At 30.3% G+C, this 72,089-nt stretch overlaps 2 protein-coding genes across 2 annotated transcripts; one reads left to right on the forward strand and one right to left on the reverse strand.

Annotated features, from left to right (window-relative positions):
• Positions 1 to 15,126: 15,126 nt before the first annotated feature.
• On the forward strand, positions 15,127 to 20,313 carry LOC122501803 (probable serine/threonine-protein kinase DDB_G0281745). The gene is made up of 4 exons (XM_043611551.1): positions 15,127 to 15,513; positions 15,758 to 16,006; positions 16,830 to 16,930; positions 17,677 to 20,313. The coding sequence occupies exons 2-4, from the start codon at positions 15,781 to 15,783 to the stop codon at positions 19,918 to 19,920; spliced, it is 2,571 nt and encodes an 856-aa protein (XP_043467486.1). The 5' UTR covers positions 15,127 to 15,513; positions 15,758 to 15,780; the 3' UTR covers positions 19,921 to 20,313.
• Positions 20,314 to 22,551: 2,238 nt separating this feature from the next.
• On the reverse strand, positions 22,552 to 26,001 carry LOC122501804. The gene is made up of 4 exons (XM_043611552.1): positions 25,810 to 26,001; positions 25,317 to 25,565; positions 23,889 to 23,920; positions 22,552 to 23,761 (listed from the first exon to the last, which is right to left on the reverse strand). The coding sequence occupies exons 2-4, from the start codon at positions 25,540 to 25,542 to the stop codon at positions 22,595 to 22,597; spliced, it is 1,425 nt and encodes a 474-aa protein (XP_043467487.1). The 5' UTR covers positions 25,543 to 25,565; positions 25,810 to 26,001; the 3' UTR covers positions 22,552 to 22,594.
• Positions 26,002 to 72,089: the final 46,088 nt, after the last annotated feature.

A 72,089-nucleotide genomic window follows, 5' to 3' on the forward strand; every position in this document is an offset into this window, starting at 1 on the left:
CGAGGACAAATTCTTAGCAAATGGCGTGCGGTTCCTCCAGAGTATTTTCATTTCTCTCTTTCTCGTTTCGAATAGTTGCTTGTTTTAGGAGATGAGGAATTTTCATTATTTAGAGAGATGGTTTTCCGCGCATATATTTATGTAGTGCATTCAGCAACGTAATTTCAACAAGAGGAATTCACCGGGTCAAAACGGTACTGAACTCACAGTTCAGGTCAACATTTTGGAACTGCAAACATTTCAATGTGTAGGTAGCAATTTAATGAAGACAATTTGAATTTGAATTGTATTCGAAAGAAGTAGATAGACAGTAATTTGTCGTGTCTGTATCAATGAAACTTGTAAATACTTGTAAATACCCAGTGTGCGAGTTTCCAGAAGACCATCGATCTCCCTCGCCCTGGCGCGCCGCTGGAGCTTCCAACGTCAGCGTCGAGCTCCGTATTCTATACCAAAGACGTGTATCACGATCCCGAATTCGATATAATCCCACTTTCCTTTAGATTCCCTGTAGGATGTAATGCCGTCAGTAATTTGCAGAGTGAAATTTTCCCACGCTCAAGGCGTACCTACACACTGTATACAACCTTAATCTAATTACGAGTTTGAGCTTGACGCTCTAAGACCTGCCCGCTTGACGTTTGAGATCAATTGCTGTTATGGAGTTTCACTTGATTTCGTTCCAACTCGCCGCGGATCGTTTTCCTAACTACGAAGCTACACTCTGACAAATCTCATTAGCCAACCCATGATTTCCGCCTCCACTTTATGATCATTAAGTCATTTTTACCAAATAAAAAGACTTGTAAATGTAGCGAAACTTTTAGTATGACTCAGAAGAGCAAGCTAAATTCTAATTTAATAACAATATTCTTTAAGAGCTAAAAGAAAAGAGTCCAACTTTTTTATCCTACTACAAGCTCTAAAGATGAGATTGCCTTGGCTTTTTTCTAAAAATTTTTCTTTTCTAGAAAAAGGAAAAATTAAATCTTTCCTCCCACTATCTCTTTAATAATGTCGTGAAGCTAAGCTCTCCTTTTGAGCGTCACGTAATATCCACGAGGTTTCACAATTTTTATTAATATTATTAAATTATTGATAGAAAATTCCTTTGTCATTGTCATTTTCATTATAATGACAATTATCATTGTTTTAAATGAAACTGTAATATTTTATATTCTTCTATTGGTGAACAAAAGATTCATCGTTACATTTCAATGGAAAACTAATTGAAATCATAACAACTCAGGGCTCGAACCAGTAAAAGTATTTAAAAATACGGACTTTACGGACCAAAAAATAAATCCCTAAGAAGAATTTTATTATTTTTTAACATAATTAAATTTCTGCAGTAATTTGTAAGGCAAAAAAATGATTTATTGAATAATTGAATGTTTCTTAAAATAACGAAACAAATTGCCCCGTCCCTTGAAATTAGTAATTGAATTCCTGTGAAATTTTTATTATTTTATGAAAATATTTAAATGTTCGCCACGAATTTTGTTAGTTCGAGCCCTGAATTTAAAAGAACAAGAATTAATAAAAAAAGAAAGAATTTCCTAAATTTACCCAATTTTGTTTAAACTAAAAATATATAAATAAATTATACCCAGTTTTTTAAGTATCATTATAAAATTATTGTTTATCTTACCACTTGAATTGCAATCGGTTGTAAGTTAAAGAAAGCTCACCTGAAACATATAAACGAAAGATTAAATAATTAAATTGAAAATAATAAATATATAAGAAAGTGAAATTTATTTTTAGAAAGCAAGAGTTTTTATAATTCTTATGTTGAATAAAATTTTTTAAATCTATGCGTAATAGGAAAAAGTGTTTAAACATTAGTAATACTTTCAAATTCCACCAAATGTTTCTGATCCGATAAATTCTTATCTTGTTAGAAGAATTTCCCTTCTACAAATAGTGGAAGCTCGCCAAAGTCAACATATTTAAGTTAATTCCCGGGTAAGACGTGATGTCATTTTCGCATCGTGTTTCAAATGTGATGGAATTATATGAAGGTTTTTTACCAATTGACTTTTCTGACACAACGCTGTTAATTCAAACAACTGCTTTATAGATTCCCTTCCTACACGCCTTGTCCAATAAAAATAGTGAATTTACGACTATTTTCAGTTTCAAGTGAAAGAATTTAATGGCAAAGAAAATTTCAGAAGAAAAACTTTAAAACTTTAAAAATTCTTTACAAGTAATTGGTGAAATGAAAAGAATTATTCTGAATAATAAATAAACTAATGTAATATTAATATTGTTATTTGTCGCTTGTCTCAAAGTTTTCTTGACACTTGAGAAAAACTAACACATTTAAAATTCAAAGCTGATAATCCGATAAAGTATAGGTTTGTAGGGTGTTTAGAGTGTGATACGACTATATATAACAAATTCTAAACTTAAACATGCTTTAGACGTTGAGAGTTTAGGGCATTGATCGACATTATATGTATAGAGGAGTGAAGTCTATAACCTCACAGAGTATACAAGATTAAATTTACTCTTAGCGAATTAGTCTCATGACGCTAATGTTAACAAAATTAATGTTTATGTCAAAGTAATTTCAAACTTTAATGAGAAAAGGCTACATAACTAATTAATTTTCATAGTAATAAACATTCAACTTTCGGTTATGCAAATTAAATCGTATTACGTATGAGATTATATGCTTTCTCCTCGCATTTTGAAAAGAACTTGAAAGATTGTTTCGGCCACATTTTTGGACTACAATTAGACACTGGCGTCTGGGCAGCAAAGTTAATATAGTCGAATGGAAACTGTTAAGCCGATTCGTATCTCGTGTCATGATATAATCTATCCAATTTTCATTCAATAATTTGACAGGCTTGTCCATTTTGGATCAGCATGGGAGTCGCTTGAGGAATGGTCAATTCAATTTACACGTCTTGTCAAACGAAGCTGATCCTGGAAAGCTGGTGTTAGCCAATTTCCAGGGCGAAATGCGCATTTACTATTCAACGAGGAAACGTAGGCGTTGTGCATCCTGCCAAGAATGAATAATTAACGAAAATACACGTCCGATCTATACCACAAGGGAAAATCCTCAAACATGCATGTGCATAACCAGACCCCTGAGGCATCAATTTTTCAAAACAAAATCACTCCCGCTTGTTTCTCTGTCTTGTTTTCTAAAGAAGATGTGCTGTAGCCTGCATTTCCATCCAAACACTCCTCTGACTGAATTTCTCTCTTTCACTTGCTAAAAATAAATAAAAATAAATAAAACTAAATAAAAAAACGACAATTTTAATATCAAATTATAATTTATTAATTGCGGGATAAGACTTTTTCCCTTGACGTACGTGCTTTTAGCCGAACGGAAGTGATTGATCATCTACTTTGGAATCTCTTGCAATCTATCTTTCAAACGGTTCGTAAATATTTTTGCGTCAATGAGACGTAAAGAAGTAAATCGTCGTTTTATTACACACTTGACAGCTCTGTGTTATGGTTTTACGGTATACGGACTGTAAAACTATTTCCGATGCGCATGGAATATAAATGCCATCTTTCGACTTTTATCCCAAATAATTGATTGTCTTATGAAAGAGGGGAAAAAGGAGCAATGCTCTTGGGAAACCGGCTATATGCACTCAAAGAAACAGTAAATTCACTCTAACAATAAATGTAGTTCATTACTCTGAAAACAATTCCAGCAAATGTATTATATTTAAAAAAATTGTTCACTTTGGTTTTTTCAATAATTATTATTTTTTTAAATAACAGAAACTAACTAAGAATCTCTTTCTAAAGCCCTACATGAATAAATTTTTCTTGTACACTTTTGATGGCGAAAACAAGATAAATGATAAAGTGAATGAAATATCTTGTAACCAGTGAGTGTTTGGGAGTGCTTTAATTTTGAAAATAGGTTTAATAATAGTATTGAATTTGAGCGTGAGTGAAACACGATGTATGAAACTCGCGTCGTCGCTCACGTATTATTGAGAGCAAATGCAAAATCGTGGTATATGTATATAGATATGCAGACTTAGTCATATACCTATTATCGGCCCTATTGAATTCATAATGAATGGCTATGTATACCAGGCAACTGAAAATACACTGATTGAATAGGAGAATCAAAGTGCATCAAGGGCTTAATTTAAATAAAGAGACGCTACACAGTGTGTCGTCGAACCGATCTCGATCGTTGCCACATCATTTCTAAAATGCAATATTACCCACAATCACCGTTATTAAGAAGCACACTGTAATTTCTCAATTCAAATCGCAAATTATCCACTCTACAATTTAGAATGCTTTTTCAACATTATAGCCAAAAGTACCTAGGTATGAAAAGATGACAAAATTGACAAAATTGACAAAATTGACAAAATTGACAAAATTGACAAAATTTACAAAATTTACAAATTTTAATTAATCCGTCCAATATTTCTTTCTGATGTGACGTCACGAAACCGTAGCCGCGGCAATCTCGTTCAATTTCGAACACAAAAAATCCGATTATCTTCATTTATCTCATGGATTCGTGTTTGCCTATCAGCTTCCGATCATGATAAAACCGGACACGATAGATTATGATGCACATTGGTTTTGAACTCTTGTATTAACCTGTCCGCATGAACCTAATTATACAATTAATTTTCCTCATTACACCGTCTACTGTTACCTACACTACTACACGATCAAAATTATTACCTGCGGGGATATAACATGTTGCGCAAGGCAATTTACTGTGATTACTTATTTCTGAATTTCCAGGCTTATTTTATTGTTTACCTTCGCAGGCGCCAAGCGAGTGGTGCGGTGGCCTGTTAGCATAACTCGCGATCCCAATAAGACTCGATCGTTTTCCTAATTGTCTTCTTTTAATACATCACTTTTCTATACGCTAAACTCTCATCCAGAGGTAAACAATTTCTAAATTCTTCCACGCAACATAATATCTAATCTCGAAATGATTTTTCCACTTTTATCTAATCTTTTACGAGAATCGATTTTCACTATTGCTATTTGTCCAGTTTTCGCTTATATTTTTTGCCATGAAAATGGCATATCATCTTTTCCTCAATGTCAAATATTTCTAATCGAAAAAATAAAATCCAAGCAATATCAGGTTCGCCACGTGTAATGATTTGAATGTAGATGTGTCACACATCTACATTACGACGAAAGGCGAGAAGCCACGAAATATCTTATCGGCAATTATGCGCGAGTCAGAGCTGTGTCGACCGTAATTTCAGCTAGTCGCGTATTTTTTGTAATATATATATATTCTATTTAATAAATTGAGTATCTGCCTTTTAAATGTTTAAATGTTTGTGTTATTTGGAAATCCTTTAATTAAAAATGTAGAATTCATGTAGAAATTGTAAGAAATTGTATAGAATCGTTTTAGTAAAATTCTATAGAATTTCACTAGAATTTCTTTTGAATGATTATAGGTATATAGAATAATCCTATTCAAATTCTATAGAACTTTTTCAGCTGGGAAATAAAAACTTGAAATAATTTCAAAAAAGTTCCATTAAACTTTTTTAAAAAAATTAAATCTATAACCTACTAATAGTTAAAAGTATGAAAAATTCAAACATTCCAAAATTATAATTTGAAACCTTTTCAAAATTCAATTATTTCTAAAAATTCACGCTATAATACTTTCTAAATTTGAATTAGTAAAAATGTTTACTAATTGGAATTAGTGACTGACTTTTTGCTTTTGAATTAGTCAATTTTAATTAAATTAGTAGAAACTACTATATATTTATTAATAAAAACTGCTTATTCTAAAGCAAAAAGTCAGTCACTAATTCAAATTAGAAAACATTTTTACTAATTCAAATTTAGAGAGTTTAATATTCAATTATTATCTAAAATATTAACTGAAATTCATATTTAAATCAATTTTTATTAAAAAATTCTACGAGAATTCAATTATTTAAATACAAAATAAATAATTTACTGAAGAATTCAATGTTTTTTAAAGTTGAACTCTCATAAAGAATTTTATCACCAAATTTTTATATAGGTAAAATTAATAGTATATTAAGCAACAAGGGTATAAAGGCAGCCATTTTTTTACGGTGATTTTTGTGACACGAGTGGAGGTCGAGGGCGCCCCGAGACCGGAACAAGTGTCACAAAAATCATCGTAAAGAAATTGGCTGCCTTTATTCTCGTGTTACTTACGATATTTTTTATTCCTAATGCATAAAAGTGGCGATTTTAGATAGCAGACGACAGGGAGTAAAAGTCATTCACTTGTTCGACTTGTATGAAAATGGCGGCCTTTTTTTCCCTTGGGCAAAAATAACGCATGGGACCAGCTGTTTTTTTGACCATGGGAAAAAAAGGTCGCCATTTTCATACGGTCGAACAAATGAGTGACTTTACTCCCTGTCATCAGCTATCTAAAAGCGCCATTTTTGTGCATGTGGGATAAAAAATTTTTGTCACGAATTTTAATAACATTTTTAAGTACATATAGTGCTGTTATTTTGTTTGGATTTATAATCTTAGTGCGATATTATATTGTTTGATAAAAATCCATAATCTTAATTATTTAAAATATTTTAATTATGAGCTTTCGCCCGTCGACGACAGGTATCCTCAGATATTCAAAACTGAAATACATGTGATTTCTAATTAAAAACTTTTTCTCTTTTACATCTATAAAAAGCTTTTTTTAAAAAAACACAAAACTTTGTAAATAACATAACCAAAAACTTACCAAGAGGTCTCTTCAAAAAATGAAAACAAAACACTTTATGTAAGAAAACTCCATTTTTTATAAATTTTGTAAAATATTAACAAACTAATCAAGAACATTTTGATCTTGATTAGAAAATAAAGAAATGTTAAATAATTTAAAAAACGTGTGAGCATACTTGCTCTTTAATGTATAAAAAAGTTTTTTAAAAAAACCATAAGAGGATAAAGCAGATTTGGAGTATGATAATAAAGAAAACTGCTTAATCGATAATTTCAAAAAAGAAAATAAAGAAAATTTAATTAATTTAAGAAAAAAGACAATTTGATTAATTTGAAAAATTTAATTAAATTTAATTTTTCGAGAAATTAGATTAAAATTGAGGCCTTGGATCGAATAACTCGCCCGACGCTCTGAGGCACGCGCTAATACCAGTCGGGTAGCAGTGAGTGGCCCAGAGGTCCAGGTTTTTTCAAGGTTTATAAAATTCCCTGACATTTTCAAATTTTCCAGGTTTTTCAGGTTGCGTGGCAACCCTGAATATTAATGCTGCATTTGAAATTAATAAACGGATCATTGAATGACTAGTTAATACAAAATGAATTTCACACTAAATGCAATTAATTTCATATATCTGTGTCACAATTGTTAAATAGATAACGATCGCGATTACACGAAATATGCATTCTGGAAGGGAGGGGGGAAGCAATTGGAATGTTTTGATATATTCAAGTGTAATATCGTATTTTGCAATTCTCCCGATGAGAATTGATATTCAACTCGTGTTACACTCGGAACAATATAAACAATAGAGCGAAGGGAGGGGGTGTGTGTATACCAACTGATTGAGAAGGAAATGTATTGTCTCCGTTAGTTTATGAAGCATTTCGAGTGTATAATGTTAAGTCATCGACACCAACTTGAGATTCACAAGCTCCCCAAGGCAACACCCACACAACCCAATGTAAACCACCGTGATTCAAAGTCAATTAACACCTAGGCTTGGAGGATTCACGACTGACCTTTTCTCTCCATACCCGATGAATTATTAACTCATATACACACGCAACATGAATATCAATTTCAGCAAACATTACACAAACATTACATTTGCCATTTTTCATATTATATATAAATATATTGAAAATATGTTGTGTTATGTCATCATAACATAAATTATGTCTGTTTGTAAAATTATTTGACAAAGAGAAAAATAGGTTGTCAAATGGAATGAAGGATAAAGACAAACAGTAATAACGAAAAGTGTCGACAATTATTGAAATACAAAAGTATATAGCAAGACAAATAAAAGGGAAGAGGGCGAGTAGAAGAAAGGAATTTATTGTAAACAGAAATTAACAGTGTTTTTTTTGGATTGGGGGAAAGGTTTTGCTGAGATTGACGTGTAAACTTCAGATGAAATGGTGGTTATACAAATGACAGGCAAAGCGTTTAACACTCGAGAGTGTTCGCAGGTATATAGTCAACGATCGTTCACCAACAATTTGTTCCGAGTGCAATTTGTCTGACCACATACTATATTTTTCTACTTTGCCCAGTAACTCATGTTACGCTTCGTCTGGTACTATAAACAGTACTTTTCAATATATTCATTCTTATTTGCCATAATAATCTTTAGTACTTTTAAAAAAATGTTATTGAATATGTTTTAGTGACCTCATTTTTATTAAGATGATTGACAAGTTGGAATTCGCATTTCAAATTCTAATTTCGAAGTATTAAAACTAACTTTTGCTAAGCTTATTTTTGAATGTAGGTATTCGGCAGAATTCCAATTTGAATGCGGTTATATTTTCTCGTTCCAATTTCAAAGCTTTGAACTTCAAAGTGCATAAATTCGAGGGATGAGAGTTTAAATTGTTGATTTACATGGCACGTCTTTTGTCAAGAAAATTTTCATCTTTCCAATTCAAAAGACATGTGTCAATTTCTCAAACAGAACAAATGGAATTAAATTTTTAATTTAAACTCTTTTTCGAAATAGTTTACTCGACTTTCTTTATATATTCTCTGCCATTCCAAACATAAACTAAATGTGAGTCAGTTACACTGATTCACATGAACAAGCAAATTCTAAAACGTCGGACCTAATAAGGTTGACTATTATCATTATTATGTAGAATATACTTTTCTACTTAAAATTTACATAAGAAACGGATGAATTCGAATGAAAATGAGACGGAAACTCATGTAAATTGGGATATATAAATAATAATTAAAACTCTTCCCCCACATTAAATCAGGAGATGTGTTTCGCGAGATGGAAGAAATTAAAGAGCTTTCATTCGGGACAAACATTTCCATATCTTCTCTCTCGCTCTGCCTCTTTTCATCTACCGAAAACACAAGCGCAACTGATTTCAAACTATTACCAAGTATAGTGTCGGTTTCTGTGTTCGTATTGTTCCAGTAAAAGTAGCGTCAGTGGAGCGTCAGTGGAGCGCGTCACACACTATATACAAAAGTTAAATGCGTGTGAATTCATCTGTAATACGAACGCCATAATTTTGCGAAGCATTACAAACATCTAGATAATTTCTCTATACATATATAGTTCATGTGGCATGTGCCTCTTACACTTCTAACCTTTATCCAAAAAAATTAAAAGTGTTTAAGATTCTTTTATTTTTTTATTATTTTATTACCTTTTTTCGTGAAAAAGGAGTTGCTGCAGAACAAATTTTAATTTCTCACATTAAAGCATTTTTCCAGCTTTTTTCAAAAAATTCTATTCAAAGAGTTTCAAATCCAACTATGTGAAGCTTTTAATCTTTACAGCTATACATATACATATGCTGCAAATGAAAAATAGTTTCTCACTTAAGTAAATTCGACTGCAGATTTTTATAAATTGTTTTACACTTCAAGTCAATTATGTTTTAAAATTTTGAATTGCATTTACAATTTTTATAAATAACTTTGTGAAGAAAGTAAAATGAGAGATAATATCAAATTCTGTAAAATATGCTTTTTTATTCAAAAAAAAAGAAATTTTTTTAAAAATGATTTTATCTCACGGTCTACATTAAAATAAGGGATATTAATTGCGTTCATTATATAGAAAACTCTCAATAGAAACGCACGAGAATTATTTATCAGTCAATAGAATTTAATTGATCCGTATTTTCATATTCCTTTTAACGTTCTGGCAATTTTTGAAAGAGGATGATGATCACCCCCATTCTCTGTCATAAAAACTTAATCCTCTCGGATATTGATTATGTGCACTTTATTGTAAGGAAGCTCAATATCTCGAGTCTATTAGCTGTGAGCTTCAATTTGATTTCTTCAAGTTCATTGTTCCCTTTAATATCTCAGTTTAACGATTCGGAAACAGTATCTGAATCAACAATATTCTTCGGCAATTTTCATATTTCACTTGCCATTAAACATTAATACTAAAATAAAAATTTCTACCCCAAAAATTTTATCAACAAATCTTATACACTTTTAACAATTACTTTTTTAAAATTAAATTTAAGTCACTTCTTTTCAAATATTTATATAACTCTCCTAAAAATTTCTATAAATTCAATTTGTTACTAACATTTGAAATACATTTTTTTTTACTACTTACTTTCTTTTAATAAACGACTGCTTGAAAAAATTAATTAATTAATGAAAAAATATCTTAAGAAGAATTTTCTGAATTCCTTATTTTAATATAAAGTATTTAATTATTTGATAAATAAGAAAAGAAAAATTTTGCAAAAAGCATTTTTAAATATTCTGTAAATTATATTCTTTTCAATACATTTGATTTATGAGTTTGAAAAACTTGAATCGCGGATCTGATTTCTTGTCCCTGTGTTATCTGATTCTATCAATCTCCGTGAATTCTGCGGTAGTCGACAAAATTGGAAACTCAATCCGATTAGTTTCATGGAGCAATTGGAAATTTTTAGGCGAAGCTTTATATAACGATTTTCGATTAAAAATGTACGCATTTTAAAATAATAATCTCTCATCATTGTTATACCTATACTTTATTATTATTGATTTCTTCAAATTGAATTCAATAAAAGTTAATAAATACTCGTCAAAATTTACAATCAAGTTATTATATTGATCAAAAATTGCTTTTTTTAAGTAGATACTTACATTGTACTTTTATGTTCTATATATACAGGTGATTTTAATAAAAAAAATATTAAAATAATGAAAAAAATCAAATGAGAAAATATTAAATATTTAAATGCATAATGTGAATAAATAAAAAGAGTGAAAACCAATAGATAAAAAAAATAATTTTCTAAATTTTTTTCGAATTGCGAAGAATAAAAGTCGACTAAGCAGAGTCGTTGCAGAATCGTGAGAGTAATTATAAAGAGAGGACATGAAAAATGGAGTTTTCCTGCCTTCAAGGTGAATAAAACCAGAGGCACTAATGTCTTTTTAATGTCAATGTATCAACATGAACGTATCGTTTGTTTCAATTTCTACAACTATATATATCGCACTTTAAGTCATATCGATGCTAAAAACTGGCTATCGCATTTCTCGCCAATTCAGCGAGTTATAAAGTTGACGTCACCAGGCCTCACATAATTCAATTCGCTTAATTTTGCGAAAATTGCCAATCTTCCCAGTAACATCTTCGTCCGTTATCCCCTCCTTCAAGTTTCTAGACCCACTTTTCCATTCCACCTACTGCCCCTGGTATTTTCCTAGAAAGCTATTGATGTAAATTAAAATTCTACCCTCCAGCTAACACATGAACATAACAAATTTTTCCCTCACAATTTTTTTTATAAATAAAACATCCGGCTTTTAGCAGAAAAAATTTAATATACAAAATTTATTTCAAAATTATAAATAAATGAATATAAATTTTCTTTCAAAGAAGCAAGATTTTGAAAAATTAATGACACTAGTTGAGAAAGGGTGAAAAAAGTTCTCCTATACAATTAATTTGATTAGCCAGACAATAATAAGAAGGGAAGGAAAAAAGGGGGAGAGACTGAACTTAATTAATAGAAAGAAGATGTCAAATGTTCAAATTATCTTTGTTAGAAAAACAAATAAGAATCGTGTTAAAGTAAAAAAAAGAAAAAAGGAAATGTAATTGAAGGGGTAAATGAAAATGACATTTAATTAACTCGTGAGACACGAAAAATAATTTTCGAGTTGATGTAAGGCGTGGCACACAACCTATTATTACGTGAACCACGAACACTAATACGACTTCACTCGCATGTCATAATTTTCGGAGATGAAAGTGAATGGAGGTAATATGGGTGTATTAAGTTATTTTTCATTCGACGACCCTTTCATAAAGTGTAGCTTAAAAATAGTTAGACTACACACAAAATTAACCGCGGATTATATATTTACAAAAAAAGAATAATTCAAGACCTGTATTTTATTTTCCTTTCTATTACTTTTTCCTTTTGTAAATAAACCAGCGAAAGTTGGTTTTGAGTATTTCGAGAATATTAATTTTTCATTTTTCAAAGATATGGGCGACAATATCTTTTATTATTAAAATTGTTTTTTAATTTTTTTTTCTCATTTAATTGAGTGTAATTTTTTTTCACCGGTAAATAATAAACATTAAGTATTGGGAAAGATAGAGGGAGTTTCTGGAATAAATCTTTTGTTAAAAAGTCTTCTCTATACCTAAGTGTTGAAGTAAAGGCAATTTCTTATTCAAGGGTTTCGCCCGATGGGTTTTCACACGCGAAATACTCGTTTCCAGAAAGCCATTCGCTGGTGCCCCGTTAACTTAGAATCACTAGTGACTTCCGAACACAATAAAATGCGAACTCGAAGGGAAAAAAATATATAAAAAGAATGAGAAAAAGATTATTCTTTCTGAAACAAAACCGAAGGTAAACAATGAAAAACTGAATGGCTTAGTTCCGAGAATGACAAGCTGTTCCTTTAGAAAGTGCTTGAAATTTCAAAAATCATTACAACAATTCGAATATCTCAATTCTAATTTAATATAGGAAGTAGTGCTTCCGACAAACAGAATTTTTAACCACAGTAAGCATAGAAAAGAATCAAATTTTAAATATGAAAGCTACGGTTGTAAATTGTAATATATGTTGAAATAATAAAATTAGGTCGAGGCATTACGACATTGACCACAAATAGAAATAAATTTTAAATATTCCAAAGATTTTAAGGTTTTCTTTCCTTTCGATTGAAAACAATGCCTTTTCAACTATCCAGCAGAGAATAACAAATTTTGTCTACACACAAAACTCTTTTCATTAAAATTGACATTGAAGTAACAGAATTTTTTAGAAATAATGGAAAATTAAACTAAACATGAATCCTGTTCTTTAAATTATATATTTTTGATTCCTTAAAACGGAATTTTTTAAAATCATAAATAATTAATAAACCACCAAAAGAAGTTGAAATAGAGATTTACAACTTTAAAAAAAAAATAATTTCGACCTTTACATAATTACATTAAGCCTATAGATAAAGACACAACAATTAAATTTTTAGAATTTTAAAATTTAGCAATTTTTACTATGTATGCTTAAAAGAAAATTATTAGATGAATATAAATCAATAAAAAAAAGACAAAAATCGCAAACGAAAAGGAATGAACTATTTAAGATTTAGAGACTCTCTTCAAAAGTCAATGACATTTAATTAGACTCTCGAGAACTTTTTTGCAAAGCACAGAAATTTCTTCAACTTTTTTCGACTTATAAATTAAAACCTTCAGATATCATTTGAAAAAGGTCGTATTTCAAGGTAATTAAAACAGTATCTCAGAATTGATCATCAACTCTTCTACTTTCTACAAATATATAGGTAGAATTAAATTTAAAGAAATAAATAAAGTAATAAAGGTTGTAAATATTAATAAATTCGTATTCAATTAAAATTGCATTTATTTGTTAATTCAATACGTCATACTTTTTACTACTTCATTAAATTCATTAACTGAAAAATTAATTTAATTTTAACAGTAACTGTAATTTGACAGTTGAAATTTAATGTTCATCTGCTTTGAATAATTTAAAATTTAAAAAGGATTAGTAAAAAAAATTAATAATAAACAAAAATCATTCAAACTGTAAATAAAAAAATTAAAAATAGGAATTTTTTTTAAGAGTTAAAATAAAGTTCTGTATGTAATTAAATTATATAAAATACTATTAAACAATAAAATTAAAATACAGTAAAAAGTGTTAAAAATGTTTAAAAAAATATCTAAAATAATTGAGTTGAAAAGTGACAAAAGAAGTAAACATAGGAAAATAAGAGAGAAAAATAAAATAAATAAAATAAGAACAGTAAACATGACAGACATTGATAAAAAAAATTGTAAACTAACAAAAGCGTTAAACAACATTGACCATAAAATATTTCTGGACATGTATATAAAGAGTAGATGACGATTTATTTACCGAAATATGAAAACGAACGCATCAATTCGGTTCGTCTAGCGGAACCGCGGAATATTTAATGACTCTCACAAATTGAGTCTCTCGTTCATTCCAGCCCGCGGTGTTCGGCTTTCAGGGTAAAAAGCTCGCCTGCGGCGAACCGTCAAGTACTCGAATTTCAAATCCTGCATATACTAAAATACATTTATTGTTCGTGTATCGAGATTAATAAAAAATGTAATATACAAAAGTTAGTTTATGTCGCCATCGTTAATATATAGACGCTTTTAGTCCATTACTCGAGTTACAGTTCCCGGCATCGTTTTTCATAATCGCGACTCACCTGCTAAGTATCTCTCGGCAGCATCTTTCCAAGACTCATCTGAAGCGACAGGTCTCCCACGCGGCAACCCGGATTGCACAACTTTCTCGCTCCTCTTTCTTCTTCGGTCTTCGTTGGAAAATAAAATAAATAAAAAAAATCAAACAAGTGACGAGAAATGAAATAAAAACTGGGTCCAATTAGTTATTTCCATTCACGAAAAAGAAACACTTTTTTTTCTCTTTATCCAGAATGGGAACGGAAGAAGATGACACAATCCGGAAGTAGGGACATTGTCCTTTCTGTAACACTTCTTTTTTGTTCCTTGTACAACACTTATGAACTTGGTTTTCTTTTAAATTCAATTTTTAAAGCTTCATTTTGTTATTGAAATTGAAAAATTGACCTTTCGATTTTTTTCATCGTAATTTGCAGTGTACCTAAAAATTGAAAACAAAATTTTGCCGTGTTTCGTGGGGAGCGCGAGCTATCCCAGGACTCGGAAGACCTCCTTGGGATGGCAGTTTAAATGCAACTATGCTTCTTCGAGGTTGAGTTGAGCGCGCAGAGCCCGAGTCGGGGGCGTTCGGCCGACTTCGCCTGCGCTCGGCTCTCGTCGATATGCCCATAGACACTGTGTATATGTCTATGGATATGCCGTGGAGGCGGAGTGGGGGGCTCACTGGTCGCGCTGGAGAGGCGGGGGTGGCATGAGCGCAAGGGGCGAGGGGGCGGCGGACGCGTGACAGAGACGGTCATATGGCGCCCGAGTCGGAATGGGCAGGGGGAGTCTTATATCTCCTACGCGTTCACGTAACGCACATGCGCCTATATTTCTACGGAAGCGCCTATACGCCACTGTAAGCGAAGTGCGTGTGTGTGCCTAAAGTAAGGTACACATGCCAGAATTGCGTGCGAGGGACCCCTTTAGGCTAACCGAAATTTCCTAGAATAGAATGAATTGCGAGCGAGCCTACCCCCTAGGCTAGCTGAAATTCGTTAAAATTAAACGACTGTGTGAAAAAGAGGTTATGTTTGACGTTCTTGAAACGTTAACTTAGTTAAAAGTTTCTTTTTAAATAATTAAAAAGTAGAAATTTTGTGAGGTAAGTTGAATTTATTTAGAAATAAGAAAAATTAAAATAATTTTTTTGAAATTAAATTGATAATTGTTAGCTGTGTAAGAAACTTATGTTTAATTAATTAATAATTTCTTAACTCTTATTAAAGAGTTTCAAAAATGCTCGGTTTTTTTTAAATTCGATTTTTTACTTCATTGTTTGTACCTGTATATTGAAGAAAATATAAATAAAATTTTCCATAAATAATACAACTAATATTTTTTTGCAGAACGTTCAGTTTAATTCCTGAAAATGGATCAAAATAATTATAGACAAATTATTTTAAAATTTGGCGACGAATCGCAAAATATTTTCGTTGAAAATAATAAATTAAATAAAAGTACTTTGGAGGAATACTTTCCCAAGGGAAGTACTTTAAAGTACATTTTAAATGGAGAATCTTTTCTCCCAAATGCGGATGCCAGTTTTATACATTTGAATCCTGCAGCCGATGAATACTTGGTGTCACTTCCAAGAGGTAATATTTATTTTAATTTGCTTTATTATTCATTTTCTTTAAATAATCTTCATTAATAAATAAAAAATTTTTTAGTATAATATCCAAATTATTGTAATCTAATCAAAGTTTAGTCGATTTTTATTTTTCTCTATCGAAATTTGAAACTGTTAAATTTAATTTTTTATGAAAAAAAAACAATTCATTAGAATTATAGCATACAATTTATTTATATGTTAATTTGTTTTATTTAACATTTTTATCACTTTTAAAAAAATTGCTCCTTTTATTCTATTACTATAAAAAATATACTGTCATGATTCAAAATTAGTTATGAGTTTGGCTTTTTTTTCATTTTTATAAATTTTGAAAATAAAAAAAATTCCCATAGGACAGGGAAATAAGAAAAGAAAGGAAAATATACAATTATCAAAAATGTAAAATTATCTAAATTTTCGTTCTCATCTTAAAAATTGGAAAATCAATCATACATAATCTATTTTCAATTTTTGTATTTAACTTATTGAATTCTGACAAGAATTGATTTTAAAAAAAATATTTAATTTAAATCTTAGAAACTGTTTGAATATTATTGTAAATATAATCGTATTTTTTAAGAAATCTAACTAAAAATTTGGTAAATTGTTGACTTTTACGAAAAATTAGAATTGTTAAGAGGAAAGCAGGATATAAGAGATATAAGAGGATATAAGAGAAAAAGTGAATATTTTTTTACGAATATCAGGGTAATGCATAATCAAATTTTTTGTGATAATCCTAAATAAAATGAGATAATTTTTTTGGACATTGAATTGACTAAAGAAGTTTACTGTTATATGCAAAGGTAATGCTGAATTACCTGAAGTAGGAACAAAGAGACGACAACGTTATTTTGACATGCTAGGCGAACTTTACAAGGGGAAAGACGAACCAGAAGGAAAAAAGGTGATTACATTTATATTTGTGTAAATAACAGGGTGTCTACTAATCGGGAAATCCGGGAATTTAATCTGACCAGGAAAAACCGAGAATAAGCTAGGAATTTTATGCCAAACTGGGAATTTTTTCACCAAATTAAAAAAAAGTTTTACTATTTTAATTTGCTTTTAAAAAATCTCTTTTTATTTCATTGTTTTATAGATATTTATACTGCTCTCTAAATTTGAGTTGACAATAATTAATTTGATAGTAAAAAATCAGCCACTGATTCAAGTATAGTACCTATGTAAGTATTTTTAAAAAAATTATCGAATTAATCAAATTTTTGAGAAATTTAACTGAAAATAATAAAATTTATGAATTTCATTAAAAACTTTTAACAAATTTAATTTTCAAAGTATTCTAATTTAATAATTGATAAATAATTGAATTTTATGAACATTTTATGACATTTTATTTTATCTTTATAAATAATTAAATTGTTCTCTACAATTCAATTATTTTTAAAGATTTTAATTAAAATTATTAAAAAAAAACATTACTTTCAAAAAATGTAATTATTCATAAAAAGTCTAATAATTTTAAATTTGACGAGAAAAAAACAAGGAAAAATTAGGACAAAGGTGGAAATAAATCAGGAATTTTGTTGAACGAAAATAGTAGACGCCCTAAAATAAGTAAATATTCAGCAATATTATTGTACTCTGAAATTTTTTTATATAAGACTAATGATTAAAATAATTTTTTTTCAGTTTTTTGGACAAAAAATCAGTAATAAAAATCAAGACAAAGATTTAATAAAGAATAAAAAAAGTACGTCACAAGAATTTAATAAATCAAAGAAGCCTTTAAACAGAATTGTGCATGTTTCCTGGAAGCATAGAAAATCTTGTACAGATCAATACCACTATGTGGGAAGACCTCTAGGAGAAAAGAAAAAAATTGTATTAAATTTCAATGAGGACTATCCGATTGATAAATTGCAATCTACAATTTTGAAACAATATATTGATGAGCATAATGCAGATATTATTGAAAAAAGTACAGTTTTTATTGGAACACACGATGGAAATCCTATTACCACATACTTAAATGAAAAAAATGAACTATGTGACTTTTGGACATTTAGTAAATTGAAATTAAAAAACACTAATCATTCGTTAAGTTTGTGTGTATTGACGACAAAAAATTCAATTCTAGAAAGCAAAATAATTTCTGAAACAGCGACTAATATTGAAAAAGTCTCGGTTGAATTAAATGAAAAAAATTTTAATCGTTTTCGGGAAGATGTACCTACGTTCCACGCAAGTTTTGATTCATCACATTGTAAAAATTCTGTTGACTTTGAAGTATCGTCACTTTCAAAGCCATGGGAAGAATCGTCTGTCTCAAAAGTGCCGCCATTTTCAAGGCCATCGGAACAATCGTTTGTACCTAAAGTACCGACATTTTCAAAGTCATTAAAACAATCGTCTGTCATCAACATATCGTCCTCTTCACAGTCCATGAAGAAATCTTCTGTTTCAAAAGTATCGCCATTTTTAGAGGCATGGGAAAAATCGTTTGTCCCAAAAGTAACGTCATTTTCAAACTTATTAGAAGAATCATCTGTCAACAGCATATCGTCATCTTCTCAGTCCATAAACAAATCGTCTGCCTCAAAAGTAGCGCCATTTTCAAGGCCATCGGAACAATCGTTTGTACCTGAAGTACCAACATTTTCAAAGTCATTAAAACAATCGTCTGTCATCAACAAATCGTCCTCTTCACAGTTCATGGAAAATTCGCCTATCTCAAAAGTACCGTTATCTTCGAAGCCATTTGAACTATCGTTTGTCCCAAAAGTGCCAAGATTGTCAAAGTCATTAGAACAATCGTCTGTTATTAACATATCGTCCTCTTCACAGTCCATGGAAAATTCTTCTATTTCAAAACCACCGTCATCTTCGAAGTTATTCGAACAATCATCTGTCTCGAGTTCATCACAATCACTGAAAAAATCATATGTTAATACTAATGAAAATGACTCAATTAAATCACCTTCTTTCTCAAACATAACAATAAAAGCACCAATTGATAGTAATATGCCGAAAATGGAAAGAAATGAACACTCTGCGCATGTTTTTAAAACACCTACATGCACAAAGGTCGAAAAAGCAAAATTGCTTAAAGTGTCTATACCTTTCATCAAAGAAAATCAATTACAATTTTCTGACATCATTTTAGGAAGAGGGGGGCAAGGAATAGTGAGAAGAGGGAAGTATATTCATTGTGATGTGGCTATAAAATCTATTACGAAAGGAAGAAATATTTCTCTTGCCTTGAGAGAAATACAGCTCCTTGATATAATCAGACATCCGAACATTATTATGATTATGGCAGTTAGTGAAACTCCATCACAATTTCATATCGTTATGGAGCTTTTTGATTCCTCATCTTTGTATGACATTTTATTCCCCAAAGAGAGAGATAACAAAATGCTACTAGAATTTTCTTCAAAAATGCATATATTGCGCCAGTTATGCTCTGCAATTTGCTACTTACACTCGCAATCACCACCTATCATTCATAGGGATATAAAACCATCAAATATTTTAATTAATAACCATTACAGTGTCAAATTATGCGACATGGGTTTGGGAAAAAGTAAAATTATCACAAATTTAGAGTCGAGTAGTGTCGGTACTATTCGAGGTACGTACTTATATATGGCTCCGGAAATATTTTTGGACCATAAAGAAGCCACCGTAGAGTCGGATATCTGGGCATTTGGGTGTACCATTGTCGAATTGTTTTCAGAGGAATCAGTGTGGAATATTCAAGGACGTAATTTGATGTTGTCTTTAGCACAAAATTTTCAACAAAAATTAACTCCAAATTTAGAATCTCTTCCTTACTTTTTTCAACACATCGTTGAAAAATATTTTACATACGACCCACAAATGCGACCAAATGTTGTAACATTATTAGAGTGCCTATCAGTACAAAAAATGTAATTCAATTTTGGTTGTATAAAATATGAATTGAAGGTTTTGCACATCTTCATATAAGATTATTCTGTTTCTGTAAAGCTTGAAAGTACAAATCGATATAATGTGTTCATTATAAATAGTTCTTTAAGAATTATTTTGCAATATTTTACAAAGTAATTGTTTTAATAGTTCGTTTTTTTATTGTATACTAACATTACAAAAATTAAGCTTAGTATGTTTCGTTTCAAATGTTTAGAGAATAAACCTCAAAGTATTACATGCTGTGATTAAGACTGGTAGTGTTTAATACTGAATGTATAATTTATATCATTGTGTAAGTGTACATCGTTTTTGTTTCATTTATTATTAAAAATTGAATATTTAACATATTTAAATTTTTAAGTTTAAAATCTTTCAATGTTGAGTAAAAAATTATTGAAAACATATATTACCTTATGTTATTCCGACATTTCATATTTTGTTATTAAGTATTTTGCCAAAAGTTGTTCACGTCTTACAAAATATTTATTAACTTGCGAATTTAATACAAAATATTGTTAAAAATGAACAAAGTTCAATGTTCTTTTATAAAAATTATTGTCAAATAAAAAAGTGATACTCACATTTTAAAGTATTGTAAAGAAATTTTGTTTATTAAATATTCACATAATTTTAATTAAGTAATAGGGGGAGTGGAGCAAATGCGCTAAACTGGACAAAGAATATTATTTTTAAAAAATCCTTTATTTTTAATAATAATAAGAATAATAATTGTTATGAAAAATTAAATTTGAAAATAAATATTTAAAGAAATATGTCAAAGAAATAGAATTTAGAAAGGTAAAATGAAAAATTGACTAAACAAACTAACATATTTTTAAGCAAAATTTTAAGCATTTAAAAGTATTTTGTCAAAGTAATTTAATATTTATATCTGTATTGTATAATGTTTATTTTTATATGAATTATATAATACATAATAATACTTACTTAATATGTACTTAATAAGTGAATTTTTTAAATGTTGAATCTAAAATTACCAAAAAATTGAAGTTTATTTGAAAATGAACAATTTCATAATTTACATAATAATAAATTATAAATAATGGGTAAAGTAGATCATTTCATGAAACAAAAGAAATGAAAATGCTCTCTTTAATAAATTTAATTTCAATTATAACTTCAGTTTTTTTAAGCAAATTATTCTTCTATTACTTTGAATCAGCGCTGCCAGATTATACATAATATATCTATATATATGCAGGGTTGCCACAAATATGTAATTTTATTTTTCCCTGACTTTTCCCTGATTTCCAGACAAAATTTTCACTCTTTCCCTAACCCTAAAAAATATTTTGATTCACTCTAAAAATTATTAGAAACTCAAAAAAATATTCTATTATATTTATCTACAAATTTCATTAACTGTAAAATTATTCAAAAACATTAATAATTTCTTTTTTAAATAAATATTTAATCATTATTTTTTTACCGTAGAAATTAAAATTCTTCAATACATTCCAATTCAAACCTTTTTGGAAATTTAAAAATTTATAAGAATATTATTACAAAACATAAAGAAGGCGATCACTCCGAGTCGAAGACCATGAAATTTTTCAAAAAAAATTTTTTTATTTACAAAAATCCAAATAAAATTCTTTGTAAGAATTCAATTATTTTTAAAAAGTAGCATATTTTCTCAAAAATATCAATTATTTGAAAAAATTGTAATAAAATTCGTTGCAAGAATTCAATTATTTGCAAAAATAATAAATCAATTATTCGGTAATTCATTTTTTAATCAATTTTCATTAGAAAATTCTAGAAGAATTAAATTATTGAAATTAAAAAATGAATTTGATTAAAATATTGTATCAAAAATTAATTAAAATCCTGCGATGAGTTTTATTATTTATGAAAATAATTAAAAATTTTCTCAAAAATGTTATTAAAATTTTTCTAAAAAAAGTTTGAATTTCGGTGAAGAATTTTATTATACATAAAAATAATTGAATATTACAGAATTTTATTATATATAAAGATAATTGAAATTTTGACAAGAATTTATGAAAATTGTTAGAATGATTTATTAAATAATTTTTAAGTCATAATTTCATGATAGTTCTTGTAAAATTAAGTTATTTAAAAAGAAATTATTGTCTGAAATAGAAAAAATTCAAGGTTTTGTATTAAAATTTGGGGTAATTTCATAGTTTACGAGGCAAACAAAAAAAACATAAAAATTTAGAGTTTTTTCATGAATTTTTAAAATTCAATTTTTTCCAGTACTTTTACTAAAAAACCCAGACTTTTCCCTGACCAATTTTAGTTTCCCTGAATTTTCCCTGAATTCCCTGATATATAGACATACATATAATGTAATAATGAAAATATCTATAAACATTTAAACAATATAAATAAACTATTAGAAAAAATAAATTAAATTTTTTATTCTTGACATTTTTATGATTACAGAAACAATTAAATAATAAATGTAATAATTAATAATTATTACTAACAAATATTACACGTACATAATCTTTGGAAAAATTCAAATTACTTTTATAAATAGTAAAATTCTTTAAAGGAATTCAATTATTTTCAAGACAATTTTAATAGAATTTCATAAAAAGATTCAATTATTCTTAAAAACATTTGATGAGTAAATAAATAATTTCTCTACTAATCACTAATTTGCCTACAACTTTTCGATCATGTTTATAAGTTTTACATATAAGTTGTAAGCCTCTTCAGCAGTTGATGGTTGTGGAGACATTTGTAGCACATCATCTGCAAATTCTTTGAAGATTGGAGATATCAAATATGGCTCTTCAGTATATTTTTTTAAAAAAGACACGTGATTAAGATCTACTTCCTTCTTCCAATCTGTAGCACCAAACATTTCAGGGCATTCGAAAAGCATATTCGGAATTCCACCGACTACGTTCCTATTGTTCTGTTTTCTTACCCGATGTTCATTCCACTCTTTAATTGTCACTCTAATGTCCTCTTTAATTACCAATTCGAAGCAATATCGTAAACATTCTATGTGTACCCTATTACTTACATTTAGTAAATTATCTTCTTCCATTTTCTTGAATAAGTTGATATAAAAGTCGCCCATATGCTGTCTGAATTGTCTCCAATATGATTCAATCCTTTGATTTCTCGTACTTTTCCCCCGTAAAAAACTATTAGTGCCACTGAATTCGTCATTATGCGAATGTCTTAAAGCCATGTGCAAATCTTCCATTAAATTGGCCTCAGTTCCTTTATCAGTTCTAATTAAAGTTGGTAAAAATTTACATTTTTCTATCGCTTTCAGAAAATAAGAACCAATTATGGCTGGATTGTTGTTGGTTCTCGATACTTCTATCCATAAAACTTTCCGCGAATATCCGTCTATACAACCATATATTGGAAATCCAAATCTTTTAAGCTTGTCATGGTTGTCAGCATGCCAAATGAAATTTGGCCCTGGAACATTATAAATCCGACGTTTCAATTTATATCTAGAGCGAGTTTCGACGCCTTCGGGGTCTATAATTCTCAGTAATTTCATCACAGTCTTTTGTTTAACTTTTAATTTGTACAATCCTTGTAATCTTTTCCACATAGCGCGATATCCAAGATTATGACCACTGTCCTCGATCTCCAATAAAATGGCAACAGCAATTTCTTCAATTGGACTCTCTTTTATATTTTTTCTCTTCATGGCATATTTTCTCATTATTCTAGATAAAGTCCGCAATGATAACTGAATATTACAACTTTTTCTGATGCGTGATACTATATCTGTATGAGTGCAGCCTTCATTAAAATACTCATTTATCCGTTTTATAAGAAACACATTTTTTTTTTTAATCTAAAAAAAATAAAATATGAAATTAAAAAATTATATTGATAAAAAAACAATTTAAGCTTCAGGTGTTATATTATATATTTATATATATATTATAAGAAAATTAAATAATTTTCTTTATAAAACTTACATCAATGTTATTTTGTAAATCCTCAAGAAAATCTGAAAATATAATTCACATATATACATCAAGATACATCAAGTTTAAATTCCATTAATTTAATTTCAGCAGAATGTTACAATTGGAAATATAAGAAGATAAATTTTTTTGAATACAGTAGAACCACGATTATCCGAGGTAATGAAGGGAAGAGGTGCCTCGGATAATACGAACTAATGAAAATTTTAATTACTTTTTATATGTTTAAAGTGTTAAAATAATACCAAACGACAAAAAACAGATGAAATTTTACATACAATGAATGTAAGTAGTGGTTCTGTGAAAATTTTTTTCCAGACTTGGTCGCTCCATCCGTTTTATTCGAGTCATTCCGCATTATCCGAGCATGTTTAGTGACTCGGATAAACAAGAGTCTCGGATAAACAAGGTTTTACTGTATTTAATTATTATTAATTATTTAATTATTTAATCAAGATAAAAAATTATAAGAAATGTTAAAAAATTTATATCCTTCCATCACTTCAATATAAGAAAAGAGTACCTTTAGTCAGAACATTAAATACAAGCTATTTTTTAATTTAATTAATTATTAAAAAAGAAGCTATGAAGAAATTAAAATTTACGACTCCAAAAACTTCTTTAGTCAATTCAATGTCCAAAAAAATTATCTCATTTTATTTAGGATTATCACAAAAAATTTGATTATGCATTACCCTGATATTCGTAAAAAAATATTCACTTTTTCTCTTATATCCTCTTATATCTCTTATATCCTGCTTTCCTCTTAACAATTCTAATTTTTCGTAAAAGTCAACAATTTACCAAATTTTTAGTTAGATTTCTTAAAAAATACGATTATATTTACAATAATATTCAAACAGTTTCTAAGATTTAAATTAAATATTTTTTTTAAAATCAATTCTTGTCAGAATTCAATAAGTTAAATACAAAAATTGAAAATAGATTATGTATGATTGATTTTCCAATTTTTAAGATGAGAACGAAAATTTAGATAATTTTACATTTTTGATAATTGTATATTTTCCTTTCTTTTCTTATTTCCCTGTCCTATGGGAATTTTTTTTATTTTCAAAATTTATAAAAATGAAAAAAAGCCAAACTCATAACTAATTTTGAATCATGACAGTATATTTTTTATAGTAATAGAATAAAAGGAGCAATTTTTTTAAAAGTGATAAAAATGTTAAATAAAACAAATTAACATATAAATAAATTGTATGCTATAATTCTAATGAATTGTTTTTTTTTCATAAAAAATTAAATTTAACAGTTTCAAATTTCGATAGAGAAAAATAAAAATCGACTAAACTTTGATTAGATTACAATAATTTGGATATTATACTAAAAAATTTTTTATTTATTAATGAAGATTATTTAAAGAAAATGAATAATAAAGCAAATTAAAATAAATATTACCTCTTGGAAGTGACACCAAGTATTCATCGGCTGCAGGATTCAAATGTATAAAACTGGCATCCGCATTTGGGAGAAAAGATTCTCCATTTAAAATGTACTTTAAAGTACTTCCCTTGGGAAAGTATTCCTCCAAAGTACTTTTATTTAATTTATTATTTTCAACGAAAATATTTTGCGATTCGTCGCCAAATTTTAAAATAATTTGTCTATAATTATTTTGATCCATTTTCAGGAATTAAACTGAACGTTCTGCAAAAAAATATTAGTTGTATTATTTATGGAAAATTTTATTTATATTTTCTTCAATATACAGGTACAAACAATGAAGTAAAAAATCGAATTTAAAAAAAACCGAGCATTTTTGAAACTCTTTAATAAGAGTTAAGAAATTATTAATTAATTAAACATAAGTTTCTTACACAGCTAACAATTATCAATTTAATTTCAAAAAAATTATTTTAATTTTTCTTATTTCTAAATAAATTCAACTTACCTCACAAAATTTCTACTTTTTAATTATTTAAAAAGAAACTTTTAACTAAGTTAACGTTTCAAGAACGTCAAACATAACCTCTTTTTCACACAGTCGTTTAATTTTAACGAATTTCAGCTAGCCTAGGGGGTAGGCTCGCTCGCAATTCATTCTATTCTAGGAAATTTCGGTTAGCCTAAAGGGGTCCCTCGCACGCAATTCTGGCATGTGTACCTTACTTTAGGCACACACACGCACTTCGCTTACAGTGGCGTATAGGCGCTTCCGTACATGCGCCTATATTTCACAATATTCAAGCAAGCCTTCTTATTCATCACTGGCGAGAGCGACTGATATATCAGAATAGTCAGAAGTCTTCTGGCAAAGCGACACGACTCACAGTCCAGTGTCTTCGTTTCTTGCCTTATTATGCATCTTAGTTTCTCCAGGACGAGGCAATTTCCTGTGCAGTGTCATGGCCCTGATCGGGGCCTGATCGGGCGTCCCTATCATACTGGTTCCGCATATACGAGACGCGCGTATCGCGTAGACGCGTAAAGCTAGCATTATGCACGCGTAATGCTATCTTTGCATTTCAAAATTCAACATTTTTTTCCTATTTTAGGCAGATTGTTAAATAACATTTAATATTTAGCGTAGCTTAAAAGAAGCGCCGCTACATGACGCAAGAGAGGGGACTTGAACTGTTTTCATTAACTCGCCATGGTATATACAGCGTTTACAATTCATAAACCATGCAACGAACTCAATGCCAGTCATAACTCTATAGTCCTTAAACGATTGTAACTAAGCAATTTAGTTATGGCTACAAAAAGCAATCATATTAAAGCTATTTACCTCATTAAACAAATTGTATGAATTATATGAAATTCCTTTTTAATTGTGCAGCACATATATGTATATGTATACCTATAATTATATAATATCAAGCACAGTTAAACAGGGGGTATCACTTTAACTCCAATTATAGGTGTTAAAATGAGGAGCAACAAAAATAACACCAGAAAAATGAAAACACTCGACAATCATCATTTTTACACTACATTTCTAGTCATTTTAACAATTTTAAAGAGTAAACCTATCTTCAAAGAATAAAAAAAAACAATGAAATTATGTATAAAACAAAAATATAACCAAATTAGTTGACAAGCCGAAAACGCAAAAAAAAATTAAAATAGAAAAATAGAAAGAATATTGCAAAAGGAGAAAGACAGCAAATAACAGAAAAAAATAAAGGTAACCAAATACAATATTAATTAGTAAATTCAAATTAAAAATGTAATAGTACATTTTAATAAAAAAAAAATTTAATTTTTGAAAGTATGGGAAAAGTATGGCAAAGTATGGGTGACGAAAAATATTAACCTTATTTAAATTTTCCAGTTTTGTAAAAAAATCTTTTCTTTTTGCAAACTGTGGGAACAGCATATAAAAGTATAAGTGATGAAAAAATCAATTTTAAGTAAATTTTTCAGTTTTTAAAAAAAATTTATTTTTCGAATTGTGTAGAAAAATTTTAAAAAAATAGGCAACAGGTTAAACTAAATTTTATTCAATTTTACTTTTTAAAAAAAATTTTTATTACATTTTTTAGCTTTTTTAAATAACATTTTATTTTTGAAAGAATGGGCGAAAGGAAATATTATTTTTTCATCAAATTTCATAGCTTTTTTGAAAAATATTTAATTTTTGTAAGTATGGGAAAAGTATGGCAAAGTATGGGTGACGGAGAAAATTAACCTTATTTAAATTTTCCAGTTTTGTGAAAATATCTTTTCTTTTTGCAAACTGTGGGAACAGCATATAAAAGTATAAGTGATGAAAAAATCAATTTTAAATCACTTTTTCAGTTTTTAAAAAAAATTTATTTTTCGAATTGTGTAGAAAAATTGTCAAAAAATAGGCAACAGGTTAAACTAAATTTTATTCAATTTTACTTTTTAAAAAAAATTTTTATTACATTTTTTAGCTTTTTTAAATAACATTTTATTTTTGAAAGAATGGGCGAAAGGAAATATTATTTTTTCATCAAATTTCACAGCTTTTTTGAAAAATATTCAATTTTTGTAAGTATGGGAAAAGTATGGCAAAGTATGGGTGACGGAGAAAATTAACCTTATTTTAATTTTCCAGTTTTGTGAAAATATCTTTTCTTTTTGCAAACTGTGGGAACAGCATATAAAAGTATAAGTGATAAAAAAATCAATTTTAAGTATCTTTTTCAGTTTTTAAAAAAAATCATTTTGCGAATTGTGTAGAAAGATTGTCAAAATAGAGGCGACGAGTTAAACTAAATTTTATTCAATTTTACTGTTTAAAAAAATTAATTTTTATTTCATTCTTCAGCTTTGTTAAAAAATATTTTAATTTTAAAAGAATAGGCGAGGGAAAATATTATTTTTTTATCTAATTTTACATCTTTTTTGAAAAATATTCAATTTTTGTAAGTATGGGAAAAGTATGACAAAGTATGGGTGACGGAGAAAATTATAACCTTATTTAAATTTTCCAGTTTTGTGAAAATATCTTTTCTTTTTGCAAACTGTGGGAACTGTATACCAAAGTATGGGTGATGAAAAAATCAATTTTAATTAAATTTTTTTGTTATTAAAAAAAATTTATTTTTCGAATTGTGTAGAAAAATTTTAAAAAAATAGGCAACAGGTTAAACTAAATTTTATTCAATTTTACTTTTTAAAAAAAATTTTTATTACATTTTTTAGCTTTTTTAAATAACATTTTATTTTTGAAAGAATGGGCGAAAGGAAATATTATTTTTTCATCAAATTTCATAGCTTTTTTGAAAAATATTTAATTTTTGTAAGTATGGGAAAAGTATGGCAAAGTATGGGTGACGGAGAAAATTAACCTTATTTAAATTTTCCAGTTTTGTGAAAATATCTTTTCTTTTTGCAAACTGTGGAAACAGCATATAAAAGTATAAGTGATGAAAAAATCAATTTTAAATCACTTTTTCAGTTTTTAAAAAAAATTTATTTTTCGAATTGTGTAGAAAAATTGTCAAAAAATAGGCAACAGGTTAAACTAAATTTTATTCAATTTTACTTTTTAAAAAAAATTTTTATTACATTTTTTAGCTTTTTTAAATAACATTTTATTTTTGAAAGAATGGGCGAAAGGAAATATTATTTTTTCATCAAATTTCACAGCTTTTTTGAAAAATATTCAATTTTTGTAAGTATGGGAAAGTATGGCAAAGTATGGGTGACGGAGAAAATTAACCTTATTTTAATTTTCCAGTTTTGTGAAAATATCTTTTCTTTTTGCAAACTGTGGGAACAGCATATAAAAGTATAAGTGATGAAAAAATCAATTTTAAGTAACTTTTTCAGTTTTTAAAAAAAATTTATTTTTCGAATTGTGTAGAAAAATTGTCAAAAAATAGGCAACAGGTTAAACTAAATTTTATTCAATTTTACTTTTTAAAAAAAATTTTTATTACATTTTTTAGCTTTTTTAAATAACATTTTATTTTTGAAAGAATGGGCGAAAGGAAATATTATTTTTTCATCAAATTTCATAGCTTTTTTGAAAAATATTTAATTTTTGTAAGTATGGGAAAAGTATGGCAAAGTATGGGTGACGGAGAAAATTAACCTTATTTAAATTTTCCAGTTTTGTGAAAATATCTTTTCTTTTTGCAAACTGTGGGAACAGCATATAAAAGTATAAGTGATGAAAAAATCAATTTTAAATCACTTTTTCAGTTTTTAAAAAAAATTTATTTTTCGAATTGTGTAGAAAAATTGTCAAAAAATAGGCAACAGGTTAAACTAAATTTTATTCAATTTTACTTTTTAAAAAAAATTTTTATTACATTTTTTAGCTTTTTTAAATAACATTTTATTTTTGAAAGAATGGGCGAAAGGAAATATTATTTTTTCATCAAATTTCACAGCTTTTTTGAAAAATATTCAATTTTTGTAAGTATGGGAAAAGTATGGCAAAGTATGGGTGACGGAGAAAATTAACCTTATTTTAATTTTCCAGTTTTGTGAAAATATCTTTTCTTTTTGCAAACTGTGGGAACAGCATATAAAAGTATAAGTGATAAAAAAATCAATTTTAAGTATCTTTTTCAGTTTTTAAAAAAAATCATTTTGCGAATTGTGTAGAAAGATTGTCAAAATAGAGGCGACGAGTTAAACTAAATTTTATTCAATTTTACTGTTTAAAAAAATTAATTTTTATTTCATTTTTCAGCTTTGTTAAAAAATATTTTAATTTTAAAAGAATAGGCGAGGGAAAATATTATTTTTTTATCTAATTTTACATCTTTTTTGAAAAATATTCAATTTTTGTAAGTATGGGAAAAGTATGACAAAGTATGGGTGACGGAGAAAATTATAACCTTATTTAAATTTTCCAGTTTTGTGAAAATATCTTTTCTTTTTGCAAACTGTGGGAACTGTATACCAAAGTATGGGTGATGAAAAAATCAATTTTAATTAAATTTTTTTGTTATTAAAAAAAATTCATTTTGCAAAGTATGGAGTGAGATTGTCAAAATATTTATTATTATTAAATTTTACGTTTTAAAAAAATTAATTTTTATTATATTTTTCAGCGTTTTAAAATAATATATAAATTTTTTAAAGTATGGTGGCAGAAAATATTATATTTTATCAAAATTTTACAGCTTTTTAAAAAAAATATTTTATTTTTGAAAGTATGGGAACAGTCTGTTAAAGTATGGGTGGCGGGGAAAATTAATCTTATTTGAATTTTTCAGTTTAAAAAAATTTCTTCTCATTTTGCAAAGTGTGGGAAAAGTTAAGCAAAGTATGGTTGATAGAAAAATAATTTTAATTAAATTTTTTTATTTTTAAAAAATATTCATTTTGCAAAGTATGGAGTGAGATTGTCAAAATATAGGCGACGGGTTAAACTAAATTTGATTAAATTTACGTTTTAATAAAATTAATTTTTATTACATTTTTCAGCGTTTTAAAATAATATTTCAATTTTTGAAAGTATGGCGAGGGGGGGGGGCGCATGATTATTGCCCAAAATTCAATTTCATAATATTCAAAACATCGAAATTCTAATTATCGAAACGTCAATTCACATAATTTTCATATTTCGAAATACCATTCATCATAATTTTCATTTTGTCGAATAATCATTCATTCTAATTTTTAAATAATCCAAATGTTTTTTAACATAATTTTTATTTTGTCGAAAAATTTTTTGGCATATATTTTATTATTCTTAATGACTATTTGTCATAACTATTAATTCTCCGAATGACTACATAACCAAAAATTTATTCACACTAATCGCCATTTAATATAATTTGTATGTTTGAGAAACGTCAATTCACATAATTTTCATATTTCGAAATACCATTCAACATAGTTTTCATTTTGTCGAATAATCATTGATTCTAATTTTTAAATAATCGAATTGTTTTTTAACATAATTTTTATTCTGACTAATGTCTATTGGTTAGAAGTATTAAATGTTCGAATTATCAATTCATCGAATGCTCAAAACATAGAATTGTTAATTCGTCGAATGCTCAAATCATCGAATTTTTAATTCGTCGAATGTTCAAAACGTCGAAAGCTAAAAACATCGAATTGTCAAATCGTCGAATGCTCAGAACATCGAATTGTCAATTCGTCGAATGCTCAAATAGTCGAAACGCCATCTGTTCGAATTGTCAAATAGTAGAATGGTAAAGTAGTCGAATGTTCAAAACGTCGAATCGTCCATTCGTCGAATGCTTAAAACATCGAATTGTTAGTTCGTCGAATGCTCAAAATGTCGAAATGTCAATTCGTCGAATCGTCAAAACGTCGAAAAATTTGTTTGATTTAAGTTAATGTTTAATTAAATCAAACAAATTTTTCGAAATTTTGTCAATTCGACGTTTTGACGATTCGACGAATTGACATTTCGACATTTTGAGCAATTGACGAACTGACAATTCGATGTTTTAAGCATTCGACGAATGGACGATTCGACGTTTTGAACATTCGACTACTTTACCATTCTACTATTTGACAATTCGAACAGATGGCGTTTCGACTATTTGAGCATTCGACGAATTGACAATTCGATGTTCTGAGCATTCGACGATTTGACAATTCGATGTTTTTAGCTTTCGACGTTTTGAACATTCGACGAATTAAAAATTCGATGATTTGAGCATTCGACGAATTAACAATTCTATATTTTGAGCATTCGACGATTTGATAATTTGAACATTTAATACTTCTAACCAATAGACATTAGTCAGAATAAAAATTATGTTAAAAAACAATAAGATTATTTAAAAATTATAATCAAAATGAAAATTATGTTGAATGGTATTTCGAAATATGAAAATTAGGTGAATTGATGTTTCTCAAACATACAAATTATATTAAATGGCGATTAGAGTGAATGAATTTTAGGTTATGTAGTCATTCAGAGAATTAATAGTTATGACAAATAGTCATTAAGAATAATAAAATATATGTCAAAAAAATTTTCGACAAAATAAAAATTATGTTAAAAAACAATTCGATTATTTAAAAATTAGAATCAATAATTATTCGACAAAATGAAAATTATGTTGAATAGTATTTCGAAATATGAAAATTATGTAAATTGACGTTTCGATAATAAAAATTTCGATGTTTTGAATATTATGAAATTAAATTTTTGGCAATAATCATGCGCCCCGGGCGAGAGAAATATAATTTTTTATAAAAATTTTACAGATTTATTAAAAAATATTTAATTTTTGAAAGTATGAGATCCGTCTGTCAAAGTATGGGTGACAGGGAAAATTAATCTTATTTGAATTTTTCAGTTTAAAAAAATTTCTTCTCATTTTACAAAGTGTGGAAAAAATTAGGCAAAGTATGGGTGATAAAAAAATTAATTTTTATTACATTTTATTGTTTTTAAAAAAAATTCATTTTGCAAAGTATGGAGAGAGATTATCAAATTATAGGCGGCCCTTTAAAAATTAAATTTTCTCCGTCACCCATATATTGGAGGTCTCTTCCCATACTTTGTAAATTAAAAAAAGTTTGCTATAAACGCTGTAATATTCTACGCAAACTTCAACAGCGGCCCATACTTTGATCGACTCTTCCTAGACTTTTAAAAATCATATTTCAAAAAATTATAAAATTTAATAGAAAAGTAAAACATTTTTTCAAAATGATTAAGCTGCTTCCTATACTTTGCCAGACTCTTCCCATAGTTCAGAAAATTAATAAAATTCAACAAAATAAAAAATATTCCGTCAAAATTCATTTTAGCTGCTTCCCATACTTTGCCAGACTTTTCCCATATTTGAAAAAATTAATAAAATTCAACAAAATTCAAAATATTTCGTCAAAATTCATTTTAGCTGCTTTCCATACTTTTCTAGACTCTTCCCATATTTCAAAAAATTAATAAAATTCAACAGAATAAAAAATATTCCGTCAAAATTCAATTTAGCTGCTTCCCATACTTTGCCAGACTTTTCCCATAGTTTAGAAAATTAATAAAATTCAACAGAATAAAAAATATATCGTCAAAATTCATTTAAGCTGCTTCCCATACTTTGTCAGACTCTTCCCATAGTTCAGAAAATTAATAAAATTTACTAGAAATGTAAAATATTTTTTACAAATTAATTTATCTGTTTCACATACTTTGGCATACTTTTCCCATATTTGAAAAAATTAATAAAATTTAACAGAATAAAAAATATTTCGTTAAAATTCATTTAAGCTGCTTCCCATATTTTTCCAGACTCTTCCCATAGTTCAGAAAATTAATAAAATTCAACAGAATAAAAAATATTTCGTCAAAATTCTTTTTAGCTGCTTCTCATACTTTGCCAGACTCTTCCCATATTTCAAAAAATTAATAAAATTCAACAGAATAAAAAATATTCCGTCAAAATTCATTTAAGCTGCTTCCCATACTTTACCAGACTCTTCCCATATTTGAAAAAATTAATAAAATTCAACAGAATTCAACATATTTCGTCAAAATTCATTTTAGCTGCTTTCCATACTTTTCTAGACTCTTCCCATGTTTCGGAAAATTAATAAAAATCAACAGAATAAAAAATATTTCGTCAATATTTATTTAAGCTGCTTCCCATACTTTACCAGACTCTTCCCATAGTTCAGAAAATTAATAAAATTTACTAGAAATGTAAAATATTTTTTACAAATTAATTTATCTGTTTCACATACTTTGGCATACTTTTCCCATATTTGAAAAAATTAATAAAATTCAACAGAATAAAAAATATTTCGTCAAAATTCATTTAAGCTGCTTCCCATATTTTTCCAGACTCTTCCCAAAGTTCAGAAAATTAATAAAATTCAACAGAATAAAAAATATATTGTCAAAATTCATTTAAGCTGCTTCCCATACTTTGCCAGACTCTTCCCATAGTTCAGAAAATTAATAAAATTTACTAGAAATGTAAAATATTTTTTACAAATTAATTTAGCTGTTTCACATACTTTGGCATACTCTTCCCATGTTTCGTTAAATAATTTAAATTCAGCAGAAAAGTGAAATATTTTGTTAAAATTCATTTTAGCTGCTTCCCATACTTTGTCAGACTCTTCCCATAGTTCAGAAAATTAATAAAATTCAACAGAATAAAAAATATTTCGTCAAAATTCATTTAAGCTGCTTTCCATACTTTGCCAGACTCTTCCTGTATTTCAAAAAATTAATAAAATTCAACAAAATAAAAAATATTCCGTCAAAATTCATTTTAGCTGCTTCCCATACTTTTCCAGACTCTTCCCATATTTTTAAAAAAATTAATAAAATTCAACAGAATAAAAAATATTCCGTCAAAATTCATTTTCGCTACATCTCATACATTGCCAGACTCTTCCCATATTTGAAAAAATTAATAAAATTCAACAGAATTCAAAATATTTCGTCAAAATTCATTTTAGCTGCTTTCCATACTTTTCTAGACTCTTCCCTTATTTCAAAAAATTAATAAAATTCAACAGAATAAAAATATTTCGTCAAAATTCATTTTCGCTACTTCCCATACTTTGCCAGACTCTTCCCATAGTTCAGAAAATTAATAAAATTCAACAGAATAAAAAATATTTCGTCAAAATTCATTTAAGCTGCTTCCCATACTTTGCCAGACTCTTCCCGTATTTCAAAAAATTAATAAAATTCAACAAAATAAAAAATATTCCGTCAAAATTCATTTTAGCTGCTTCCCATACTTTGCCAGACTTTTCCCATAGTTTAGAAAATTAATAAAATTCAACAGAATAAAAAATATATCGTCAAAATTCATTTAAGCTGCTTCCCATACTTTGCCAGACTCTTCCCGTATTTCAAAAAATTAATAAAATTCAACAAAATAAAAAATATTCCGTCAAAATTCATTTTAGCTGCTTCCCATACTTTGCCAGACTTTTCCCATGTATCGGAAAATTAATAAAAATCAACAGAATAAAAAATATTTCGTCAATATTCATTTAAGCTGCTTCCCATACTTTACCAGACTCTTCCCATATTTGAGAAAATTAATAAAATTCAACAGAATTCAACATATTTCGTCAAAATTCATTTTAGCTGCTTTCTATACTTTTCTAGACTCTTCCCATGTTTCGGAAAATTAATAAAAATCAACAGAATAAAAAATATTTTGTCAATATTCATTTAAGCTCCTTCCCATACTTTGCCAGACTCTTCCCATAGTTCAGAAAATTAATAAAATTCAACAGAATAAAAAATATTTCGTCAGAATTCATTTAAACTGCTTCCCATATTTTTCCAGACTCTTCCCATAGTTCAGAAAATTAATAAAATTCAACAAAATAAAAAATATTCCGTCAAAATTCATTTTAGCTGCTTCCCATACTTTGCCAGACTTTTCCCATATTTGAAAAAATTAATAAAATTCAACAAAATTCAAAATATTTCGTCAAAATTCATTTTAGCTGCTTTCCATATTTTTCTAGACTCTTCCCATATTTCAAAAAATTAATAAAATTCAACAGAATAAAAAATATTCCGTCAAAATTCATTTTAGCTGCTTCCCATACTTTGCCAGACTTTTCCCATAGTTTAGAAAATTAATAAAATTCAACAGAATAAAAAATATATCGTCAAAATTCATTCAAGCTGCTTCCCATACTTTGCCAGACTCTTCCCGTATTTCAAAAAATTAATAAAATTCAACAAAATAAAAAATATTCCGTCAAAATTCATTTAAGCTGCTTCCCATACTTTGCCAGACTCTTCCCATAGTTCAGAAAATTAATAAAATTCAACAGAATAAAAAATATATCGTCAAAATTCATTCAAGCTGCTTCCCATACTTTGCCAGACTCTTCCCGTATTTCAAAAAATTAATAAAATTCAACAAAATAAAAAATATTCCGTCAAAATTCATTTTAGCTGCTTCCCATACTTTGCCAGACTTTTCCCATAGTTTAGAAAATTAATAAAATTCAACAGAATAAAAAATATATCGTCAAAATTCATTTAAGCTGCTTCCCATACTTTGTCAGACTCTTCCCATAGTTCAGAAAATTAATAAAATTTACTAGAAATGTAAAATATTTTTTACAAATTAATTTATCTGTTTCACATTCTTTGGCATACTTTTCCCATATTTGAAAAAATTAATAAAATTCAACAGAATAAAAAATATTTCGTCAAAATTCATTTAAGCTGCTTCCCATATTTTTCCAGACTCTTCCCAAAGTTCAGAAAATTAATAAAATTCAACAGAATAAAAAATATATTGTCAAAATTCATTTAAGCTGCTTCCCATACTTTGCCAGACTCTTCCCATAGTTCAGAAAATTAATAAAATTCAACAGAATAAAAAATATTTCGTCAAAATTCATTTTAGCTGCTTCCCATACTTTGCCAGACTCTTCCCATATTTCAAAAAATTAATAAAATTTAACAGAATAAAAAATATTCCGTCAAAATTCATTTTAGCTGCTTCCCATACTTTGCCAGACTTTTCCCATGTTTCGGAAAATTAATAAAAATCAACAGAATAAAAAATATTTCGTCAATATTCATTTAAGCTGCTTCCCATACTTTACCAGACTCTTCCCATATTTGAAAAAATTAATAAAATTCAACAGAATTCAACATATTTCGTCAAAATTCATTTTAGCTGCTTTCCATACTTTTCTAGACTCTTCCCATGTTTCGGAAAATTAATAAAAATCAACAGAATAAAAAATATTTCGTCAATATTCATTTAAGCTGCTTCCCATACTTTACCAGACTCTTCCCATAGTTCAGAAAATTAATAAAATTTACTAGAAATGTAAAATATTTTTTACAAATTAATTTATCTGTTTCACATACTTTGGCATACTTTTCCCATATTTGAAAAAATTAATAAAATTCAACAGAATAAAAAATATTTCGTCAAAATTCATTTAAGCTGCTTCCCATATTTTTCCAGACTCTTCCCAAAGTTCAGAAAATTAATAAAATTCAACAGAATAAAAAATATATTGTCAAAATTCATTTAAGCTGCTTCCCATACTTTGCCAGACTCTTCCCATAGTTCAGAAAATTAATAAAATTCAACAGAATAAAAAATATTCCGTCAAAATTCATTTAAGCTGCTTCCCATACTTTGCCAGACTCTTCCCATAGTTCAGAAAATTAATAAAATTCAACAGAATAAAAAATATTTCGTCAAAATTCATTTAAGCTGCTTTCCATACTTTGCCAGACTCTTCCCATAAATAATTGTCTATCTGGACTGAAGTTAAGTGTACACCTTCAGTTGTTTATCTGACATTCACATATTAGAGGTGTGAAAATGAAGATCAACAAATGTAACACCCCATGGTTTTCTGTGAGTTTTTATAACCGCACAGTTTATGAGAAACACTATTTATTAAATTGACACTTTCTCTAATGTGCATTTGTCAACACAGTTTTTCCAACGATATCAAATGGAGACAAGAAACGTAATCAGTGAAACAACAACTAAAGATTCAGTTATTTTTGCGCTATTGAAAAATGAACATCTCACGCAGCTTAAGATAATTAGCATTTTGATCTGATTAACATCAGCACGCTAAGAATTCCAATACTACATCCTGAATAATGTCCATGGCATACGCGCGGCGAACATCTTGTACTCTATGTACACGAGTATAATAATCAATCGTGACAATAGAGTATCGCGAGTGGCACTGAATACAATAATATTCATCTGAGAGGGATCAGTACTCGCTTTGTTGTAAATTACCTTGCATACAATGAGCTGAAATTCAATTTCGTAAGCGTTTGTTTAAAACAATAAATTTCCTTTTAGCGAGAAATGTCACATTAATTTAAGCCACATAACGTTTTCATCATTTTTAATAGCAAATTTTAAATTCAATTTCCAGTTAAAATATGTAATTACACAATTACGAAAATAAAATGTTTTCGCAATAAATTTAATTCTTAATCCATTTTTTCGTTTTTCTAAATAATTGCGCATTTGAGAAAATTTATTGTCATTATAATAATGCAAAAAAATAGAACATCCTTTTTCTGCAAAACATGTCACGCATTTCCGAATATCTTTGCGTGGCAACATATCATTTCCTGCCGGGACTCAAGCATCAAATTAATTTCTCAAATTCTGAAAATGAAATCCATATTCTTTATTTGCATAGCATTTCTAATAAAAATTTTTAATTTTGAAAATTCAATTTCTGTTTTTCACTTTTTTAATTATTTAAAGCAATGTATTAAATTCTTACTATACTATATATATTAATTTAAAGGTTATAGATTTACCAAAAGTATGAAATTGATTAGAATTTTTGTCTTTTCAATTTAATGTTTTCTGTAAAAAACTTTCAAATTACTTATTTATATTTTATGTATATTTTAGTCTTTAGTTATAAATCATTTAAAGGTTGGATTCTTTCCATCTATTTATAAACTTGAACTGATTTTCCAAACGTATTTAAGATTATTTAATAAACGTTCGTATCGCAAAAGAAATTGTAAATTAATAGTGTACGTATTTTTTGGACAACGGGATGGGATTTTAGTATCGATCAATATAAGCGTATATATTTGAACTTGCAAGGTATACGGGTGTGGAATTTGAGGGCTTTGCATAGTAATCACATTGCTTCCCTGGTTCTATTAAATATTATCTAGAGACTTGTTTGAGACCAAAATTCAGCAGCGTGGCCGCTTTTGCAAGGGGGGAAAAGGAGATGAGCAGAAGAGCAATTTTCAGTTGTTTTACTGCAGTTTCAGTTTATGATATGGTGAATGTGGACCATGTAAACTCAACGTTGGACTCAAACTCTTGATCAAGCGCAGCTCTCTGCGGTTCCCTCTATAAACTATAACCGTTTAGTCGAACCAACCAATATTCCACTAAACATTTCCGATTCGATCGCATGAAATCTGATATGATTTTCACTGGAGAACAAGTGGAATCTGATTCCGCACGTCCTTTACAATCTGCGGACCGTTGCGGACCTTTGGTCATTAGAATTTGATAGCGGTTTCCGATAAAATCAGACGTACAATCGGCACAATTTGAATTAGAATTTAGAATACACAGTTTCATTGAAACAGGAGAGTTTCAATTCAATTTCAATTACATTTTTTTACGGTTCGATATGAAAATTATTTAATAGAAATTTAAACAAATTTTTAAGACTCTGCTCCTTTGGACAATGTTAACGCTGAGGATTAGTGAAACCGATTAGCGCCGGAAGACGGGGGAAGATAACTCGTGCAGTAGGCAAAGCGAGCATGAAGAAGCATTTTCGGGAAGCGAAACTGGAATGTTTCCTCCACTTCCTCCGGCAGATACTGCGGTAACACGGCTGAGAAGATTATACGAGCTCACTCGTTCCAATTCTAGCTATATCTTTGCTTTATAGGTCACCAAGCTCCAATACACAATCCTAAGTTATACTTTTTCGATTTTCATTATTGTCACAATTACGAGTAACTGATATTTTATTTTCTTGGAAATGTTTTCACATAATATATTATATGACTATACTGAAAAAAGTCTTATTAACATGAGTCTTAAATTCAGCAATACTACTCATTGTCTACTAAGTCCATATGAATTAAATTTAGCGTAAGAAAAATGTTGCTCCTTCTTCCCTAAAATAAGACTTTCGTTTTACTCTGCAGGACGTATATTTAATGGTAATAAAACTTTGATTGCATGCATTTCTACAGGTATATCTCAAAGGTTATAAAAAGAATTTTATATAGTTGGAAAATCCAATCAAGAAGAAAAGAATCTGATGAGGGACAATGATTCTTTATGGAAATGGGAATATAAAATAATTTTCATTTTTCTTCGATTATCCTACGCTTCCTGGCTTTGGTTAAAACACTTTTCGACTCGAACGATCTCTTACTTTTTCTATTCACAATTCAACATTTTTATTTGCGTTCGATTACCGCACTTGTTTCCTTCTTGTGTAAGAAAAATTGTGAAAAATGTTTGCAATTTACAGGGACAAAGAAAAGAATGGGAAATTTCCCGATATTGTTATACTAGGCGTAGAGGAACAACTCAAAAGGCAGATAAAACTAAGAAACCTTCAAGTTTTCGTCATAAAGCTGTAAATTCGAGGGAGAGAGAGAGAGAGAGAGAGTAGCATTCAGTATTCAGCACCTTGCAACATGATAATAATCCAGATTCATCCGACGCGCAAGAAGGATTTGGAATGGGACGTAAACTAGGAGATTGCGCATCGGCGCAAAACTCCTTTTGCTGACAATGGAAGGAAACGAGTTATATTTCATAAGAAGTGGGACAATGTGGGACAAGCTAGCCTTAAGAGAGCTGCGACACGAGACATCGTGGCACGTGACCGTTACCATCACGCGTTGGCCCGAGCGGAACGCATAAAAGGAGAGAAGCCAATCGATGATACCAATCCCTCTTTCAAGTCTTGGAGAGCATAAAGAATTTTATTGCACACCCACGGTGCGCCATGATAAGATGCCATCAATTGGCCTGGCCTCTTTTCCACTCTTGGGTATTACAAACCTCGCGATAAGTCCACATTCGCGTCTTGGCCGAGCCAAGGATCGGACCAAGGATAAACGATGACCTACAGAAAACACTCAACACTTTTTACGATGTTCCTCTTTATCCTTATTCAATTACTTAGACCTTACAGTTCAAAATTTATTTTCCCCGCTGAAAACTTTACTTTCTTTTATACTTGACGCGAGACCCCAAAACGCAAATACGGAAATTGAGTATAGTCAATTAAATAGTTTCTATTTTGCGAAAATGACTGCAAATCAGTGGAATTGAATTTGAGTACATCTAACATTGTTTCCGTTTTTCAGATCTGGCAGGCCAAGAGTCTTTGTCTCTTAACCGGAAGGCAGACAATAATTCGGTCGATAAAGTAGAACTGAAGAAATGCGAGAAAGATGCTTTCTCCTCCTGAAGTCTGAACGACACAAGGCCACTGACAGATCTCCATTTCTACGAATTCAGTCTTTTGGCTTTTGGCTTTTGGCTTTTGGACTTCGCAAGCTGTCTTGTGTATAAGGACAGCGAGAGTCAAGAACCTCTCTTCACGGGCCTCTCAAATCCCTTTCACAAAGAATACTCTCTTCTTCTTTCTTCATCTTCCTTCTCTTCTCGTTTCTCTCTTTATTATTCAATAGTTTTCCTTGTTTTCCTCACTTTTTCAGTTATTTCCTTTTAAACTTTTTACAAATATATTTCATGTTCAAATTCACTTGAGGTTAATATTTTTTTCATAGAAATAATTATTATGAAATATTTCCAGTTTACTTTATTTGCATACACTCTAAAAATTTGAATCAGTGAAACATGATGGACAGTAATTTTTCTACTGAAATTTAATCTGCTTTATCAACATTCAATAAAACAGAATTTCATAAGGGATGATAAAACTAATTTCTTAAAAATTCGTTCAACTATTCGCGGTTTCAATTAAACTTGGTTAAAGAGTGATCATGCGGAATGTGCACTCATATATGTATATCCCCGGGTCAGAGTGACCGTCTCTTCGAGGGAGGCCCAATTAAAAGCCTTGGGCAGATACAGTGAACCGCAACGAAGCTTGGTCAGACGGCCGCACGCAGTCGATAGAACAATAGATCGATTTAGAGCTCTAATGTAATTAGGAGAGTTGAGTCCACTGTGAATGCTTTAGCTTTAATTAGCATTCATTTACAACACAAATTTCAAAGCGTTATTGTCTTATCATACAATAATACTGGACAATCAAATTTTATAACAAAGTGCAACATATATTTTCGATAAATTCACTAAAAATACGACAAGTTTTCCACTAAGAAAATAGGTATATATGCAACTTATACGCGAATGACTTTTAGCAAATTCTAAATCGCATATTCAGAATTCTTTCCAATTATTATCATTGTCAATTGCCAATAAATTTTCGCAAAAAAAAAATCAATTTTCGTCTTTCCTTTCATTTCACTTTAATTTCTTTACTCGTGCCTTGGGAGAGTTTGGCGAATTTCCAAACACTTTCTCAACACTGATTCCGGCCCTCCTCAAATAGATACCACACAGTAGTGTTTGAAAACTTTGCGCAAAATTATGGACTTGTTATTCAATTTCTTAGATTGTTCCTGTCAAGCTATTAAATTTTAGAAAACTCAAGTTTTCAAATTCAAATTACTCGCAACAAGTATTTTTATGTAATAATATGGAATAATGCAGTTAAAATTGTGGAGGTAAAAGGATTTTTTAATCAAAAGTTAACATCACTTTAAATTTTTGGAAAAATAAAGGAAGCTTTTATTATGCAGTTTCTTCTTATAAAAAATTCACGCTTGCTACTGAAACATCGAAAAAGTATAATACCAAGTAACAAAATTGAAGAGTCATTTAAATTCATTTTTCGCATTTTATGTATATTTTATGAAGAGTATAAAATGAAAGAAACTTATCCAATTAAAATGCAAAATACAGAAAGGTGTCAGATGCAAGTAACCTCTTTTCATTTTATATGCACGGTAAACAGAAATCGTCTCACAAACTCATTTTCAAGACATCGAATAATTACAAGTTAATTTTCTTGATCGATACAAGGCGCTGAATTAATTTTTCAGCCAAAAAGGAAAAGTTGTTACTTTTTACATCGTTTTTAGTTGAAACACAAAAGTTGCAAATGGAAACAGTGCCATAACATTAATATAATGTATTTATGGGATTGTGGAGCAGTAATTGTTCTTGAAATGAAATCTAATATAAGAAAATTGAGGTGTTTTTTAAAAAACTGTTTATCAGGAAATTTTGTTGCATTCCATTTGGGTTTTAGTACACATGGATATTCCTCGGAGTAAATCTTGCGAGTTTCATGCCCTCTTTTCTAACTGAACTATATCCCAGGGGAAAGTTTCCACTTTAAGCCTTTCAGGTGAAAAGTTTCCAATGGTGCATTGCTAAAGAGGACAAAAGAGGTGGTTGAATGGGGCATCGAAATAGGAAAGGGATGAGAGGGATGGTGACTCGCGGGAGAATCGCAAATCGATGCAAATTCGAGTCGATCCAATGTGTTGGACGACCCCGTTAAGGAAGCAAGGCTGGTGCTTGCTGGTGCTGCTTTCCCCCATTGAAATTCCTAACGTTACGTCGCGAGGTAATAAAAGTACCTTCGGCTACACTTTGATTCTCTATACACTAAACCACCCCCGCGCTTCTTTTTCCTTCGCATTTCCTAGTCTCCACTTTTTACATATTACACCTCCCGGCAGGCGAGTAGGCGACCACCTTCTATGAAAAGACGTTTCCAAGCCGACTATTCGAGCGACTATTTCGACGCTCGAAGCAATGCGAAAACTGTATTGCCGTTTCCTCTGGACTACATGGCAAATGTTCCACCGTAAAAATTCAAGATTTCATGCTTTATCCGGCTCAATCGAATTTGTATTTGTAGCAATAGCAATGGGCAATATTATTTCCCTGAAGGAACAGAAATTATAGTTGGAGTAGATGCAGGGCTCGAACCAGTCAAAGTATTTAAAAATACGGACTTTACGGACCAATTACTGACAAAAAATAACCAGTCCGAGTCAAATAAGAGAACATTTTTTTACTTAAAACTATAAATTAAAGTTTCCATAACTATAAAACATGAAGATATCGATTTCTTTATGTTTTTTTTTTTTGAAAATTTTTGAAATTAATTGAAATTTTGCCAAGGATTTTATTAAAATTTTTGTACATAATTGAATTTCTGCGAAGAATTTTATTACTTTTGTAAATAATTGAATTTCTGCAATCATTTGTAATTTCTCTAAAATTCTCCAAATTATATCGTACAATTTACGAACTTTTCGTCTTTTCTGAATCAAATTACGGACTTTATGGACCTTTTTTAAAAAAAAAACTGACTTTTACGGACCTAGTTCGAGCCCTGAGTAGATGGCACACAACCTCAAGGTAACGTCTTAATTTTTCAAGCATTATTATTATAAAATAAAATAATAATAGTCGTCATGGCAAAATATGGACTAAAATTTTACTTCTATCAAAAAGAGGGCAACAGAAACTGCAGGAGAAAAAAGGTAGAAACTTGGAGAGAAAAGAAAGGAAAAGTCAGGCAGCGGTTCATTTGGGCGTGAATTCTGAATTTCGTCTGTTAGAAATGGAGTCTAATCGAGAAAGAACAGATACAGAAGAATGTTAAAATACGTCAAGAGAGCGAAAAAAGGAGAGATAGAGAGAGAGAGAGAGAGAGGAGAAGAAAAGCGCCTTGAATCGAACGCTAATTTGGCTTCTTCGTTCTTTCGCCCAGTGCTACTCTTTTCCAGCAGAATGATAGTGATCCGCCGTTGGTGGATAAAGTGCATTAAAATAAATTAATTTTCATGAGATGAATGGCCGTTACGTGGCTTAAAATAATAATTCAACAAGCCGCGCGTAGAAGGCAGTCATTTGCATTTTGAAGGATACATATAGTCTTCACCCAGCAGCTATTCAGAAAGGCTCAGATTTAAAACGCAGAGAGAGAGAGAGAGGCTACTTTAATGGAATTCAGAACCTATTTTAAATTTACTTTCAACAAATATTGCATACTTGTATTTTGTTTTGTATCATAATTACTATCTTTTAACTGTCCTGTAAATAGGAAAAACATAATCACTTTACACACAATGATTTTGTTTTAAACTTGATTTAAAATTGAACTTCTGTTTCCAAAAACTTTGAAAATGACGAGTTGAGAATTTCATACAAGTCTTGGCTCCGCTATATATCGTTATAATCAACTTGTCGACTATCAACGATACAAGATATTAAGGCGATTTCCTTCTATTATATTCCCATAGTCCTCTTTACCTTTTATCAAATCCCACCCCAAGGCCCTTCTCCTCTATCACGGGCCATCTTCATAGCCATCTAACGTTTCTTAAGTCTTGTGAACCTAAAGGAGCGCTTTCCCAGAGCTGCAAACTGGAAATCTATACGTAGACTTATACGGAAACTTTACGGGACGATAATAGACAGATTTATGAGACGGCTTATCGATTCTCCCAAGTAAATCCAATTTTCGAGCTCGACACCCGGAAGAGAAGAGGATTCCCGAACGAAAGAGAATGACGCCAAACGGAAGAAAGGAACAAGCCAAGAACTCCGACTGGCGCGATTAGAACGAAAAAAAGAGAAACTCAACTTTTCCGATTACTTTCAAGAAAAAGACATTTGTACTTTTTCTATTCAAAACGAATATTACTGTTTGACTCTTTAAGGACTTGTAGGTCACATTCATCATGTGAAAAACTCATTTCTGATGTGAGCGACTTTTAATATTTTCATTATCCTACTACATTAAACTCTGAAACGCAATTTCATGCATTTTATTAATTAATTACATAATAATGTTATAATATTGTAGAAAATTTAATTCCAATAGTTATTAAATTTTCTACAAAGGACAACTCACATTTTGCGAAAATGTATTCGATTTAGAATATATTCAAGGCCTTTGTACCTTAATTTCCATTATGTTATACATATATTATCATCAGCGAGGCAGTCAGCTTGATGTGATTTATCTCTAGTTTATTAATAAGAATAAATTAATAATAATAATAATGCGACATAAATTACTCGTGTATAAATGTTGTGAAAAAATTAATGAACAATAATTTCTATAAATAAATCATAGGAATTATAAAATATTTCTATTAAATACTTTCCATAGTTTAGGCGAAATTCATTTTTTAACTATTTTCAATGGGTAGCTAATAATATTGTTTCTTATGGTCTTTTTTTACGGGACGTAACTTTTTCCATCATCAGTTTGAGAAAATGCAGAAAAGACGAGGAATCATGTCAACAAATAATTCTAAAATAAGACGATCACTCAAATTATTTCTCAGGGAGTGTCTCTCCATTTTATCCTTCGTGAGCGCCACTCCCCGAATAATCCGAACGATCCTACTTTCATTTTCCTTTATTTCCTGTTTCCGGAGTGCAATTCCCCCTTAATATATATAGAGCAATGAATTTCTTCATTTTCGGTTTATCACCTGACAATTTTTGACTTGGTCTGCTTTTAACATTAGTAATTTTGTATCTCTCCTGATTTCATGATGAAAAGGAAAATAATTTCCAAATGAAGAAATGGGAGTGGTTAACAATAACAATTCGGTACGAGAGATAAGAGAAAACCTTTTAGTAGTTTTGATACCAGTGGATTAAAATTGCTTGTCATTAATCTCCGTCTTTTGAACGTACATTCTGAAATAGGAAATTCTGAGTCAGTACAAAGTTCTTTTTTATGCTTTCTTTCTGACGGAAATGTTTCGTGTATCGCGTTTCAAATTTCATTTAAAAGTACTTGCATTTTGTCATTTCAAGTCTAGTAGCTAGTCTAGTACTAACAGCGATATCGTGTTTAAAGTGTAATTTAATTCGCACCTTTTTTAACTTTATACTTTTTCATTCTACAATTTCGCAGAGATTTAATAATACAAGAACGAAAAGAAATTCGTGGAGACTGAATATGAATGCAAAATTTGAAGCTGCAATAATTTTGTTCATTGACCAAGAAATTTTCTCTAGTATTTATTATTAATGAAAGATTCTCCGAAAAATCAGGAATAAATATTTTACGAGACTTTTTTGTTTCTTCATTCGCTGAATTATTGTTGCGACTCGTTTTAATAATTCATGTCCTGAACCACAAACATACAAGTTAATTACTTCGGGTCTAACTGAAAAGTATGCAACCCGTTGTGCACGCCAACGTTATTCCTAAAGTCAGGTAAAGTCCGTAAGACGGGTTGCATATTTTCTAGAAACTTCCTTGTTGTAATTAGCATACACATTTTACGGAAAAAAGAAATACGAGAGCCTCTTGAGTAGAGAAACTGTAAACTGATTTTGATTCTTAGCTGGAGATAAAAAGTAAAAAAGTTTAATATAAAACATGAGAAAATTAAAAAAACAATGCAAGATTTCCTTCGTTTGTGCGATGCATATCTCGGGGTCAAACGAATGCAATCTTTACCTTTGATGAAGCCCTTCTTTCTTGTGGCAAAGCAGAAGTTACGTTTTCCTGGAAAAGACCTTTGGCCATGCCGAGGAGGAAAGACAGAAAGTCGATTAAAATTCAACTCGCGCTCTCCTGTTTATGAAGGAACCGTTGCCGTTGCGTTGCGTTGCGTTGCGTTGCGACGCGACTCGCTTTTACGCACGTCATTCCGTATGCGTGGCAGTGTTATCCGTTGGTTTGACAAACGAACCAGCATAAATAATTAGCCACCGCAAATCAATTTAGTCCAATACTTAAGTTTTCAGTTATTTTCGAGTTGCGCAGTTAAACTTTATTTTCCATTCTTTTCTTCTGCACCTATTCAATTTCAATAGACCACAATCCACAACTTTGATGAAAAAAAAGAAAAATGATAAAATGAAAACTGGAACATTATATATTCAGAGAGAAAATTTCAAGTTGACACCAGTGGCAACCTCATAATTAGAACTATTTTTCACTTGAGATAAAGTCTCGAGTTTCGTTGCTTTCACACCTTGGCACTGCAGCATTTATGTTACATAGGAAAAATGTCTCTCTAGCTGCGGGACGTCTTTTCACACACAACTATATATAGTAGTCGCACATTTCTATTTTATTTGCAGGGTTGACAACCGTTGCTTTGAGAACTCGACCGAGTTGAGCGGTAATGTGACATTCGCGAGTGAAAATGTACCGTAAGGGATTTTCAACTTCATGGACCGGGCACCGTTGAAAGTTAACTTTTGTGTCGCACGATAAGACCTTCACGATGAGAGGAAGAGCAGATGTTTTTAATTGTCGCAACATTGTTACAGTTCCTGGATTTTGTAGCTCTTGACCTATCAAAGGCACTCAGCAATCTGTACTTGCACTATTTCAAGTGTTTCCCCTTCTTTATTGTAATGCTTGATACTGTCTCGATACATATTTTACCTTTTTACATTTCACAAACAGTATAGGAATCTGTATGGCATGAACGAATTTCGATCCTTACGAATTGTTACGAATCAAGCAGAACATTTGTTTTATTCTTTTTTTTTTTTTTTTTTTTTTGTAAAAAATATTTTGTCAAATTGGGAACATTTTTTTTAAATTGAAAACGGAAATGGAAACAAGAAACGTGCTTTCAAACTGGATCGGATGCATATAGGCTTTGACGCGGTTGGAGGGAAACGTGAATACGCCAGCCTCTGGCTAAAATTGCAGCAAACACGTGATTCCATCCGGCCTTGTTGCATGCTACAAAAGTTCATTTAAAGCCTCAAGAATAGAAAAAATTAACACGTTTGGAAATTTTACTCAACAAAGAAATATTTGCACGAATTGAAATTTTTATTTTTATAAAATCACCGACTATTTATAATATAGAAATGAAGTTGAAATGAAAAATAAAAATTTTAGTCTCTTGTTTTTTTAAAATATCACACACACTTTCGGAAATGAGGATATAAGCTGAATGAAAAAAAATGAGAACTCAAAGTATACGGAATCAGTTATCGATCAATATCAAGCGCCTTTCAGTGAGATGAAGATTGATGTACAAAAGATTTATCTCAACTCTTTCTACTTTGCTTCCGTCACGAACATCACGATCCTCCTCGGAAATATTAGGAAAACAAATTTCTTTCAAAAATAATATTCTTTATATATTCTGAAACAATTATCAATTATATAATCGTTTTTTTAGTAAAAGTTTTATTATTTTGTTCAAATTGAAGCTCACATTGTTTTTAAATTCAATTCTGTTTGATCGAACTAACAAAATTATTCAATTAGACAATATTGTAGTGAAAAATAGAATCTTGGGAGATTACTATTGTAAAATGAAAATGAGTTTTGAAGAGTGATTCAGGGAATTTAACTAACTGCAAATAGAAGAAGTGCAAGCGAAAGCGACTTAAACGATTGGACTTTGAATGCACGATTGCACGTACCTTGAGTGGTAAAACCTACAGCTCATAAAGCCACTTTGAGTGTCTACTAAAAATTGTAAATTTCACAGGCATTCAGCAAAATTATTCTTCGCTGGTTTTGTAACCGTTTTACATTCGAAACTTCCCTCTTGTTCGTTACCCGAGCGATCTGCAGCATCCGTGCATCGCGGTCGAGTCGTAAATAGGTTTTACCGCTGCCAGGAGAGCAGCGGATGTTACTGCACTCTGCTCGTTTTCCTCGGTCCACGAGGGCCACCAGAAAGGGACACCGGAGACAGCTTTCAGTTGACTGAGGAAACTTTTACCCCTAAACTCGTACTACGATTTAACTAACCGATGAAGCCAACCAACCTAGACATTTCAATGTTCCTCGTCTGCTTTAATCGAAATCGTTCCAGAACAATTCTGCCTCTTCGAAATTTCAAAGAAACAAAATTCACTTCAAGTTTCATGCTTTGAAAATGAAATTTTGTTTGGATAAAAACCATTTCAAAAAAATGGTTTTTGCGAGAATGATTGCGCGTAGTACAAATATTGTACATAAACGATTTCAATTTACGTCAAATGTAAAATAAACTAAATTCTAAAACCGGGGAAAAAAAGATGCAAAGTCACGTAAAGAGGGACATACAGTGGGAGAGGAGTTTTGCAATTTATCTCACAGCGCCCAGAGCGGTTCGTAGCGTCGGTCGGGCAATCAGTGCGAATCCCAGAAGTCTCTGGCGAATCATGGTTTCTGCCCTCGTATGCGTTTAATCCACGCTTTTCAATGTATACGTTCACATGGATGTACATCTAAACGTTTCATTTGTGCACGTATACGGGTTTTCTGTCACGTAATTTCTCTCTCTCTCTCTTTGCTACGTAATCCCACCCTTACCCAACCCTCTGCCCGGACGTAACGCATCTGCCAAGTGTACCTCTCACGTGGAAAATGATGTAAACACCCAGTCAGAGCTGTTCGTCAAAATTCGTTTCCAATTGAATGTTTCGCTTATTTGTTTCCATAAAATGAGAATATGGTGCACGAATCGGCGTTACTTCTCTTTCTTAATTCTAATCAATGTAGGATTAAGACTGGAACCTAACACAATTTGTAAAAAATTAAAATGACATACGACCATAATGAAAATGTTCGCGTTTCCCTACCAAAACTATTACATTAACATCTAGTCACTATCTGATTGTTCCTCACCTCTAGCGCGTTCTTATCAGTCGCATATCGACTTGGCGATCTCGCAAGGTAATAAGTTTAATTGGCCAACTATCAGAATAAGGCACATTGCACTTCGGAGATAAGAAGAGCCAACATTCTTGCCACCAGTGAATCCAGTGAATCAAAATCGATTATTCAACAACAAGTTTGGCAGTTTCTTTGTATATAAACATACCTGATATCATTAAAGTATTGATAAGAGGAGGCAAAGTAGCTTGCTGGGATCCTAAACCAAAATTATCGATCCTGCTAACATCTATGCCAAAGTTGAACCGGGAATTTAATCAGCCGTTTTCAAGTAAATTATTACGCAATCCACTATTCTGCATACAGTGAAACCCACCCTTGACGGAGAGTTTGAAGCTTCCGAATTTCTCCCCGCGACCGCAAGCACTTTCCTTACGAGATGAGTTGCGCTTGTTCTCGTTGCACGAGTAGAAAGGGATGATCGTTTACAGGCGCCCGTCCGCTTCTAAATATTTACAAGACCGGCGCCATTCGAGACCAGTATACATCTGAGACTGAATTTCACTCGATGGCTTTTATAACCCTGTAACTGAAGACCATTTTCGAAAACATTTCATTTAACGGAATTTCGAATTGGCGCCCACGTAACCCTTCTCACTTTCAATAACATTTATTCAAAGGTATTATTACATCCTTACATACAATCTTTCATCTAATTTAAACTGATTCTTTCAAAATACTCCTCGACATTATTCTTCTTTTATGATTTTTAATTCAGTCAGACAAATCTTTATCCTTATATATTATGAGACGGAAAAACTGAAAGCTTTTCTTCTTTTCGAAAAAGTTTAATAGTGTGTACGCAAGGTATAAATGAAGCTATATTTTAATTGAATGAATTAAAAATAAATCACATATTCTGTGGAATAAAAAATGTGTCAACATTGTCAGTGTTTCTCAAAAGAATTCTGTCTCTCTTTCATAAATCGTCAACTAATTGAACAAGGGCGCGTGACATCAGTCGCTTCACCCTTGTCGGTGTGTACACGTGACTTTACATCCTTGTGCACGAATGAACAACGGGGAGATAAACGCATCGCCCACGCACACGGGTATCCTATGTGCTGTATTCACCACCATTTAATTCGATTTGCGAAATTTCTACTATATTCTAGTGGAGAAACGATTATAGGTCAGATAGTTATCTGCGATGACGACATAAATTTCGCTGGGCAAGTGACGTCGATTGCTCTAACATATTGATGCTAAAATTTACATTAATTCCTTTAGTCGCTCGAGATCCATTAATAAATTTCATTACGTTAATTTTGCAATGCCTACACATGTACCTAACATTACACGATAAGGAGGTTGAATGCTTTTAATAAATTGTGTTTTTCTTGTTTTGTTACACTTTTGCCCGTTGCGCAGGGCACGAACTAGGTCCGAAAATTTGCTTCAAGTCCATAAAAGTCAGTTTTTTTAAGAAATGGTCCGTAAAGTCCGTAATTGGATTGAAAAAGGACGAAAAGCTCGTAAATTGTTCGATACAATTTGAAGAATTTTAGAGAAATTACAAATCATTGCAGAAAAATTCAATTATTTTCAAAAGTAATAAAATTCTTCGCAAAAATTCAATTATTTTCCAAAATTTTAATCAAATTCTTCGCAAAATTTCAATTATTTTCAAAAGTTTTCTCAAATTCAATGATTTTCAATATCTATTTTAATAAAATTTTCCAAAAAATTTTCATTACTAAAATAAAATTTGAATAAAATTCTACGCAAACATTCAATTATTTTCATAAATAATAAAACTCATTACAAAATTTCAATTTTTTTAACGCAAATTTAATCAAATTCCTCGAAAAATTTAATTATTTTTAACAATTTTATTACAATTCGTCTAAAAAAATTTAATTATTTAAAAATTTATGAATTTTTAGAATATTTTTAGAAGCGTGAATTTATGGAAATAATTGAATTTTGAAAAGGTTTCAAATTAAAATCATTAAAGTTCTGAATTTTTCATATTTTTAACAAACAAGTCTGTAAAATTAATTCTTTTGAAAAAGTTTAATTGAATTTTTAACAAAATTTTTTCAAGTTTTTATTTTCTAATATATATTTAATTCAACAATTTCCAAATAATTGAAATTTTGTAAAATTGAATTGTAAACAAATGAATTTGAAAATTCTCAAAGAACTTTTTCAAAAATTATTAAAAATAATAGATTTATAGACGAATTTTAGTTAAAAATACTAGACAAAACTTTATTTTGGAGAAGTTACAAATTATTGCAGAAATTCAATTATTTTCAAGAATAATAAAATTTTTCTTAAAGATTCAATTATTTTTACTAATAATAAAACTCATCGCAGAATTTCAATTATTTTTCATACAATTTTAATTGAATTCCTTAAAAAAAGTTAATATTTTCATGTAAGTTTTAATAAAATTCGACAAAAGAATTCAATTATATTTAACAATTTGTTGATAAAATTCTTTACGAGAATTCAATTTTGAGAAACATTTAATTATTCAATAAATTATATACTTTTGTATTTAGATAATGGAATTTTAGTTGAATTTTCTAATAAAAATTGATTTAAAAATTAATTTCAGTTAAAAATTTACTCTCTAAATCTGAATCAGTGAAATTTCACTGAAGATTAGTGAAATTTGACTGAGAATCAGTGGTACTTCTCTGAAAATCAGTCATTTTTCACTGATTGGACAATTAAAAAGTTGCAGGAAATTTCTGTCACGCATATTGAAAATTTCAGTTATTTTTTAATTGACTTCTTTTATATTATTTGAAGTTTTTATTTTCTAATATGCATTTAATTGAAGAATTTAGGAATAATTGAAATTTCATGTAATTGAATATTGTAAATAAATGGATTTAAAAATTGGCAAAAAACTTTTTCGAAAATTATTAAAAATAATTGATTTAAAGAAGAATTTTAGTTAAAAATTCTAGAAAATAATAGTTGACTTGAAATGATGACAATAATTGTAAAGAAGTACAATATTCTTATATATAATAATGAATTAATAATAATTTCATCAATTTGCCATCTTTAATTATTATAAAACATGAAGAAATCGATGACTCCGAGTCTTTGACTCGGAGTTATCAATATCTTCATGTTTTACAGTTATGAAAAAATTGACTTTATAGTTTTAAGTAAAATGTTTCTCTTATTTGACTCGGACTGGTTATATTTTTGTCAATAATAATAATTGGTCCGTAAAGTCCGTATTTTGAAATACTTTCACTGGTTCGAGCCCTGCCGTTGCCTCAAAAGAGAATGAATGCTCGCTACTTTCACTCATTTTCTTGTAATTCGTTCGATGTAATAATTATGATTGTAATATGAGACTAATAAAGTTTCTTTAATTATAGGCCCTGATGTATCCACGTGATGACGGTGAGAATTCCGAATGGCCCGACTCAATGTCGCACCTGGCGCACACTGGCTTACCTTATGGTAGCAACATCAGCTTAACTGCGTTCGTGCACTTGGCATAATCCGTGAGACGGTGAGACGGTGAGACGAAGGAAAGTCGGGCTTTGGTTTCAAGAAGTTTGCTTATGTTAGTCCGTTCGGTGCCTTGAAATAGCTCCCATAAACATTCAACCGATAACTGCTCCTTTCGTATGTACTGGGTGGGCTTAAATTCTAAAGAAGTCATTTCTTTCTTAACTTCTGCTTTGGATTGGAAAATTTACATTTTAACATTCTTGATAAGAACTAATCTGTTTATTTTCGAAAAATTACAATCTTAATTTTTCCATAAGATGTGGAAACATTTACTCCTCCGGGGAAAAGGTACTGGAAATTTGTTACACTAAGCTTCACTATTTTACTGCAATAAAAAGGCGAAACTAGCAAAGGTTTATGAAATTTCCCTATAGATCACACTCTAAAATAAATCCCTGACTTTTCTCTGGATTGCACGTTTTCCAGACGCGTAGAAACCATGAATTACGCAATTCACATAATTCCTCTATCATATTCATACAGGTGAAGTAGACAGGCATTTTTCCCTCTTTTCTTCCTTTTTGCAATAACCTCAAAATCCACCTCTGATACGATCCACAGTTTGCGTAAGTAGACATTCACGTTACTTCGCATTAATCCTATTGTGGCGTTTTCAGATCCCACCAAACCCGTGAGTGTCCGTCACGTGTTCAACATAGATAGATGGAACGAGAGACGGAGAGAGAGAGAGAGAGAGAGAGAGAGAGAGAGAGAGAGAGAGAGAGAGAGAGAGGGACAGAGTTGTGATTGACGAATGAAAAAGGATCACGAAACCCATACTCGCCCGACGAGACAGAGACAGAGCAACGAAAAGAATGCACGACGGGGAAAGAGGGTTAAAAATCGATTTATTGAACATTGTCGAACTGGTCCTACCATTAAACAGAATGTATTTCATCAAACGAAATTCTTTTTGTTTTTCCACCAAAAAAAACTGCGATACTCTTGTCTACAATTTATTTACAAAATGATTATTATTAATTTTCTAATTTCAGTTTATAAACATTTTTAACGGAATCTGAAAAGGTTTTATAATCATAAAATGTACTTCATTTCGGTCATTAAAAATAATTAGATAAAAATAAAAAGTTCAAGCATTAACATGTCTGTTAGAGATTTTGTTTGAAAATATTCGAGAGATGCTAGTCTCTTTTCACTGAGCTTTGAAGCGAGAAGATTTAAGCGTCCTCTCATATTGGGCCCTTTTGCATCGATCCTCATATAATGCGAACAGGGGGTGTATTTTGAGAGAAGACCCTTTCGACCGAGTGAGTCGTATTAGTATATGCAGAACGCCAGTGTGGACATAAAGGGCAACAAGAGGTGAGGAGTTTGGGTTGAGGAAAATGGGAACTTTAGGGAGTCGAGGTTAACGGAGCATATACGCTCTCGATCCTGATACCTTCAACCCTCTTTTTTTCTTTTCCTTCGTATTAAACTCACTTCATATACATGTACTGTGCTATATATATATAAAGGAACGTTTAGATTTGTTATGTAAATCAGTTTAAAAATAGAGTGCGATCTAGTTGATTAATGAAGAAACTTCAAGACGATTTACGAACATAATTGTCAACACAAGAAATTTTCCACTCAAGTATTTGTAAAACCAAAAAAGTCAATCCTTTATTTAAAGTTAAACAATCCTTTATCAGGTTTTTTTCTTCAAGCATAAAGTTTAAATTAAAATATAGGAACATATTTGCAATCACACAGAAAAATAGGTGGTGATTCAGATTCAGACGTCCGAACCTAGGTATAATTTTTACCACAAGATCGAGGTAAAAAGTATTCTTTTTTCTCGTGTGCGATTTGAAAATTACTTAAAGAAAGTTACATTTGCCTGGACTTTGAGATTCATTCGAATGATTCTTCATCTTCAATTTCATGGTTTGTAAGAATTCTAAAGAAGAGCATGAATGATACTGAAAACCACATATAAATAGCGCCAATTATAAGTTTTTCAGTTTGGGAGTTGAAACGAGAATAAGAAGTGGAAGTAGTGCGCTAGTTACGAAGCAGGGGTCATAAAGAATGAAAAAGAGCAACATCAAAACAGCAAAAGTGAGCAATAAAACAGTAGGCCATTGGACAGATACAAAAGTAAAACGAAACGAGAATAAAATTGAAATGAAGGAAGGCAAGATTGTTAAAAGTTTTCCTCAAATTATCTACCTTCCTTTTTTTGTGTCGTGACATTCTAATAAAATTTGAATAAAATATTTTATTTTCATAAATAAAAAAAAACTAAAGTTTATTTTAAGTGCGAGAACCAATAATGAATTCTCCTTCTCAGTAAATTGGAAATGGCTCAAGAGTCGTTATATTATAGTCAGCGAGACAATGAGGCCATCGAAGATAGTTACATGACATTTAGGAGTTGACATTAAACCAACCCCCATGTAACAGAACGTTGACTGCACCGTTCCGACATTTTGCTAATGCCAAGAATGCCTATACTAAGAGCACTTTTTACGAGAGATTCAACAGTTTCACGCTCAGAGACCTCGTATTTTCTACTCTTGGACTTGAGTAAAACGCATAAATGTATATCATTGCGAATATAAACCGAATTCAGTACAAAAAAAGCTCTCTCTGCCTATAAACATTTTTATCTTTATCTACAAAGTGGTTATCCAAAACTAGGCACCAAACACCTTAATAACAATAAGAAGAAGAAGAATATTTCATTTTAGAAAATTTTTTAGTAAAAGCAAATATTTCAGTAATGAGATGGATAAGAAAATATAATCAACAGTGGAGGATAATTTATTAGGTTCCTCTTGGAGAAGAGTGTAAATATAAAAGTATTGGTGAATTAAGAAGAAAATAATTCTGTAAGAATGAATCGTTATTGAGTATAAAGACGCTTTCGTTGAAAAGCTTTATTCCGTGCTTTTGAGAAATTGGTAGCCCAGAAGCTTTAAACCCTTAAGGGTTTTAGGGAACTCGAAATTGAGTACACTTAACTGAAGGAAAGAAAAGAAGGGAGTGCTTAAAAAGAGGGCTTTGAGACAATGGAATTCCTGCTCGTCGCAGCGACAAAAACGAACGGAAAAAGAATCTTTACGTTAGGCAGACTTTTAATAAGGAAGAAGACTCTGGACGACGGCCACCACGGTATAAATGACGGCAATCAAGCCTTCAGGATGCGGTGCATGTATCTCAAGGAACTTAGGAGAGGTCCTTTAGCAGCTTCTCCAGGTTTAATACGATCCTGGAACATCCCCCGGGGACTTTCATTAGGGGAATTTACAGGAGGCGCTTCAGTCCACTAAATCACTCCCGGTAAACGGCTCGGAATTTATTGCTCGCACTTTGCTCACGCGTGCCACAGGTATAAAAGGTAAAATTGACACCGTTAACCGAGTGCTGCCGAGTGCTCTCTTTCCATTTTCTCCTCCAGATTGCCATCACTTATTTTCATTCTTCCACGGACAGCACATTATCCTGGCTTTACTTAATTTTTAATGTCTCGCAACCAACTTGCGAAAGATGGAATCTTTAGAATTATCTCTTTAAAACATTCTGAAGCCACAAGTCATATTTTAAGAGTTATCACGCTTTTCCTCTTTTCAAATTCCCCGACTTTTCCAGGTTTTCCAGATTTTCCAGGTTAAAAAACGAAATTTTTCCTGGTTTTTAAAATACATTTATATTTTACCAAATTAAATAATTCCCTGCTTTCCAGACAAAGCTTTGGCTTTTTCCCTGACTCTAAAGAACTTTATTCTTAAATAAATATTTAATCATTATTACTTTTTCATAGAAATTAAGATTTTCAAAAATTTTAAATTCAATAACATACATATTATAAGAATATTATTATAAAACATGAAGATAACGATCACTCCGAGTCTTCGACTTGGAGTGATCACTTTCTTTATGTTTTATAATAATTAAATCATGCTACTTTCTTACTGTAACTTCTTCAAAAATTATTTTCATTCTTTCGATTATTCATTTCTAGAATTTTCAACTAAAATTCTTTGCCTCTTCTTTAAGTCAATTTTTTAAAATAAATTTTGAAAAAGTTCTTTGAGAATTTTCAAATCCTTTTTTTTTTATAATTTAATTTTACCAAATTTCGATTATTCTGACATTATTCAATTACATATATTAGAAATAAAAACTTGAAATAATTAAAAAAAATTCCATTAAACTTTTTGAAAAAACTTAATTCTCCAAAATTCTTAATTAAAATTTAAAAGTATGAAAAAGTTCAAATTTTCAAAGATTTTAGTTTGAAACCTTTTGAAAATTCAACTATTTCTAAAAATCTACGCTATAATATCTTTCAATATTCAATTCTAATCTAAAATTTTAACTGAAATTCACTTTTAAATCAATATTCTTTAAAAAATTCTACGAGAATTCAATTATTTAAATACAAAAATAAACATTTTATTAAATAATTGAATGTTTTTTAAAATTCAATTTTCATAAAGAATTTAATGAACAAATTTTTAAATAATTTCATTTTTCAAGAAATTTAATGAAAATTCTATAAAAAATAATTGAAATTGCTTGAAAATTCAATTCGTTTTAGACTTTTTAACTAAAAAATCTACTTAACTGAAATTCATATTTAAATTAATTTTTATTAGAAAATTCTACGAAAATTCAATTATTTAAATACAAAAATAAATAATTTATTGAAGAATTGAATGTTTCTTAAAATTTAATTCCCATAAATAATTTTATCAACAGATTTTTAAATAATTAAATTCTTTTGACAAATTTTAATAACATTTTTAAAAATAATTATATTTTTCAAGAAATTAGATTAAAATTGTATTAAAAATAATTGAATCTCTGTTAAAAGTTTTATTAGGTAAATTGAGAAAAGTTTTTGAAAATAATTGAAATTTTGTCAAGAATTTTATTAAAATTTTTGAAAATAATTGAATTTGGGAGGAAAAGTTTATTAGGTATTTATAAAGATAATTGAAATAATTGAATTCTTGAGATGAAGTTTTTAATAATATTTCTTTTTAAATACCGAATTGAATTTTTTTGTGAAATTTTATTGAAATAGTAGATATTGAAAATAATTTAATTTTGATAAATTATTAAAATTAATTAAATTTCTACGAAGAATTTTATTAAAACTATTTTGAAAAAAAATTGAATTGTTAAAAAGAATTTCATTAAAATTTTTGAAAATAATTTAATTCTTTTAAAAAATTTAATTAAAAATGTATTAACAATAATTTTTACATTCTAATAAATAAATTATAGGAAGGCTTTTTAAAATAATTGTAGTTCTATCATGAATTTTATTAAAATTTTTAAGAATAATTACATTTTTCGAGAAATTTCATTAAAATTGTATTAAAAATAATTGAAATTCTGCGATGAGTTTTATTATTTATGAAAATAATTGAATCTCTTTTAAAAATTTTATTATTTATGAAAATGTTTGCGTAGAATGTTATTCAATTTTTTTTTAATAATGAAATTCTTTTCGAAAATTGAATTATTGCGAAGAAAAATTGTAAACGCAACTCTTTTAAATTGAATTAATTTTGAAATATTTAAGTAAAATTATATTTCAAGAATAAAGATAAACACAATAACTTTAGAAAACAACAATTTTCCAGGATTTCCATGAAAATTCCCTGACTTTTCCAGGTTTTCCAAGTTGCGTGGCAACCCTAATTTTGCCAGGAAAACTTTCTTTCATTTATAAAAAATGAAAGAATTTTTGAAACTACTTTTTCTGTTGGACAAACAGTCGACATGAAATTTGCTTATCATTGTTTATCGTCCAGGTTACGAAGCTCAAGCAAACCAACTTATTCGACCCTGCAAAATATTATTACGCGCCCCAATGAATTCGATCAGTTTCCGACATTACATAAACCGTCAACCACAGGAAAGTGCGAGTGAAATGGATATAGCTGAATTGAAAGGAGAAACAATTGTAAGGCAAAACAGAACAGAGGGAAGGATTTGAAGAGAGAGAAAATTATTGGACGCTTCGATTGTGAGTAAAAGTAAATATAATAATAGTATATGAGTACACACACGCGAAAAGTAAATACGAATAAATAAATTCGACTACTTTTCAAATATTCTAAAACTGAAGAATAATTTCGCAAGCTCATAAATATAACTCGCCAAGAATAATCTTGCAAACATAATTGGAATCAAGTGATTTTGAAAGAAGCACGGCACAAGAGCGTTGATGAATGCTTTTGAAATGGATGCAACGAGAACGAAATTAAATTTCCGTGAAAATTGTAGTTGTACGTTTAACATGCATAAATCAAGCGCATACCTTTCATCCATTAAGGTGAATTCAGAATGGCAATTTTTTACTTGGTGCGGTGGATTTGAACGCGTGATTCTTTTTTCCTAACTGTGGTTATTTTTAAGAATTTAAAGACTTTGAAAGACTCTTGTCTCTTTTGACACGGCAGAGTTTTCTTTGTATCCTCAGTGTTGACTGTGGTGGGGAAAGCTCTTTTGAGTTTCGACTGGGCACTCTTGAAGTTCGGTTAGTCACCCCAGTGAAGCTATTCGGTGGTGCGTTAGTGGTGGTTGCCATAATTTAGCTGGGGAGTTTAATAAGGCATGCCGTACTTCAGCTCGGCAACGGGAAAGTGTCAATATGTCTAAGCCGCTGAGTGATATACATCCGGTCTCTTCGGAAAATAGAAGAACCACACACGATGAGCCACGACTATTTTTGAAACGCTCAAAAAACATTCATCAAGCATCGACAACAAACAACAATTACGTTTTTCAATCTAATGGGGGCAACACTTTTTTACACACTTTTTTACACTTTTTTATTCCTTTCACTACGGAAATCATTTTTTACAAATCAAATTTCACTCACCCTTTTTTAAGTGCTGCTAAATGATTTATAATATACGAAAAATACTTGTAAGATACTGGATTAATAATCTGAATAATTCTTCAACAGTGGGTGAATTTCTATTCAACGTGTAAGTGGATTTCTGTAGTAGTTGATAGTGAATCAAGTTGGATCTGATGAAAAACATTTGGAGTTTTGCAATTTTTTTCACGTACTCTTGGCAAGAGCAGTATAAAAAGAACAAGAGTTGTAATAATCGATCGAATTCGCGTCGGAAGAAAACAAGGTAGAGCGTTGCTTGAAATTCATCGGCAGCATCGACTTGGTGCTGCGGGTATCATAAATAAACCTGATGCCGGAAACACGAACAAGCGAGCCATACGATAAATATACAACACCCGTTAAAGCTTCTAGGCCTCGATTCGCTGATATGATACGTGTTTGAAAATTAATAATCCAAAACCTGCCTCATCCACTGATTGCCTCGAAAATCGTTTATGTTTATGTTGGGCGATTCCAAATTCCTAAAATTATATTAGTATTTATATGAAAATTTAATTAACGAATTGACAATTGTGAATTTAGAGGTCGTCGGGTCGTAAATTCTTTTTTTAAATCGACATCTTTTTCCAGTCCTTTAATGGATTTTGGAAAATATTACGAGAATTTATTTCCTCTGGCGAAACGTGCGAGTTATGCATTCTTCGAAATAAATATCTCACTTACGTCGAATTGTCGTATTTCAAAATAAGTCTAGGAAACTAGGATTCTAGTTTTGCATAGTTGCACGCACACACGTGCGACTGGTGTGTGTTTGTGTGTGCGTGTGCGTGTGCGAGTTACGAGGACATAACCCATCTATAGCTTTCATCCTACCAACATTTGTAGTACCCCATGAATGTTACGGTCCACCATAAAGCATATCGCTATTTCGCTAAAGGGCGTCTGGGGTACATAACAGCAGACCTCCTACTCCTCGACCGCGCCCGATGATAATGCACAATAGAATTGTTCAGTTGACGTGGCAGGGGGAGGGGAGTGAGGCTAAAAAGGCAGATTAAAATGGCTAATGGCAATGAAACAGGTCGCGGACACCAACCACTCGCTTTACAACATCCACAGCCCTTAATGTCGTCGCGTACATTAAATTCATTTATATTACGGATGGTTACAAGTGTGTTATTCACTGGAATGAATTTGGTGACAATGAGCTTCATGCGATATACTCTCAATTTAAACGAGTTCCTGTTTACCATTTCGCTTCCATCATCGTTTTCATTCCCCTACTCCACTTTGCCAAACTTAATTATCAATCGTTAGACAATTCTTTTTCAATCTTTTTCAATCTTTTTCAATCTTTCGATCACGTCATGAAAAGTGTTTTATAAAATTGTCATTTGCTATGCAAAATTCACGTGGCATATTTTTAATATTATAAATTAAAATTTTTTATTCACGAACCAACTTCAAAGGTCTCACCATTTAACTTATTGACGCGAGAACTACTCAAATTATACGATCATGGAAGAAAAATCTGCCGCACCGCAGCTGCCAAGTCACCTGTTCAAACAGCCAGGTGATTACGCATTGTGCTCCCTACATATACCATGAATCTTATCTTTACAAAAAAATATATTTATTCAAATCTTTTAATAAATGATAAAAGCTCTATGCTCTATTTTTACAATTCAAAACTTTTTTTTAAATTTCAAATATTTCACTTTTAATTTAATACAATTTATTTATCTCATGTAAAATGAGAAAATCAGAAAGACAAATGTTTCCTGCGGAGAACAAATAAATATAGCATCAAACAAGTCAAGAATATCAGAAAATAATAATATTGAAAATTAAACATTTCATATTGAATGACTATCTACTATAATTATTACTTGAAATCCTGCTGGTAGAATTAGAAGCTTTGTAAAAATGCTGGTTAATTATGGCATTTTGACATGTCCCTTTTTTTCAAGTGTAGAATGTTTGATCGAAAGAAAAAAACACACATAGCATTTCGCACGTAATCATTTTGCTGAAATGTGCATTGATTATGGTTATAATATGAATTTGAAAACAGGTGGTGATAATGTCAGTGATTCTCATATATAAAAGAATGACGATATTCTATTCGTCCGACACTCCGACTGAATTAAAAATGTTCTATTGACTTGATATTTTTAAGAAATAGCTTTAAAGAAGTAAGCATCAATTAATATTAATATTCTAGTGAACGAAAAGATTGCGTTTGTACAGAAAAATGAAAAGGAAAACATTTAATAATTGAAATAAGTTAAATGCTGGTGATGAAAATCAAGTTTCGTTGAGATCCGAGGAGCAGAATACGTTATTATCAGCTGGCGGCACGTGCCAGGGCCACGTGCGGGAGCAGATGGTTCAGCCACGTTACACCTTGCAACCCTATAACCACGCTTGGTTGCTAATAGTAGTTTCGTGAGCTGCGGGTGACTCAAAAATAACCGACGGCAAAAAGAAAAACAAAAAAGTCAACTGACTTTCGTAAATAAAAATGAGTCCAACATCATTTTACGTTTCATTTACTCGAGGCGAAGAGTAAACACAACCGCAATTTATCATTCAACTATCAGTCACATAATCCTCCTATCCTGTTAATCAATAGTGTCACAGTTTAATTGGAAAAATTAATTAAAAGTTTTGAATTATTCATCAATTAATAATGTATTTGTCTATAAATCTAAATTAGTCCTTTTTTTTTTGTTTGCAAACTGTAAGTCGTTTTAAATTAGCCATTAAGTTGGAAAGAAATAGCTTACAAGCGATTAAAAAGTTTGAATGAAAAGATTTGAAAAATTAATGAAAGGTGTAAAAGTAGTTTGATAGATACGCTACTGGGGCAGGACTAGATAGAAGATAGTCGACCAACTACAACTTTTTCCTTACACCCTCTCTCTCATGACTTGGGTCGTATCGTTCCAGACCCTCTGCAGCGCTGCGAACCTAGAGATTAAACTCGATATTGAATTTTTTTCTTCAAGAAACTTGGCTCTACGTAATACTTCCAAGGACTTGCTTTAATCCGAAACCCTTCAGCGAACACACATATCGATCATAAAAATTCATAAGATTTTTGTCAAACTACTTTTTAAAGACAACAAACAAAAAGTATCAATATCTTCCCAAAATTTAATTAAGCTATTTAAACTTTCTTCTCTTTGTACCTATATTTATATTTATTTAAAGGAAAAAATTACCTTCTTCTACAAAGAAACTGCTTTCTTTCTTCAAGTAAGAAACACCGTGTAAGTAAATTACCAGGGAGCGAAATATTCAGTTGAAAAGGGTAATTTTCGTTTTTATCACTTGAGTAAAATCTCGGGATTTTCGGAACACTTTAAAGGTCATAAGGGTCAAGCTGGGTCATGCGGTTTCATTACGAAATGCACAAGACTCGTCCAATACACCTGGACGCTGTAAACGCCTAATGAAGATTTGTAGTCTCCTTAATTCGTACGCATTTTTTTTTGTTTCACAGATATAAACGTCGTTCTTAAACGAAACCTGCGCAAATTTCTACACTCTTTAATGGAAACCTTTCTTCCAAATTGGAATTTAAATAACCTCACCCCAAAGTATAAAAAAATTAAGGTGTTCATTATATAATGTATATTCTATAATAGTGATTTAAAAAAAGTTCAAAGAAATAATAAGCGGTTTTGTATATCAAGTGAAAGTAGAAGGAACTTTTCAATTTATCAACCCCTCTCCTAATTTATAGTTTTTCTATTGGAAAACGCAAAATTATATTATTTTTTTAAAACAAAGTCCGTTCTTTGGAGAAATTATTTATTGTACATATATTAATGTTGAATTCTGTATTAAAAGAAAAATAACTCACGTTTATATTTTTTAATAATGTATTTAAAGAACATTAATTTATCAAATTTTTTTATTCGAAATGATAAAATAGTGGATGTTTGGCATTTTTGTAATTTCGCCAGATTTTAAATATTGACTGGATTTTTGTTCCTAAGAAGAGAAGATATTTCAAAAAAGCAAAAAAAAAGAAAAAAAAAAAGAAAAAAGAACAACGTGAAAATAAAAACTGCATATTGCTCAACTGAAAAATGAACAACGTCCATAATACGCTTGGTGATTCTACAAGATTTCTGGCAATAAAGTAGATAAAGAGAGAATGAGAAAAACGAAGAACAAGAAGAATTTCGTAAAATGATGTAGAATGCAGCCAATTTTTAAAGTAGCTTGTAACTACCGTCTACAAGTCGCCATGGTTAGCGTCCAAAAAGTCAATTCCCATTATTTGCCAACAGTGCGTTTCAAGTATTGTAAAAAAAGAGGGGAAAACAGAGAAAACAGAGAGCAAATGATGTCGGAAGAGTTGATGCTTCTAAGAAACGAGAAGGATAGTAATGGCAGGGAACTAAGACACGCCAGCTTGCGTGAGTTTGCATTATAATTAAATGAGGCAGTGTGTGCTTCATAGACTTAATTAAATTCAAATGATTAATTAGGTTATATTTGTCAGACATTTTCATCGACTTGCACTCTTCTATATTGGCAACCCTATCCATCGTCACAAAAGACTAATAGGTTTTCAAGTTCTTTATGTCTGCCAATTACGGAAAATTACAAAAAATGCAAATATGCCAAGAATTTTTATTGCCCTGGGTGAATGCTTTTATTATAAAGAAAATAATATAAATTTTTCCAATAATAAAATTTAAATGTTGTAAAGGGAGAAATTGAAATGACTTTTTTAACGGGAAAGTAACTAATTGTGGAAGATATGATAGCGTGCAGACACGCCCTTAGCCCAAATGAAAATTGACTTCTTAGTGATTATACAGCACAGCCCTTCACAATTCGATAAAAACAAGAACACGTCTATGAGGCTTTTAGTCTCTTGGGATTCCCTTATCAACGTTCTTTAATTTCTAGGTAAAAGGATTCTAGAGAAAAACTATTCTGCAGAGCAAAAATAAATGTCTACTTTCTACACAAAAAATTAACTAAAATTAAAAGTATCTCGCTATAGTGAAAAAACAAAAAGCCTTTTCACATTCACTGATACAATATACTAACAAAATAGAATAAGAAACGCCTCTATTTTTCACTCATACATCATCATAGAAAAAAGCGCCCGACTTTTCTTCAGCAACTTTATATTGAATATCGCGTGTCTACATGTCATTAATTTCATCGTTTTAAAAGGTCTAATTGAAACTTTATATAGAATCATTTTTCAAGTGTTTTCCTAGTCTTTGGAATTCACTACTGATACTTTTTTACCCTAATAAATCTATACGAGGAATGACTTGTAGTATATAGATTTATTTGTGAGAGAAACTTAACAATGTTGTATTATTTTTGTATTATTTTTGTATTATTTTATTTATAATCGCAACAATTAATATTAGTGTCATTTAAAACTGAAATTCCAGAAAATTAACGTTAATTACAAATTTAATACTTGGTTCGGTAATGCAAAGTATCATTAATAGTTAGTTATTATATAAGTGAATTAAGAGTTATGAGCATTAAACAAATGTTGGTGTTATATTAAATTTTCACTACAAAATTTATATATAATTACTTTGCTAATTAGTGCAAGTTAAACAAATTTATGTACGAGCTAAATTATTTGCAAAAATGACCAAATATTTGCCAACTACTTTAGAAACTTTAGATATATTTTAACTATAATTGAATAAGAATAAAATAATTGACAGAATAATGTAAACCACAAAAAATTAATAGGCAAGTTGTAATTTAAAAATAAATCTAATTTCATCTTTTCAATGTTTTATAATTGGAAAAAATTGTTTATCTTTTGAAAATAATTAAATATTCAATTCAATGAACAAACTTAATAACTATATGAATAGACTTGAATAAATTAAAAAAGTAATTATATATATGTATCATTTGAAGAGAAATGTTTTTCACTAAATGTGTAAATTGTAAATTTTAATCAAGTTGTGCGATAGAATTCAGGTGTAACTAGGGTCAGTCTGACTTAACGTTGATACACATCACTGAAATACTCTGAAAGAGACTTTCTTTAATGCCATAGCTGGAAAATTAATTTATTATAGAATCAAATCTTTGACACTCAATTCAAGGATGATTTTCAGAAATTACTCTAGAATAAAGGGAAATTATTGAGTATATTTATCGTTAAAATTAATTTAAATAAGCAGTCAATGAAATAAATCCTACATCATAAAGTAAGTAAAATAAATTCTTATTTAGTGTTTGTTTTTCATAAAAAACAGGCAAAAAAGATAAACAGCAATTCGTCCTTTTTTTAATTTGTCAATTCATCCATTTCAAGACGCATCCTTTTCTCTCATCTTTAAAAAGAGATCCCGGAGGAAAGGGGCAGAATTTATCGAATCCCTTACTATAAGTCGAGCGACAGACTCACTCCGAGTTTTCCTGGCTAGAAGTTAATGGACGAGATGAGGCGAAGGATGATCCAGTGCAAAACCTTGAAACCTGGCAGTAAGTGAATCGAAGGCACGAACTATGCTTAAGTTCCGAGAGGGTTCCCGAAGGTGGACAGCGGGCGGAGAACAAAACGGTGGATATGGCAATAAACAATTACTTAAGGCACTGTTACACACGGCACACCCACGCATTAGCCAAAGTAAAGGCCGCACCCATCCGAGCTTGGGTTGGGCTCCATTTGCAAATATACAGAATGTACAAATACAAATACGAACCTATATGCACTTTTTTCTCGCCAATGCACGTGAAAAGATAACCATCGGGCGGAGGGGGAACTGACGTGCGCCAAAGTACCAGTTTACTCGACTAATAATGACGATAATATCCGTATAATGTTTTTTTCCATCTCTCGATTTTCTCCCTGATAAAAGTAATATTACTTAACGCAAGTGAGCAAATTGCCTGGCTTGTTTTTCCTCCTGCTTAAATTTAGTCATTTCCGAGATATTCACATTTTAAATACTTTGATTTTCCACCTATTTATTTTTCTACAAGGAATCATTTCTCTAAACACACATTTTTATCGCGTTGTTTTTCCTCAAACTTGCTGAACAAATGTCAAAAGTGGAAACAAGACTTCCGACGGTGAGACGGTCACATTCGAGTTTAAAGTAAATTCGGAGGTAACTTATAACTTTTCCTAAGGCCGATATAAAAGTTTTGCAATATTTTTTTACACTTCCCATTCTGCATGCAAAATGAATCGAAAACTTGAAGATACAGGTAGTCGAACGAAAAAACTTCAAGTTTTGTTCCTCAGTTGTCAAAAAAAAAGTTATGTGCATATATACTTTCTGAGACGTTTGGAAATTCTTGACAGTAAGAAAAAAGGATATATTTTGAAACTCAATGGTTCGAATATGAAATTCTGTTATGGAGGGAAATTTATCATTTTAGACGATATTAAGAAGGAGAAATGAAAGAAAGATACTTTTCAACATCTGCAAACAATAGCATTTGTAATAGCAATCAGCGACCTGAAAGACCAGCATTAGTCGTCAAGTTATCATTTTGAGTGATATGACTCAATGAAACAGTGTCTAACGAAGAAAACTTAAAAACTCCCTTTGCTCGTTTCCCCTCTTCTGGAACTGAAAGACTCCCTACAAACGAACAAAGACGGATCGTTAGAAGAACGGTCGTGCATGGTGCATACACCTTTAGGAAACGAATGTCGACACCCTCATTCCATTTTGTGTTACTCCGTCACCCTTCACCTTCTCTCTCTCTCTCTCTCTCTGACTCCGTGTTTCCACCTCACAACATCCGAGTCGCTTCACATTCTGCAGCAGCTCTATAATATATCTTATTAATATGTGCCTTCAACGTCGAGTCCTGAGAGAGCTAAAGTAGTTGTGGCACAGATGCAATTGTAGCTATCAGTCGAGAAAGCAACTTCTTCCAGCGAGCAGAGAACCTCAAAAGAACGATACTGCGAGGCGGTAGTATTCCACCCGGAAAACAATTTAAATTTGCATAACTCGACAATCTCGTCAAGATTCTTTTCAAGTGCACGAAAAAATAAACTCGCGTTTCAGGATGCACTGTCGATATATTAGTTATGAAAATGTTACGTAAAAGTGTTGCGCAACATTTTTTTATTTCGACTAATTTAAATCTTAATTACTACATGTGTAATATACTTGAAACTTCCGTGGTTGCATAATGTGAGGAACATTAGAACTGAAAGAAAGAAAGAAAAAGAGCCGGTCACCGAGACGTGACCGGCGGAAACTAGGGTCGACGATACATTTCCGTTCGACTGGCCGAACCACTTCGGTCAACTTTACTCGACGAAGAATAATGCAATGGGCGAGGAGGACCAGTTACACGGTACATGGTCACGAGGATGACCCGATGTCGGGCTGCTGGTCTTAAGGGAGTGCCAGGAAACGCGATGTCATTAAACAGCGTAACTTCAAGCGTCGTTCGCCTCAAGGATAATTGCTCGAAACAGTTCTCCTACTATTTTTCGTATTTTTCTCCTCCGGACAAGTTTAAGGTGTTTCCCAGTGTTTCTTTTCTCCAACCACATGCATGTATATGAATTTTCATTATCCATTTGGCTCTCCATAAATATTTACTATTACGCCATCCCGCTGGGAAATTGCCAATATCTGAGGATTAGATAATTATTCAGACTCAAAATCCAATTAATAATGGTCCATAACTGATAAACTGGAATAATAATTGTGGGCTGCGCATTGTTTAAATTCTCGATAAGGACCAAATTATCCAACTCCCTGGATCTATTTACAAAGTAGAATAAATAGTTATTTATTCTAAAAAATATCTTTTGCAATATCTAGAAAGAACTAATCAACCAAGATGTATCAAGTATTTGTCAAGTGCACTTGCAAACGAACTGCTTTATTTAGAATACACTTAGAGATGCTTTTCATTTTATCACTTTAATAGTAAGTAGCTTTGCAAATAATTAAAAAAAAAAAAGAAAGAAAACTTTGCATTTCAATCAAGTTTTACTTGAATTTTTAGCTGCAATGTAGACGAGCAAGTAGTAAATCCCTTCATCGATCAGACCAGTCTCAGTAGATTAAGTGACAAAGAAACGTAACGGTCACGAAGAAACAAGTGTTTCCTGCTTCCACCGACAATTTTCTCTCCGACTTTTGTAGAAAATACTCTTTCGTTCTCTTAGTTCGTTCTCTCACTTGACAAATTCACTGTTGATATAAAATTAATCACTCATTTAAAGAGAGCTACAATATAATTCAATTTACCTACAATCGTTAATTTTCATTCTTTCAACTGTTAAAATTTCCTTTTTCTGAATAAATTTCTTCTAAAAGAAATATATCAGGGTTGCCACGCTTTTCCTCTTTTCAAATTCCCTGACTTTTCCAGGTTAAAAAATAACATTTAAAAATATTTTTTATTATAAAACTTAAAACATGAAGATATCGATCGATGATAGCTTTCTTCCTGTTTTACAATAATTAAAACTTGCTACTCTCTTACAATAACTTGTTCAAAAATGATTTTCATTATTTCGATTATTCATTTCTAGAATTTTCAACTTCTTCTGATATAGTGATATATTTAAATACTCATTTAGCGTGAATACTTTTCAATTACGTCTAAAACAACGTCAACTGTCTAGAGGCTTATTTTTGCATTCAAAGTAAACTCAATTTGAAATTTAGATATGAGTCTCTTGCGCAAATGGAGAATGAGACTCAAACATGAATGAAGAGCAGATCGGATTTTTTGATCCAGAGGCTCTGTTCTGTCGATTCAGCTAAAACATCGTTCTGACAAATTGAATCTTTCTTTGAAAAAAAGATTTATTTTGCAAATCTCTTTCCAGGAAATTTAATTTATTTCCATTCCTCAACTTTTTCACTAGCAACCAACTCATTTGTCCATACATTAACTCGCAAGTAACACTAGCAGAAGTAGGTATCTGATAGAAGTTAAAATGTGTTTTTCTCATAACTGAGCTTTGATATGAGTAACTCATGACCTTTTCGCTCGAATTCACTTAATCCAAATTTCTAATTAGACACTCCAATTCGTAAACGCCTTGGTTCGTAATCGTGCGACATTAGCTTGGATTCTCTGGTCGTCTTTCCTGCAGGAATCGTATGCTGCGATGCCGTCATCCGTGGCGTCGCATTACTACCGACACCAATCTGTATGGTAATCCTACTACCGGTTTTGGGCGGGTTGTCTCTTTCACCTTCCACCCTCCTATTCATCCAGTGCCACTCCTGCCCCAGGCGTACCCCCAGGATTTAAACCCTCCACGAGTTCAAGGAAGCGAGAGCACTGACAGTTCTACTTTGTTAACAAGTATCTGTCTATTGGATTTTCATCGAAATTAAATTTTCCTACTTTCCACAGTTCTCTTTTCTTAAATTTATCGTAAATTTATCATTCTTCAAATCTACTAATTCGACTTTGGCAACAATCGCTGCAGACAAATGGTTCGAAAGGAAAAGTGAAAAATTAACGTCAACTTTCGAAAAATATTATATGAAACTTTTAATTAGAATAGAGTTTATATTTTCGTTTAAAAATAAAGAAAGGAAACTAGTTTTAGTTTTTTTTAGAAACCCCTCTGAAAATAAAAATCAATGCGGCTGCATGTGAGAGAAAATGGATGTGAAAATTATTTCACTACGAATAAAGAACGAACTCCTATGCAATTGACCTAATATATGTATATGTTCATTTTCTCCAACATTGGAGAATTTTCTTCTGTACTTTATAACTCGAGAATTGGAATCACAGAAATAAAATCTAAACTCTAAGTACGAGGCTCACTTCGAATAGCTGCAAAATTGTGCTTCATTGCTGACGTCAAGTTCTATGATGTTTAACAATTTTTATTTTGCAACATTTTTTACGTTAAAAACTTGTCTGCTTCATAAAATTTGATACTAAAGTTAGAAACTTCTGTAATTTTATTTATGTCACGAACTTTATTAATAAATCGAATCTGTTAACAAGTTTAATTTTTTCTTTTTAATGAATTGATTTGAGTGCACAAATTTGATTCGCTATTATTTTACGAAACTTTATTTAAATATTTTGTCCAATATATTCAGTTTATGAAAAAGTTTTGAAAAGAACTAGATAAATGATCATTCTTAATAGCGTATTGACAGTGACAGCGGTGAAACCTTTTTTTGTGTCGTTATTGAACTGAGTCATCGTCACACTCGAATGCGAGAATTAAACGATAAATCATTTTTTTTCGAGCATAAAGCCATTACGGACCGATCTTTGAAACTTGATTC

The sequence above is a fragment of the Leptopilina heterotoma genome, unplaced genomic scaffold (assembly GCF_015476425.1).
Source record: "Leptopilina heterotoma isolate Lh14 unplaced genomic scaffold, ASM1547642v1 Lhet_214, whole genome shotgun sequence".
NCBI classification, from domain to species: Eukaryota; Metazoa; Arthropoda; class Insecta; order Hymenoptera; family Figitidae; genus Leptopilina; species Leptopilina heterotoma.

What these genes read in the sequence shown, in the direction of transcription:
- LOC122501804 (XM_043611552.1), bottom strand. Translation starts at nt 25,542, where the DNA reads ATGGATCAAAATAATTATAGACAAATTATTTTAAAATTTGGCGACGAA. An exon ending in CTTGGTGTCACTTCCAAGAG is followed by an intron (nt 23,921 to 25,316) that starts GTAATATTTATT and finishes TTATATTTTCAG; the next exon opens with ATTTTCTTGAGGATTTACAA. An exon ending in ATTTACAAAATAACATTGAT is followed by an intron (nt 23,762 to 23,888) that starts GTAAGTTTTATA and finishes TATTTTTTTTAG; the next exon opens with ATTAAAAAAAAAAATGTGTT.
- LOC122501803 (XM_043611551.1), top strand. Translation starts at nt 15,781, where the DNA reads ATGGATCAAAATAATTATAGACAAATTATTTTAAAATTTGGCGACGAA. An exon ending in CTTGGTGTCACTTCCAAGAG is followed by an intron (nt 16,007 to 16,829) that starts GTAATATTTATT and finishes TTATATGCAAAG; the next exon opens with GTAATGCTGAATTACCTGAA. An exon ending in ACGAACCAGAAGGAAAAAAG is followed by an intron (nt 16,931 to 17,676) that starts GTGATTACATTT and finishes ATTTTTTTTCAG; the next exon opens with TTTTTTGGACAAAAAATCAG.